The 72,089-nt window shown below is 32.8% G+C and overlaps 3 protein-coding genes across 3 annotated transcripts; 2 read left to right on the forward strand and 1 right to left on the reverse strand.

Annotated features, from left to right (window-relative positions):
- Window positions 1-21,284: 21,284 nt before the first annotated feature.
- Window positions 21,285-28,198, forward strand: LOC107627605 (uncharacterized). The gene is made up of 7 exons (XM_016330436.3): window positions 21,285-21,593; window positions 22,932-23,169; window positions 25,125-25,315; window positions 25,397-25,632; window positions 25,790-26,033; window positions 27,596-27,703; window positions 27,948-28,198. The coding sequence occupies exons 1-7, from the start codon at window positions 21,375-21,377 to the stop codon at window positions 28,080-28,082; spliced, it is 1,371 nt and encodes a 456-aa protein (XP_016185922.1). The 5' UTR covers window positions 21,285-21,374; the 3' UTR covers window positions 28,083-28,198.
- Window positions 28,199-38,682: 10,484 nt separating this feature from the next.
- LOC107617320 (GDSL esterase/lipase At1g28570) lies at window positions 38,683-43,229 on the reverse strand. Its single transcript, XM_021119299.2, has 5 exons — window positions 42,900-43,229; window positions 40,761-40,994; window positions 40,029-40,177; window positions 39,620-39,893; window positions 38,683-39,040 (listed from the first exon to the last, which is right to left on the reverse strand). The coding sequence occupies exons 1-5, from the start codon at window positions 43,180-43,182 to the stop codon at window positions 38,865-38,867; spliced, it is 1,116 nt and encodes a 371-aa protein (XP_020974958.2). The 5' UTR covers window positions 43,183-43,229; the 3' UTR covers window positions 38,683-38,864.
- Window positions 43,230-53,749: 10,520 nt separating this feature from the next.
- Window positions 53,750-54,862, forward strand: LOC107648593 (protein MAINTENANCE OF MERISTEMS-like). Its single transcript, XM_016352405.1, has 4 exons — window positions 53,750-53,833; window positions 53,994-54,191; window positions 54,293-54,681; window positions 54,772-54,862. Exons 1-4 carry the CDS (start codon window positions 53,750-53,752, stop codon window positions 54,860-54,862), a joined length of 762 nt encoding a protein of 253 aa, XP_016207891.1.
- Window positions 54,863-72,089: the final 17,227 nt, after the last annotated feature.

Consider the following 72,089-nt stretch of genomic DNA (forward strand, 5'->3'; position numbering starts at 1 on the left):
AGCTTGGTGAAGGTGTAATGCCAGCTAGTTTCAAAGTCCTTCATGATCCTATTAGGAAAACAGATACTCTTATTGCAGATTTTGGTGAAAGTGCAATCGGTAGAGTTGCTCCTGTTGGCTCTAGATTCTGGTGGATTATCTTGCTTCGTGCATACACAAAGTCTACTGGGAATTTATCTCTGGTTGAATCACCCGATTGTCAAAAAGGAATGAAGCTAATATTGACTCTATGCTTGTCTGAGGATTTTGATACCTTCCCAACTCTGCTTTGTGCTGACGGATGTTGCATGATTGATTGAAGAATGGTATGACATAGTTTGCAGTTTATTTGTTGCTTATGTTATATGACAATGAGAATGGTTGCTTTTTGGCTTGTTGCATTCCACTATCTATTACAAAGTTGGACCCTGGCTATTTTATAGTTCAAGGTGTTCCAATTTGCAAATGCAATTTTATTTTTGTTTCAGGTTTTGCCCTTATTCCTTTATTAGTTATTGTATGTAATTTCCAAGTCCTTGGGAACAAGCATTCACTTATATGTTCTGTTGATTTTTACTTTTGAAGAACCTCCATGTTTATTTATTATTTCTCCAACCTATTCAGGGGATTTATGGGTATCCTATAGAGATTCAAGCACTTTTCTTCATGGCACTGCGATGTGCTTTATCAATGCTCAAACAGGACGATGCAGAAGGAAAAGAATGTGTAGAATGCATTGTGAAGCATTTGCATGCTTTAAGTTATCACATGCGGAGTTACTTTTGTCTTGATTTCCAACAACTAAATGATATTGTATGACAAACGATTTAATGCCTTTCATTATCTGGTCTCTGATGAAGATGCACCTAATTATCGGTCAATCATACAGAACCTAATGGATATGGCTACTATGCTGCATCATGTTGATAATGGTCATTATATCACATGTGCAAGGATTTTTATGTACTTTGTATCACTTTTTTTTATATGAAATGTTTATAGAATTTAAGTACTATAAGTATTTTTTTCTCATTTTATTTGCATTACGAAACAAACTTGTACAATGATTATTGATTGATGAAAGAGGTTATAAAAATTTCATTTTGTGAATTTATGAATTTAATGAAATATTTCATGTTGTAGTAATTAATTTTAGTATATTTATATTGTGTATAATATAAAATAAGAATAGTATAATATAACTAAAAAAATGTTATTAAAGATCATTTGTAATATTTTTTAAGTTATAAAAAATATTTTTGGTAACATTTTTATAAGTGTTACAAAAGATATCTATGGTAATATTTTTCTAAATGTTACATAAATATCTATTGTAACATTTTTTAAGTGTTACAAAATATATATGATAACATTTTTCTAAGTGTTACAAAATATATCTATTGTAACATTTCTTTAAGTGTTACTAAAAAAGGTCTATTATAACATTTCTCATAATATTACTATAGAAGATCTATTGTAACATTTTTACTAAATGTTATTAAATCTTTAGAAAAATATTAGTAAAACTCTTTAGTAACATAGAGTATATTTAACATTTGTTAAAATATTATTAATATACATAGGTAACATTTTAATATGATTTAGTAACATTTTTTAAATGTTAGTAAAAGTCAAGTATGTAGTAGTGAGACCTGGTGAAATCACACCAAAATAGCCCTCAAGTGTTCGGAGACGGGCCGAGTCTTCGAGTCGGACCGGGCCATGCACACCCCTAATCTCTTCTAAAAATTTTGTGTAAACAAACTTCAAATTGAAATATGTAGCTGAAAAAAAATAGATATGAATTAAATCAATTTCTTATAAAAAAAATTTTAACACAAACCGTTGACTGTAAAAATTGATTTTCAAATAATAATTTTGCACTAAGATAAAGTACTAACATAGCAATAATATTTATAATACAAAGATAAAATTACTTAATCTTAGCACAAGTGTAAGGTATTACAAAGAAAAAAAATTACTTGATTCATTATTATAATACTGATCTAGTCAAAGGTATAATATTTTTTACAATTGTGTTGAGATTAAGTAAATTTTTTTTATTATAAATACTATTCCTATATCAGTATTATTATAATGAATTAAGGCATCATCCTAGTGGGTGGATATTAAAAATTTTATATGGGTGGAGGAAAATTTGGTTGACACTACAAATGTAAATAGGAATAGTAATGTTGTTTTAATGTGTTTTTTAATAATTAATTTTGGATTTAGATTACATGTACTCTTATAACACATGTTTAAATTAATCTGTACAAAATTAATTATGAAAAATAGTGCAAAGTTTGATTTTTAATACAATTGTTGTGTATCTATTGAAATATCACATTTAAAATTTTCTATTAATAGTGATCTTAATATGTGCCATAAGACTATATGTTAGCTAAATCTGCAAATTTTTAATTCATCTAGAACATTTGTAGTGTAATTGAAAAGGCTCTTCTGTTTTAAAAGAAAAGGCTCCTCTATAATTGACTATGATGTCTTACACCTACATTGTTATTAAGTAACCTTTTGATTTTTACATTTATATTCAAGACTTTTTAGAAGAAACAATTCCATTGATTTAATAACAATGAAGTATTTACCTGCTACAGTATTACTTACATAAAAAGATTTATATAAGTAATGAGTTTTCACACTACTAGAAAACTAGTTATTACAGATGGATATTTCCGACAAATTTTATCCCACGGAAATACAAACAAATTTTGCGAGGGATTTTTTTGTCAGAAACGAAAAAATGAATTAGCATAAATTACAAACAGAAAAGAGAATCCGTCAATAATTCTGTTGGAAAAATTAAATTTTTTTTATGGAAAATAATTACCGACAGAAAATCTGTCTGTAATTAAATGAACAAAAATACTGTGTTTTACTAAATTATTACAGACAAAAAATTTGTCTGTAGTTTAAAATGTTCCGTCGAAAACATTAAAATAATATTTGGCATTAGAGCTCCTCTTCATTTCAGATAGTGCCTTCACACCCATCCCTCCAAACGCTCTCTCTGCGGTGCCTCTCAGCCTTGTACCACCGTCGCACCTTGCGCCGCCATCACACCGAACCTCTATTGCACTGAACTTCCATCGCCCCGAAACTCTGTCACACCCCTTCTCGGCTCTTTTCTGTGTGTTGCTCACGTCGTTCCCTTTCGAACCCAAATGTGCATTTCCCCGCCACCGTCTTCGTCGCCTCCGTCCTCATCCTCTTCACCTTCTCCTGCATTCACTCTTCCTACCTTCCCGGTGTACGTCTTCCATTTCTCTATCTCTTTTTGAGATTCGCCCTCTCCTTTTCCCTATTCGAATTTATGCGCTACTAGTTTTATTAATTTCTCGATCAAAGCTATTCTCACAGAAATCACTAGTGCATTTCTCGCTCTTGTGTTGCTTAGTTGATGTGTTTCTCTCTACGATCTCGCCTCAGCTGTGTAGGTAACCCTAATCTTCTTTCTCTTCTATTGCTATTTTCTTATTCTAGTTCCTATGTTCTGTTTTCCTTCATTCTCTTCCATCGCTAATAAGACATAGTGGTTAGTTTATTTTATCCGAAATTACTAGGTTTTGGACTTTTGGAGAAGGATTTTCTACAAAGAGAACTTAAATATGAATCATGTGATGCTTAATCCACTCATAATTACAGATAATTGTTGATTCGTAGCAAAATTGTTCCAATTCCATGTGCCTACATTATTAAGCTAATTGTAAGCTAATAGATGAAGAAGAAGCTAATCTCCTGCCATGCACATATCTTGGATTCCTCAATATCAAAGTGTGCTTATCCTTGTAGTTCTGTAAGACAAATTCTTCTGAGTTTAATGGTCAATTCTTGCAGGAAGGGTTTGCATTTGCTCACCGCACTACTTGCAAGGCACCTTATCATTTGCGTGTTCATGGTGCTGCAGATAAGAAATGGTGTACCTTGAAATTTTGATTTTTTATCACCAGAGACATTTTGTTTATATTTCTGGCAGTTCAACTTGTAGGTGAATTATTTCCAGCTTCTTAGCCATGTTGATGCCATTTGTAATAATTTGTTAATTGCTCAGATGTTTTGATTCTACATGGCTGCCTGTGGCTCAGTATTTCCTTTTTCTGCTGGTCATTGCTTCATTGGCATATTTGGATTATCTAATAGATGGTTACCAACAGTATTGGCTTCATCTTGTTTGGGGTTTTGATAGTGAGCCAAGCTTTTACTACATATGTGGTAAATAATTATGAAGTTGTGCAGTAGCTATCCAAATGCTTATACCAAGAATTAATGTTCTTGTTTATTTTAGGGATGATGGCTTATTTTTTTCCTCCTATAAAAATAATGCTGATTTATTAGTTCTTATTACGTGCTGGTTTGGTCGTTTATTTTCTTTTGGTCCTTTTGATTGTAGGAGCCCTCTTGTTTTTGTATTGCTTGGCCTATCAGGATGCTTCATTACTTGTTGCTGTCATCCTGGATAGTTCCTACTTCCTCTGCCTTTACCGATATATGGAGTCTTGTGATGTTAAAACTTAAAACACACCATTATACACTAAACATCTGCCTGAAAAACAATTAGTTCTAAACAATTTTGTTTTGCAGGTACTTCAAATTAGTCTTTGATAGAGGTCTTATAAGAGTCTATCATGATTGGTAAGTTCTATGCTCATAATTTCATGTATTTTCACTTAAGGGGATATCGAAAAGATCCTTTGGAGTTCAATATTTTGTCTTATATAGTGTGGCAAACCTGCAAACCTTTCGTAGTAAATGTCTTAATGATAATTATTATTATTCATCTTTCTGAAAAATAACTCAAGTACATCTATACTCTAACTTTTTTTCTTTAATTAGGACCCTTCTTTTATTATTCGTTTGTTATTATTCTCAGGTGTGAACAAAAGATCCAGCTTCTGGCAAAAGAAGGTACGGTCGTCATAGCCTCTTGTTTCATCTGTTGTTTTCCAATTGTGATGACGCATTCTAGGGAACAATATGATGTGATTTAAATTTTAATCGACTAATAACTGCCTCAATTAACTTGTGGCTATTGCTGTCTGATGCTCCTATCTTTGTACATATCTCTTTTTCTATCCAAAATCAAAGTGTTTTATATCATTAATTTTGATGCATATTTTAAATTCTTAAAATTCCAAACGAAAATAAAAACAGATGGTCTATTTCTGCAACTTGGTAACATTAGTTTGAATAGTTAGACATTTGTTGGGCTTGCCTTGCTAAAATACATAGGATATTCCATGTTCTAACTGGAATGATTTGATAAAAAAATACAATATGGATCAACTTCTCTATCTATCTATGGAACCAATCAATTCACTGCTTCTTTTTCTTACCTTACTTGCTATGATTTCATTCATTTATTACCGGAAAATGATAAAGCAGTGATTTACCAACCTGCTAGTAAATTCCTGCCTATGATAGAAGAGGTTTCATTTATTTCATTCTCCTTCTTTCTTTTTCCAACTACATGGTAGACCTTGACTTGTTTGTTCCGGGTGAGTTATTTGCTCCAATCGTTCTGAGTTATTGTTTTTTATTTTAATTTTTATGCCATCAAACTGTTTGATGAAATGTCACATTTATGCTTCCAAATAACGATGGGTCTGGTATGGTGAGTGATAGAATGCACTCATATTTTCCCCTTCCTTTTGATGACTTGCGTATATCTAGCTCAGTGAGTATTATTTTGACATTTTTATCTTGAAATTTCTAGTCAAAACATTAATTTTCTAGCTCAGTCAAAACATTGATTTTCTTTTCTTTACTTTACTAAAATTGGTTAGAAGACTCAATTTGATCTCGAACTTGTTTAAATGACCTACTAAGTCACTAGCAAATGTTGAAGAGCTTCTTAATTCTTGACTATAAGTTATTATTGAAAGTTCCAATAATAGCTTATAGTAACTGTTGGGAATAATACACCATTCCCCCTTGAGAAAACACCTTTGACAGAGAAATAAAATAGACACAATCACAACACAAGAATTTAACGTGGAAACTCCAATTACCGGAGAAAAAACCACGGCCATTGTCAAATGACAACCAGAGAATATTACTATGTGAAAATTGTTGCAACACATAGACTTCTTTCTCTCACCGGCACCCCAGTACACCCACACTCTCTCAAAGCAAATATCTAACTACACCTCACAACACTCTCTAATAAAGAGTACAGAGGAAAAGAAAAATCAGATACAAGCTTAAAGTGTTTCTGACTGGTGCAAAAACAAATGGAGAACTTAGCCTCATATTTATAGCCTAGGCCACCCACTCCATTTGCTATCCTGGGCAATGTGGGACTAATTCAACCAAATCCTAACAATCTCCACCTTGATTGAAATAGTCACACATCTTCAGCTTCCATTGTCAACACCAACAATTCTTTGCTGCCATTGTCTATACCGACAATCATAGTCCAGAGAACTATCATACTCCACCATGAAAGTATACTCACTTGGAATTAGACCACTCCAAGCATTTTGCCTTGGTACAGATCGAAACCTTGCTAAAAATTCATGGTGCAACTTCCAAATTGGCTTTTCCTGGAAGTTCTTCAGCCATCGACCTAACTCCGCCACACACCTTGCATCTCAACGCCAACCAATGCCCGTGTGCAATTGTGGACCCGATTTCCACAACTCATCCTTATCCATGGCAATGCGGCAATACCATGAGGATCGCCTTGTGCAAACCTGATTGTATCAACACATCCTTGACTTGTATTTGCCACAAGCCAAAATATTCTTCCATCAAATTTCTCTATTTCAAGCTTCACAGCACTTGAATATCCTGACATTGTTGCAACCGTATACTGGAATAGTATAACTCAACTGTGCACTAGGAAGGGTCCCTAGGAAAGAGAGGTGGGTCACAATGGACACACTTAAATACCAAGTCTTTCCTTAGCCAGAACCTTTCCAAACTGCACTCTCACAGTGTCACACTGCCTTCCAGCAACAACAACAGCAACCAAAGATCAACCTCAAGCCACAGGGACAAAATTCTTTTCTGATGTGGAAGGTCAGACTAGGCTGCAACCACAGAGCATACTAAGAATAAATATCACCGAACTGAAGTTCTGATACCACTTGTTGGGAATAATACACCATTCCCCCCTGAGAAAACACCTTTGACAGAGAAATAAAATAGACACAATCACAACACAAGAATTTAACGTGGAAACTCCAATTACCGGAGAAAAAACCACGGCCGTTGTCAAATGACAACCAGAGAATATCACTATGTGAAAATTGTTGCAACACATAGACTTCTTTCTCTCACCGGCACCCCAGTACACCCACACTCTCTCAAAGCAAATATCTAACTACACCTCACAACACTCTCTAATAAAGAGTACAGAGAAAAAGAAAAATCAGATACAAGCTTAAAGTATTTCTGACTGGTGCAAAAACAAATGGAGAACTTAGCCTCATATTTATAGCCTAGGCCACCCACTCCATTTGCTATCCTGAGCAATGTGGGGCTAATTCAACCAAATCCTAACAGTAACTATGTAAGAGTGACAAAGAGATAAATAGATAATACTATATGCATTTATATACTATTTTCTTTGGCAACGTGTGTACCATATTTAATGATAGAAATCCCAAATAATTTGTAAGCAGGATTAAACTTGATCCCTTGCGTAGGAATTTGTTTTCCTCCTCAGACCATGATATTATCTTGTCCCTAAATAAAAGGTGACAAAGCATGTATATATATTTCCCTTTTGTGTTATGGAAAACAAAGACAAATAATTCCTCAAGAGGGGTCCTCCTTGGATCTTGGACCTCAAAGAGTTATTACAAGTTTGAGCATTTTCAGCTCCTTGATAAATTCACTTTTGTTGTCCTTTGGTAGTACTATATATTGTTCTTCGATCTATTTCGCTATTTTTCTAAAAAGGTTTTCACTTTGTAGTTGAATTATTTCTTTAACAGTCACTAGAACTAGACTAGATGATGAGGTGAGCTTCACTTGTGAATTTGTTACTTGAGATGAAGAATACACTGCATATAGATTATGTTGTCACTATTTTTTTATTTTTGTCAGAATTTGATACTTGGGAAATAGATGAGAAATGAAAATATATAAGGAGGCAGAGAAGCCTGAGGCAGAGGATCAATTCATGACCCTACTGTTTGAATCAATGGACACAATAATGATGAATGGTTTCTGTACAGATGAAGTTCCAATTTTAGAACCTAATTAAGCAACCTTATTGTATATTGACTTAATTAGAGGACAATAGTTGACGTATCAATACACTTTGTTGATGTATGGTTGTTATTTATTATTATAGTTGATGTATCAATATACTTTGTTTATGTTTTGAATTATATTGACTTGCTTGTTTATAGTACTTTTCTTTTAGTTTGATAATACGATGAATTTGTTATTTTTTTTGAAATGTTATAAATATTCAAATACAACTTAGATAAAAATTTGTATTTATTAAATTTATATTTATTTTGTATGAAAACAGGTTTATTTTACAATGGAAAATGTAAAAAAAATATTCTATTTTATCTTACTAACGGATTTACAGACAAATTTTCTATCTGTATTTAGAATTTGGAATCTTTTTCAAAGCTTCAATTACCGACGAAAAATCTGTCGGAAAATTCGTCTCTAATTATCGATGAAAAATCCGTCGAAAAGTTTGACATTCCAGGGAAATGGAGGGGAGAATTTACCGAGGAAAAATCTGTTGGTAACTGGTAAAAATCTGTCGGTAAATTATCAACGAAAAAAATCTGTCGGTAAATAATTTCCGACGAGGCTTTTACGGAGGGACAAAATCCGTCGGTAATTTCATCGATAACCAAAAATTCGTCTGTAATAAAGGACAAATCTATCTGTAAATTTGTCTGTATTAAGCAATTTTCTAGTTTTGTCAACTAACCCAAACATCTTTATAAATTTATATTTTTTTTATTGGGTAGTTAACTAACATGTATCACACCATACAGTATTCATAGTCAAACTCACGTTTAATCAAGTGCACTACATAGATGGCCTAACCTAGATTTGGAAAAGGCAAAGCATAGTATTTATTGTTGTGTATATCTGGATAGAAAAAGCAAAGGCTCATAGAAGAGAACGACAAGTGTTGTTGGCAAGAAAGAATCACTCCAAACACAGATTAAAACATTCAGGTGATTAAACGTGATTAAATGGATACATGCACAACCATGATCGTTGTGGTAGATTAATTTATACTATCTTCATGTTTTAAAAACTTTAGGGTATGCTTCTGTAGTATCAGTTAATGAATTAATTGACAACAGACATGGCCATTCTACTTTACAACCTCATGATGGTAGTGTACTATCTTTGTATGATAAGACCCTCCTTCTATACAATTTTAATATACAAAAGTTTATTACACTCAACTTTAATAATGCAATTTTCTCAAACTAACTACTGTCATGTTGTTCTCACTCCTAAATATTACAAGCACATTAAATTCGGATATACAACCGACCAGTGTCATACAATAAACATCCACAAGTGGAAAATTTGCTGATAATGTTGGGCTTTTTTCATTAATTAACAAAACTGATTGTTTAGGTGATATAACAAAAAGTATTGGTAGTTTTATAAATTTTTTTATGAATTCAAACTACAATTTCTTGGTACACTTTTGTGTTTGACAATCAAGATTCTCTTGGGATTTAAGAAAAAGCAAAAACATGGTTGAGAGAAAAAGAACACAAATTAAAAATTATGTGCCACAATCTACCAATGACAATGTTGGTATGTACAAAATAATTATTACGAGATATATTGGTAATGTTTCTACCTGTTTATATCATTGTTAAACTTACAAATGTTTCTATCTACTCGACCAACACAAACTTTTTAACATCCACTATTTTGGTTGAATATAACAAAGCACTAGAACATGGGATATGTAGTGCATGAGTGTGAATACTACAATGCTCTTTTTTGGTATGACGAAAGGAAAGAAAAGCATTATAATACAAATGAACCTACGTACACACTATGCTGCAGAGGTGGACAAGTGGAGATTTCTCAACTACAAGAAGTTCCTAAGGTGCTATACAATTTGTTATATGGGAATGATGCCAGGAGCAAACATTTTTGGGAGAATATTATAACATACAATACCATGTTTTAATTTACATCTTTGGGTGCCAAAATTGATAGAGGTAGTTCATCCAAAGAACCACCAACATTTATCTTATGTGGTGAGAATTATCACTTGATGGGTAGCTTGATTCCACCAAATGGCTATATGGTAAAATTTGCTCAACTATATGTAATTGACACCGAAAATGAGATCCAAAATTGGATGTTTGTAGTCGGGTGTGTAATGAATTTTTATATATCTTAACATGTGTTTCATGAAATGGTAAAAGTCATAATGGATAGCGTATTTATCTTTTATGATAACATCTTAAATTTTCAAATGTGTTCTACTATTTAGTGCTGAAGAAAACAAGACAATTCAAGAAGAAGTTGTGAAGGATTTAAAGATGATGCTAGACCAACACAATGTATTGGTGAAGGCAATTCGTTATGTGAGACAGTCAATAGCAGCAGAACCTACTTCAAAGGTGAAACTTAGGCTTTTGGGAAAAAAAAAAGGATGGTAGAAGGTACAATTTTCCATCCACAAATGAGGTGGTAGCATTGATCGTGGGTGACTTTGATATTAATCGTATTGATAGGGATATTGTTGTGGAGAACCAAATTGAAAGATTACAACGTATAAATCAACTGAACCCATCATACTTGGGGTTGCAATATCTCTTATTGTTTCCATACGAAGAAGATGGATACAAAGAAGACATACCTCTAAACAAGAAGAAGGATAATTATGAAAAAGGATGGCCAGAAGTGACAATGAAAGACTCTTTTGCTTATAGAATTCAAGAAAGATTGGCTGATGCTTCCCCATTGTTGTACACAATGAGACTTTTTCAACAGTTTTTGGTAGATGCTTACTCAATGATTGAGTCGTCTAGGCTAACATACATTCGTCTCAACCAAGAGAAATTTATATGTGAGATGTACAAGGGTATTAAAGAAGTTGTTTTGATGGGAAAAACAACACCCTCATCAGTAAGGAAGCGCATTATACTGCCTTCATCATTTACCGGAGGACCTAGATATATGATACAGAACTATCAAGATTTAATGGCAATTTGTAGAGTAATTGGGTATCCAGATCTTTTCCTAACAATTTACATGTATTTCTAAATGGCCAGAATTGGAAGACTTTCTTAAAAATAGGAAATTTAATGCAGAAGATCGTCGGTGTGCAGAGCTTTTAAGCTTAAATTAGATCCTCTGATAAAGGACATAATGATGAATAAGATATTTGGAAGAGTGGTTGCAGGTACATTTTAATATGTTATGAACTTTTATCAATATTTTTTATTACATATCCATATTTTGAGGTATTAGCTATAACAATTAAACGGTGGAATATATAATAACTGAAAAAAGACAATCCAAAAGAATTCCGCATCCATCGACAAAAGAAATTTCAGGTTCCTAAAGTTGATTTTTGAACATTTTCTATAAATTTAAACAGCGTAGCAACGAGCTATGAAATGAAGAAAATCGAACCTGAAGCGAGAGGAGTATGTTTTGTGTACAAGTGTGTGAATGGAGCTCGAAATGGTGTTTTATGTTAGGGTTCCTCAAATTTGCGATAGATTTACTAATTGATTAAAGATGAATTTTTTGTCCGTAATAATTCTAAAAATTAAAATTTTAATTTTATTGAAGAATTATCGAGAGATCTTATAATCTGTCAGTAAACTTTTGAAAGAATTTTTTATTTTTTATCGATAGAAAATTTATTGGTATTTTCGACAATAAAATTACGTCTTAAAAATTTGTCTATAATTTACTAATTTTTAGCAGTTTTTAACAGTGTCTAGATTTAAAAGTTTCAGCCATAAAAGATCAAGGAGGAGGCCGAGTCTAGGGGTTGAATGAAGAGGCATAGCTTGGGAAAGAGGTGACACCACGGAGGAGAAATGAGATGAGGCTGGGTATAGTGGGAATCCTGCGTCTCATGCTCTCTGTGACTGTGTGAGGAAGGAGAATTGGAGAAGGACTACGGGAAAAAAAAGAGTAGCTTACCAAAAAAAATACTCGAATCACCCATAAAAATGTCTTTAAATTATTTAAAACCGTGATTAAAATGCATGCTGATGCACTAAGATATTCTATATTAATAGAACAAAAAAGAGTGATGCAATAAATAAAATTTTCTATGTGACAAATAAAATTTTGACATTAGCAAGTAAATTACGTCATGTTTTTTGGTTGATGATAAAGGTCTTTGATTACGGATGAATATTTTTTGTATATTTTTAAATTACTAAAAGATATTTTTGTCGACAATAAAATTTGGAGATATTTTTATCATCACTAAGGCAATTCAAGTGTATTTTTTATGGTTCATCGCGATAAATAATAACTAGTCTCTACAAAATTTTATATTAGAGAAATTAGTATTGACAATTAAAAACAAAAAAAAAAAACAAAATAGTTCCTGATGTTTAGTTTCACCGAATACCGTACTATCCCTCCGTTAACGTCGTTACTCATTAGTGGAACACAGCATGTTAATGTAATCGTTGTATTCTATTTCTTTAACCATGATCTCCAAATCACGTTTATTTATCATATCTAAGTCCATTTTAAAAAACTTCTCCACTTTATCATATTTGTATCTCAAAATTCCGCTTTATTTTTTATAAACTAACAGAAAACTCGTACAATGTACAGATCGAAAATATCCGTTCGCCAAATTGGTGGTTTTTTTTTTTTAAGTTTTCTTGAATTATCACCTTTTATATTAGTAAAAAAAAATGTTTGTTGTCCAATTTCATAATTAAAGATAAATTTTTTACTAACTCTATCACTATACACATCTAATATATCACATATCGATAAATAGGCATAATTAAAATGATTTTTTTTTTCAAATCAAAAGAGACACGCTTGAAAATTAAATCGAAATGTGTCAAAGCAAGTGTGCCTTTACTAATTTATATCATTTAAACTGAAATAAGTAAAAGTTTATATATGTATAATATGTTGATTGTTGAATTTATTTTCAATGTTATATTAAATAAATTTTCAATATGAGTTTGAAACTACGTAGGAAACTAAGCAAATCAATAAATAGTTAATTTTTTTATCCAAGATTCTTGAAGAATTTTTTAGCTGATTTTAACAAGAACTTTTTTCCCCTTTCATGCTTTACATTTTATTTATTTTTCATTCTTATTTTCTAGCAAAACAAACTAGCTAAACAATTCATCATTTACCTCTATTTTGTTTTTTTATTTCTTCTGTATATCAAACTGTTGATTGAAAAAATATTTTCGATAGAAATAAGTTGAATCGAAAAGAGTTAAGTGTAGTTTTTCGAGAAGATATGCGTGTAAGTATAAAGTTGGAGGTAATCGGTGTTGATTTGGATTTCGATTGTTTTGTTGATCGAGTGAGCCAAATCGAGTAGAAGACTCAATTCGAAGAATTGAGTTAGGTCTTCGAAAAAGCCGGTTGAATAGTTGTGAAAGTGGGAAGTTAATAGCTTTTATTGCACGAAGAGATCATGGGAAATATCTATAATCATGCAGCGGGAACGGTTACCAAGAGAGACTGCACTTCAAATTTGAAATGTTGTATTAAATTTTAATTAATTATAAATTAATCGTCAGTTATGTAAGATTAGCCTATAAATACTAGGAAACATTAGTGAATAAGGGTTGGAACTTTTACTCAGAAAAAGCACTCTAGCACTCTCACATCCCAGCGAATTCCTGAGTTTGCGATCGAGTTACATTTTCTATAGGGTTTCTTCCATCTTTTCTTTCTTTCAATTTATTTTTCTGTAAACTTAATATTTCAATGAACTTTATTTACCAAGTGTTCTTTACTTTCATGGTTCAATTTATCCTTTTGCGTTTAAATCTTTCATGTTGAAGTCCTTCGATCCAATCGAAAGCATTTTATTATCTTCTTTTAATTTCATTGCAAACCTCTTTATTTATTATCTATTTAGTATTCAAAACTTTAATTTCTAAGTCCTATTTATTAATTTGTAGATTTAGTTTATTTTTTATTCTTAAATTTGGTATAATCGAAGACGCTTTGATGCACTTCTAGAAAATTAGTACTCGCATAGAGGAGTAAATTTCGCTCCCAGACCACGAGATATCGAACTACCATCGATTTACTAAAAATCAACAAAACACAAACAATCTGTCATTATACCTTATTCCTTACATCTTATTTTCTAGTGTCACACATGTTCTTTGGGGTATTCTTCTATATAACTGTTTCAAAGAGGAATATTTCTATATTGCACAAATAATTTACTATATATATTACTATAAAATAAATTAATTTGCTGCATATAATTTGCATAAATAATAACTATATTATTTTCTGGGTGATCATCAGATGTGCCTAACACGACGCCACATGATCTATTTAATATGATATGACACAAGAAAAAATTGGGACCTTATGAGTTAAAAGGCAAATTCTGAACTAAAATATAATTAATAATAAAAGATATTTACAAAACGAATTGTTAAAGATATTATATTCAGCGTAAAATCACCAAATTATTTTCAACTAACAGGTTACATAAAATATATAAATCAATTAACTAAAATATACATAGTATACACAAAGCATATGTATCTAACTCTTTCTACATTCCTTATGTAAAAAATATTTTTTCATTCTCAATGTTATATTAATTATTTCTTGCATTAATTTGTAGAAATTTAAACAAAATCCAAATTTGAATTATTTACTGAAATATCTGCTCCTTAAATTTGTTTAAATTTAATGTGTGGTTGTTAAGTAATGAATTAATACCGCATTTAATGCAATAATTTTACTAAATTTATTTCACCAATAACATTGCCTTTTAAAGATAGTAAGAGGGAGATATCAGTCATTTCCATCTCATTCTCATCGAGACTGATTAAATACGCGATGTATCTAGATACAATCTTCATCGTCACAATTTGTTCACATCTTCTATTGCACTCTAAAACGACTTCATTTGTTGAATATTCTTCTTAAATAGAATTACACGTGTCAATCTCAGAAACAATAAGGTAGATATTTTCTTTTTGAATAAAAAATTTGGGAAAGAGATAAAACAGAGGAGAGGTAGGAGAGGGTATTTATAGAAGGAACTTAAATCTCATTAGACCTTTTCCTTTCTAGAAATTATTTTCTTCCAAAATTATATGGGATTTGGCTATGGAAGACACTTAGATAAAGACGATTAAAAAGTTTTTTTTAAAAAATAGTTTTTGATATTTAAAATTTTATATATGTATATATATATATAATTATTTAAATCGTATTATTTTTGTCAAAATTAGATCAGATAAATCAATTTAATTCAAAAATTAATAAATTATATCTTGAACCGATCTAAATTAATATTTTTTTATAAAAAATAACTACAATATCTTTATTATAAAAAATAACTAAAATATTATTATTATTATTATTATTATTATGAATTTTGAAAATTCTAAATTCTAATCCTTCTCTTTTCTCTTGGTTATTATAGGATTAGAATTTAAGATTTTTAAAATTAATATATATATATATATATATAGGACTATTTTATTTAGTCATTTTTTATAATAAAGTTATTGTAGTCATTTTTTATAAAAAAAATATTAATTTAGATCGGTTCAAGGTTCGATTTACTAACTTTTCGATCAAATCAATTTATCTTATTTAATTTTGACAAAAATAATACAGTTTAATCGATTATATATATTAAATTTAAATTATTAAAAAATATTTTAAAAAAAAAGACATTTTATCCAAGCATGCTAGAGATATGGACAGGAACACTAGATACTTCCATAACCTAGCATCGGCAAGAAGGAGGAACAACAGAATCGATTCTTTACGGATTAATGGAAGGTTGGTATGGAATCAGGGCAGAATAAAGACTGAGATTGTGGGTTTTTATAAAGAACTGTATAGGTAGGAGCATGCCCCTTTGATTGGGATCCGTGATGGGCTGGTAGAGCATATTACTGACGAAGAGGCAGCAATGTTAGAGGAAATGCCATCGACGGAGGAAGTACGAGAGGCAATTTGGAATTGTGAGTCCACTAAAGCTCCAGGTAGTGATGGCTACAATATGAACTTCATAAAGAAATGCTGGGATGAGCTTGGTCAGGAGTTTACTGCAGCTATGTTGAACTTTTTTCAGAATGCAAAGCTACCAGCAGATGCTAATGTTACTTGGGTGGCGCTAGCTCCAAAATTTGTGGGGGCTAAGGAAATCAAAGACTTAAGACCGATTAGTATGGTTGGCTGTGTCTATAAGGTGATATCAAAAGTGCTGGTAAGAAGAATGCGATCAGTGATGCCGCATTTAGTGGGGGAGACTCAGTCTGCATTTGTAAAGGGTCGCAAAATACATGATGGTGCCCTCATTGCTTGTGAGACAGTTCACTGGCTTAAGCTGCGAAAGAAGCAAGCGGCAATTGTTAAATTGGAGTTTCAGAAAGCCTATGACAGAGTGAGATGGAGCTTTGTGGATATAGTGCTACAGAAGATGGATTTTGGTAGTAGATGGAGGACCTGGGTGAAGGAATGTGTGACTACAGCTTCTATGTTAGTGTTGATCAATGGGTCTCCAACCAAGCCGTTCAAGATGGAGAGGGGCCTCAGACAAGGCGATCCTCTCTCTCCCTTCCTGTTTGTTCTCGTTGTTGACGTTCTGCACAAGATGGTGGGGCAGGCGGTTAGAAATAGCTGAATATCTCCACTGCTGGTGGGAAGGGACAATATAGAATTGTCGCATCTCCAATTTGCAGACGACACCATCTTATTTTGTCCACAGGAAACGGAGACGCTAATGAATTATAAGAGGCTCCTGCGTTGTTTTGAGTTAATGTCTGGCCTGAGTATCAACTTTAAAAAATTGAGCCTAATTTCAGTCAACTGTGAGAAGGACTGGGTGACGAATATATGTGGTCTGTTGGATTGTGGCGAAGCGGTATTACCTGTCAGGTACTTAGGAATTTCTCTTGGTGCTAATCCTCGATTGGTGAAGACCTGAAAACCAATCATTGACAAGTTTGAAGACAAGCTGAGCTTATGGAAAGCTAGGTCTCTCAACAAAGCGGGTAAGTTGGTCCTTATAAAATCTGTTCTCAATAGCCTGTCGGTTTACTACTTAAGCTTGTATAAGATGTCAAAGGGGGTTGCAGAAAGGATCATTGGGCTTCAAAGAAGGTTCTTGTGGAATAAAGAAGATGGGAATAATGGGATACCACTAGTGAAATGGGAGGTAGTTCAGGCTCCGAAAAAGCTAGGTGGTTTGGGGGTGGGGGATGCTCTAATTAGGAATGCGGCGCTACTGTTCAAGTGGTGGTAGCGCTTTTCAAAGGAGGACTGCCCGCTTTGGAAGATTGTTTACTCTTGTAATCAGTTGGACCCAACTGTAATGGTATTAAACCAACCTTTGCCATCAAGAGGGGGGCCGTGGAAAGATATTTGCCAGCTTAATATTAAGGAGCAATAGGCAAGAGATATGATGATCAAGGGTCTGTCAATGGAGGTGGGAAATGGCAGAAACATTCGTTTTTTGGGAGGATGAGTGGTTACAAGATGGCTCTTTGAAAGAATATTTTCCAAGACTTTTCTCTGTTTCAAATCAACAAGGATCCGTAATAGGGGACTGTGGTTTTTGGGATGGGTTAGAGTGGGTATGGGACTTCCAATGGAGGAGAAAACTCTTCCAATGGGAGCTAGAGCTGCTCAATCAATTACACAACCGGTTGAGAGTTGTGAGGTTATCGGTTGATAGAGAGGATTCAGTGGTATGAAAATTTGATAAAAATGGAGTTTTTTCTACTAATTCTTTTGTGCAGGTGCTACAAAATGAGACTCTCCCAGCCGACATCACGAGTTACAACTTCACAAGCTCCATTTGGAGAGGCTTGGTTCCTCCAAGAGTTGAACTCTTTGCTTAGTTTGTGCTAGTTGGAAGGGTCAATACGAAAGAGAGGCTGAGTAGACTTGGCATTATTAATCATCATGACAATATTTGTGTATTGTGTAAAAAGGACATAGAATTTGTACATCATTTATTTTTTGCCTGTGAGTTCATGTGGCAGGTATGGTGTGTATGGCTGACATTTTCTGATAGAGCTTGGGCCATCCCGGGAACCACTAAAGAGTTCTTTGAGAGCTGGATCGAAGCAACAGGTGAAAAGTCTGAGCAAAGGAAATGGTTTATAGGATTCTGTGCGGTTATTTGGAACATCTGGTTGGAGCGGAATAGCAGAATTTTCCAGCGGGTAGAGACAAGTGTTGAAGGAGTAAAGATCATGTCTTTCTTGAGTTACAAGAAATGGTGTGGAGTTGATCCGTTTGGTTGTTAATGGCAATGTCGAAGATGACAACAGATACCAGCTTTTCAGTTATGTTTGTGTTTATTTTGGTTGTCCTAGTTCCTTCTGCTCTACTTTATTGTATTAAACTATTTTTGTTAAAAAAATATATATATATATTTTAAATATTTTTATCTAAATGGCTCCTTTGACAATATGTTATTGTCTTATCGAACTATGTAATGTATGCGTTTTTTTTTTTTTTGGTGACATAATGTATGCGTTTTTATGCCAAATAGTAATTGGATTGAAAATTTATTTGCCATAAATAATAATTACATTATTTTCTGCGTGGTCATCGGTTGTGAGCAACATAACGCCAGATGATTTATTTAATCTGATAGGGCATAAGGAAAAATTTGGAAGCTTATTAGTTAAAATTTGGTGTCCTTTGGGTTAATAGGCGTTATTTATAAGAATTATAAATAACTAGTTCAATTTAGTATATATTTTGCAAAAATAATAGTAAAATTATTTTTTGCGTGGTGCTAAGGAAAAAGCAACATAATGCCACGTAATAAAAAATATAAATTAATTAATTAAAATAATACATAGTATGTATAGAAAATATTTATCTAATTCTTTCTAGCTATATTCTATATGTAAAAAATAACTTTTCAATCTCAATGTTTGATTACTTATTTTTTACATTATTTTGCAAATGTTTAAACTATTTTGTTTAGTCTAATCCAATGTGTCAAATTCAAAATTGAATTACTTTTTAAAATATATAATCATTAAATTTATTTAAATGTATCATTGTTAAAAGTAATGAATATGAAATTGATACCGCATATAATGCATGGATTTTATTAAATATATTTCACCAATATAATCTAAAGGGACTTGATGAACGATTCTCCATCGTCCGATCGCAGCTTCTCCTCCTTGATCCTTCATGGAGGTGTGCTATGACAAGCACAGTTACCCTCCTGGCCACCTAAGATATCCTGCTCGTCCTCGCTTCTACGACTGGTTTTCTTCATCTTCTCCGGCAAGTCTTCTTCTCAAGTTTCCCACTTTCAAAGTAGCGAGAAAACTGATCATTGTTGATCACCATGGGCCAACACAACAAGTCAATCCCTTGGGCTTAACTTCAGCCCAATTCAATGCTCTCCTAGCACTTCTGAAAAATATAGAGGCCCAAGCTCATAAATGCAAAAACTAAACTAAATCTGGGCTTCTTCCAGGCCTAAGTTTGGTACCCACTTTCTTTGTTCCTCTCTTTTTTTTTTTTTGTTTTGCATAATGTTTCCTCACAAAATAAATTTTCAAATGCTTGGAATTTTTATTCCGGAACCGACTACATTACATCTAATTTTCTCAATTTTTTTCTTACTCTCCAATTAATCCTATCTTAGTGCATATGCCAAATGGTTCCTAAATCATATCTCAATTTATTGGAATTATGAAATTTTCTAATTCTTTAATCCTTACTAATGTATTCTAAGATTGCTTCTTTTAAAAAAATTTTGGATATTCACTTCAAAATTAAAAATTTGGGTATCTTGATATATTTTCTGAAAATATAAGTTATATACTCTGCTAAAGAGATATTTTTTTTCTAACATAAATATTGCTTGAATTTATTGAATGATTCAGGTTTATTGGGAGTTAAACCCACTTCTTCACCCATGGACAGTGCCACCAGATTATCCTAAGATAGCGATCTTTTACTTTTTGATCTCACTGTATACCTCTGCCTTGTTGATCGTCTTTTTTATCTTATAATGATTCGGTCCGACATTACATATGCAACACAACAATTAAGTCAGTTCATGATCTTTCTGGCCACTACCGTGCTACCATCAGGATGCTTCGTTACCTAAAGAACAGCCAGGAATGAGACCTTTTCCTTCCCAGAACTTCTACACTACAATTGTATGGTTTCAATGATTCTGATTGGGCTAGCTATCCAGATATAAGATGCTATTTAACTAGTTTTTACTTTTTCTTGGGTGATTCATTAATTTTTTGAAAAACTAAGAAACAAATGACAGTTGCTCATTCCTCAAGTGAAGCTGAATATCGTGCTCTCTCCAATACAACTTGTGAACTCTTAATGAATATTGAATTTGCTAAAAGTTCTAAATATATCATGCTGTCGACCTCCAGTGTTATATTGTATGTTTGTAACAATCAAAGTGCCCTTCACATTGCGATGAATCTTATTTTCTATGAAACTTCTTTCTGTCTCTTTCTCCAATCAACTGACCGATATCTTTTTTTGGTTGCCCACGGTATCCCCCGGTTCGACAGGCCAAGGACTAATCCGTCGCGGATCGGAGCTCCATTTAAGGGTCTGCCGCTAGCCAATGGGTTCCTGCATGTACAAGACGGAATTCGAACCCCCGACACTTGCTTAAGCGGACGAGTGAGCTGACCACTCGACCAACCCAAATTGGTTAACTGGCCCATATCTTTATTAAACCTCTTTCTCTCCAACCGTTCCATACAAATTTGTTCAAATTGGAGATTCTCAACATCTATCATCCTCTGGCTTGTAAGGACATATTGGAGCATAGTAATGCACAAACAGCCCAACACCCAAAAACAACAGAGGCCCAAATATAATAACTTTTCGTTCATTTTTCACTTTGCTATTTGTTTTTTTCCTAGTTGTTAGTATTCTTCTACAAGATGATGACTTGTTGATTTCTTAGTTATTTTTTCTTGGGTGATTCATTTATTTTTTGTCAAGAATACACTCAAAGGCCCACACTATTAATGGGGACTAAGACGTGGCCTACACTAAGACAATTTTAGTCCCCTTTTGTGGTCCTATTACACAGTTGTCTTTGTAGAAAGCATAAAGCCAAACTTTAAATACCAACAAAAAAAAGCCAAACTTTAACTTTATAGAACACATTTATCTACCTCAATTATTAGTCCTTTGTTTCGAGAGGCATATACTATAGTTGATCCATGGCTCCACCAACTCCAAGACTAGTTGTGCCAATAGAGCTGAAGAAGAAGCCATGGGAGCAAAAGCTTCCCCTCCATAACCGATGGCACCCTCACATACCATACGTTGCTGAAGTTAACACTGGTGAAGTGTTTAGAATAGAGATGGTGGATTGGACAGGTGGAGCTATTAAAGATGATAATTCAGCAATGGACATAAAACTTGTAGACCTTTCTATTGTAAGTATGAAACAAACACAATCCATTCTCTCTCTACGTTAGAAATTTAGGATATGTTTGTTTTTTTTTTTTTTTTAAATCATTATTTGTAGTACTTTTTGCTTATAAAATCTTAAAAGGTAAAAATATATGGTATAAATAAAACTAAGATTATTTTTAATTATTATTTTGGATATAACTAAGAAACGTGATTCTTTAGGCCACACAATTTACGCACTGTACAAACAAAGTAACTGACTCTGTTACGATTTATGATGCGAATTTTGATGTGCTGTGAATAAAGTATTGATAAATGTTAGGGAGCAAATACTTTTATCGATATTAGCTAGATTAATATTTTACTTTTATATTATTAGAATTTAAGATTTAAAATTCATGTAGTATTGTTCAGTATTATACTATCATCTAATAGAATGCTTCTATTTGTAAATTTTTAAGTGTACTAAATTTTAGATCGATCAATTTTATTGCTACGAAAATATGAGATTAAATATTTTTGTAATGTTTTTCTTAATATTATTGCAGCATAACTATATTATAATGGTTTTAAAAGAAGCCATTAGAATTGATTTCGGTGAGAATGAGGTTTGCGTAATAAGAATATGTTCCTAATAAGTGGCTATTATTTAGCTTAAGAGTTCGATACTTGGATATTTTTATTTATTTACTTATTTAAAGTACATTTTGGTGAAGAAAAAAACATGGAGTAAGTCTAACCCTTGATTCTTATAAGATATACATACAACACTGGTATCCCATGAAAAAGTTGAGGATACCAAAAAATTTCCCTTTGTCTGTTTCCTTTAATTAAAATTCCAAATGTTGCGTGATTCTTGGAAAATTTTACATGATATATATATATATATATATATATATATATATATATATATATATATATATATATATATTTAAAAAATATTATGTGCATAAAAAACATTCATCAAATTAATCAATATATATTTTTATATACATATATATAATTTAATTTATTTTTAATATGTATTAAGAGGAGTGTTAGGGGACAGCAACTTTTGTGTTTTATAACCATCAATTGGCCATCAATAGTCTTTTTAATAGTATGAGATTACATCAAATGGTGAGAGATCACTCACTTTTTTTTATAGTTAAGTGCTGACCACAAAACACAAAAGTTGTTGGCCTTAGACTTTTTCTTTTAACATATATTTTTTATTAGTAGTGACTATTTAACATATACCTAGCTTGGTTGATTTTTTTTAGATAGTTTATAACTAGCTAGTCCTTTTATTCAACTGAATGATTATTTATGGTTAATCAACTATGGAGTTGGAGTCTAACCGGGGTAGTTAAATGATTCAGACCCACTATCTTAGTGGGCCAATTAGAATTGTTGACAGTGATGGTATAGCAGCAAAGCCTGGAGATCTTCTTGCCGTTGAGATATGCAACTTGGGTCCTCTGGCCGGAGATGAATGGGGGTATACAGGAATATTTGACAGAGAAAATGGAGGTGGTTTCTTGACAGACCATTTTCCTAGTGCTGCTAAAGCTATTTGGTACTTTGAGGGTATTTATGCTCATTCACCTCAGATACCAGGTGATTTACTATTGGCCATTTTAAAATTATCTATATCATTCCATAAATTACTGATCTGATTCATTTATATTTTTAAAAGTTAACTACCAATTTAAAAGATTTAGATACTGATAAAAAAGATCTCTAAAAAATGTTACGGATAACACAATCATTAAATAATTTAAAAATATGACAACAAAAAACCAGTAAATATTATATTTTTATAAGTGGCAAAAAAATTTTTATATTTAGCAAACGACTAATATTTTATACGAATTTTTGTGACAATATTTGAGCAAATATTTAGAATGTGTATCAAAAAAATTTGAGACAAAATTTGATCTCTAAAATTTTATTTTTATTTTTCAAAACAAATTTGTCTTTCACAATAAAATTTTTTTTAAAATACTTATTTGACATAAAATCACTAAATTTTAAAGAGGTAAAGATCTTATTTTTCTAATAATGCTTGCAACAAATTATATCAAAATCTTACCTTTAAAGTCTTTTTTAAAATATATATTTAATATCTAGTTCTTTTTGTCGTTTTTTTAAATATTTCAAAAATTTATTTGTCATTATCATCTTTTTTTATCTTCTTTTAGAGTTATTTTTGTCAATAACATGAACTTTCGAGTACTATTTTGATCATTTACTCTTTTTGTAAATATTTTGCAGAAAAAAGTGAAATCAATGAAAATAATAACAAATAAAAAATACTAAAAATAAAAAATATTTAAAATAAAAACAAAAACCAATCAAACTCTTAGTAATCACTAATAAAATCTAAAATGAAAAATATGTATTTAATGTTTCAAAATGTTGATAATTAGTTTGTAATAGAGTAAAAATAAATTGGTTTCCTATCTTTTAAAATTCTCGACAATGTAATTTCTCATGGAATTAATTTTAAAAAATTTTAAAGATCAATTTGTCATTTTTAAAATATAATTGGAAAATAATTTATTAATTTATTTTTTAAGATTGAATCACCTAATATTTTACAGATTGAGGAACTAACTTAATAATTCTATGTTTTTTATGTCTAATTTATCTGATATAAAATTCTGTAAAATTAATTTAAAAATTGTGTAATATCATATTAAATGATAGTGCCGTCAAAATGAGTCACGACTCACGAATTAACTTGATTTGCTCGTAAAAGGAGTGAGTCGATTCATGACTCATTTATTTATTGGTCTCCATGACTCATTTATAAGTGTGATGATTTATTGATTTTAGCTCTATTCGAATAACCTGTGAGTTAAGCAGGTTTGAGTCAAGAGAATATGTGTCGAATTGTTTTACCCGATTTTATTCTTTAAAAAATTTAAACCGTCTTCTTATTGTAATGCTAACTTCGTAACTAGATTTTTAGACTTTTCGTTGTTTAGTCCCAAAATATATAAAAGTATGACAAACTTTCCTTATTTCTATATATTTGCTTAAAATAAAAAAATGCTAGAATTATTTGGTATTTTTTTAATTGCTTTTTTTAATAAAAAAAAAACAAGTCTACTCATTTAACTTGTCATTTTAGATGAGTCGAGTCAAATCAAAATGTTTTCTTGGTTCATCCAAAAAAAAAAAGGACAAATCAAAATTTCAATTTTACTCGTTCCTCGTGACAAGTTGGCTTGAATCTGCCCGCCCATTTAGACTGCTCTGCTAATTCATATTTTATTCATCATTAAACGACGAATCAATCCTACTTAAATTGACACTACATGTCTGATAGTAAATGTGATATGAGTCAATAGATTATTCAGTACGTACCTGATATTTTAAGCAAATAAGTGAAATAAAACAATCCATTCACAAACAGTGGCACCTAAATTGGTTGTTTTTCTTAAAACCCATACTACACCAAGAGTACTTTAAAATTAAAATCATAATGTTCATTACGATACAATCTTAAATTGGAAATAATAAGTGTTTTATAAATGGTTTGGTACTTGCATATTACAAATGAGCAGGAGTACGATTTCCAGGGTTAACACATCCTGGAATAATTGGAACTGCACCATCAATGGAACTGCTAAATATATGGAACGAAAGAGAGAGGCTTGTTGAAGAAAATGGGGTCAAGTCTCTTAAACTATGTGAGGTTTTACACTCACGACCCTTGGCAAACTTACCATCAACAAAAGGTTGTCACCTTGGGAAGGTATGCACTATGATGATGAAATCCAAATTCTACGTCATTTTAAGGCTTTTATTTTTCTTAGTTTAAGTGTCATTGTTGTAGATTCCAAAAGGCACCGTTGAATGGGAGAAGATTGCGAAAGAGGCTGCAAGAACAATACCGGGAAGAGAAAATGGAGGAAATTGTGACATAAAAAATCTTAGTAGAGGTTCAAAGATATACCTTCCAGTTTTTGTGGAAGGAGCAAATCTCAGCACCGGTGACATGCATTTCTCACAGGGTGATGGAGAGATCTCATTTTGCGGTGCCATAGAGATGAGTGGCTTCCTAGAACTTAAGTTAGTATATGTAGAAATCATTAATTTGTGTCTTTCTTATTCTATATATATTTGGAAATATTTAAGTGTACTAAAGGATCAAGTATTTTAGTAGTTTTAATCTCAATCATAAAATATATATGATTGATATTAATGATCAAGCATTTTTATGTGTTAGGTGCGAAATTATAAGGGGTGGAATGAGAGAGTACCTTACACCAATGGGGCCCACTCCACTTCATGTGAATCCAATATTTGAGATAGGCCCTGTTGAGCCAAGATTCTCAGAGTGGTTGGTTTTTGAAGGGATTAGTGTGGATGAAAGTGGGAGGCAACACTTTCTAGATGCAAGTGTTGCTTACAAGCGAGCAACACTCAATGCTATTGACTACCTATCCAAGTTTGGATACTCCAAGGAACAGGTTTGACCTTAACGATAATATATTCGCATATACAAACTGGGAATTACTAATAAATTTTCAGTTCCCTTTTATCCAAATACATTAGAAAGAGCAAAAATACCATTTGAACCCTAAAATTGAGCCAGAAACCAGTCACATACATATTACCAGTATAAGGCAGTAAGTATTATTTGACTTGACAAGTTTTATTTAGTTATTCAAATATTTTGGATTAATTATTGTAAGGTTTTGTTACATTAATTGCAAAGTATGATTGTATATATTAAAATGCTTGATTATTAATGACTTGTTTACCTTCATTAGAACATTTTGAATATTAATTGTTTGAGTAAATAGTGAAATTCGTTTTTAAAAAATTATCTGTTATCTAAATTGATATTTAAATAAATTTTTTTTTAATTAAATTCGTCCTTCAAAAGTTTTAAATTGGTTATATTAGTCCTTCTATCATTTTTATTGTTTATGGCATTAGCATTTGCGAATATGACATATTAAGTGACATCGCAACATGCACCAAATAATCCTAATTGGTTATTAACATGATAAATTTATATATTAAATTAGATAAAATCAATCTCAAATTGAGATATTTCAATCTTTAAAGGTTCATTTTAATTTGGAGTTGATTTTATCTAATTATATAAACTTAATAAAGATTACTAAGTATGTATTGTGATAAGTGTGATATCACTTAACATGTCACATCAATAAAAAAAGTGATGGAAGAACTATGTGACTAATTTAAAATTTTTAAAAGATAAATTTAATTAAAAAATATTTTCGAAAAATAATTTTAAAAAATGAATCATCTTTCATAGATAATTTTGGTCATTTACTCTTAATTGTTTTCTTCACAAAACATTTTGGTTAAGTATGGTAATTAAATTTGACTATTTCTGGTGGAAAGTTTGATTATTGACATTAATATTAAAATGTTTGATTATTAGGACTGAGTTCAGATTTTTGAGTTAGGGGGTGGGCGGTGGGTGGGTGTCGAATGAAGTGGTTATTAGATATTTTACAACAGATGGGATCATCATGGTGTTTTTTCTATATATAATAGGTGGCTGTATTTTTCTTTTTCCCACAAGAAAAAAGAGTTAAAGTCTGTATCTAATTTAAATACAATGAGCATATTGAAAAATTTAATTTATTAATATAAGTTGAAGTTTATTAATGTGAATATAAAAAATCAGTTATCAAATAAATTATTATATATTTATGTATAAATATATATTATTTAAATTTATTTTTAATATATATTTTATATTTAACCGTATTATATATATACAAAAATTAGTTATCAAATTAGTTATTATATATTTATATATAGATAGATACATATATTTATTAAATTATTTTAAATATATATTTTGTGTGACTGATTTAATGTTTAATTTCTTGTGTGTATGTAACAAAGTTTATTGTATTGGAAACATTAAAAACTAACCTAGTTATTAGGAAAATCTTATTTTTATATTTCACTGAAAGCTAACCCAAAAAAAAAAAAAAATGGAAACCAGGCTAATTGAATTGCTAATTTGCTATGTGTTGAACAATAGGCATATATTCTTTTGTCTTGTTGCCCATGTGAAGGAAGAATATCTGGAATTGTTGATTCCCCTAATGCTTGTGCGACATTGGCCATTCCAACAGCTATATTTGACCAGGTAAATTAATCTTCACTTATTTTCTCTCACTGTTGCAAAACATCATCTATGGCCTTAATTAAGTATTGATGATGTCCTAAATAATATAAGTTTTCAGTAGTAGTATAGTATCAAACCATATTATTGTATGGATTAATTATATCATCTTGGTCCAAAAATGCATTAACAAGAGAAAATAATTATTAAGCTAATTGTTAGCACAAGAAAAATGTTAATATGAATTCATGTTTGTGTATGTGTGCAGGATATTCGTCCTAAAAGTAGCAAGGTGCAACTTGGACCTCGTCTTGTAAAGACACCAGATGTCTTCAAATGCACTTATGATGGAAACTTACCAACTACAGTGAACCTTAGTGCCGCATTTCATGATTCAAATTAGTTAGACAATTGTTGGAATGATGTTAAAACTTTATGGATTCTAATAAATTATGTAAACTAGAATAAGCTCGTATAGGGTTGATCGAATACATTAATGGTATTTATCTAAGGATACGAGCTTTAATTTAGAGAAAAACGAAAATATATTTGGAATCATGGTCCTAAACTCAGAGACCGGTGGTGGAGAAAATCTAAAAGAAACTGTAAACGGAAAGCAGGCTTACTATCTCATGCGGGAAGACTTAAAATAATAAGAGTGGTAATAAGCAATCTAAGCCTAGCAACGGAAATAACACAAATATCCAACACAAGAACAATATAGAAGTACTCACAACACAATATGGCAGCAACTATAACAAGCAAATATAGCAAGTAAAGCAATAACAATAACATACAGAGATTTTAACGTGGAAAACCCTCTCAATATGAGAGGTAAAAACCACGGGTCATCCAGACCAATGAAATAGCTCCACTATAATCAAATGAGGTACAAAAGAGTCTCAAACAAAGCACAAAAATGTGTATATAACCAGCCAAAACATCAAAGCACCAAAGCTTTCAAATGAGAAGTAAGAAGATGAAATATACCCAAAAAAAATAGAGCTGCTGTCGAAGCCAATTTCTTCCTCTGCAGACCTCCAATTAAAATCTTCACCATTCAAAATGAAGAACAAGATGTGAAGAATTTACAGTCCAAATTTCACATTGATCCAATGGTGAAAGAATGAGAAATCGCTGTTCAAAGATTGCTGCTCTGTGTAAAAACGGAAAACCTAATTTCTCTCTTTTGAAGCCAATTTCTCCCACTGCAGACCTTCAATCAACATCTTCACCGACCAGAATGAATAACAAGATGAAAGAAATATGCAGTTCAAATTTTAAGCCGATCCAACGGTGAACGAATGAGAAACTGATATTTAAAATTTACTGCTTTGGATAAAAATAGAAATTCTGTTTTTCCCTCTTCTCTCTCACTTGGTGGCTACTCTCTTTTCTCTCAAATTGACCCCAAAAATCTGATTAGGGTTGTGGCATAATGGGTGCAAAGAAACACCCTCAAAATGTTGGGCTTGGACCTTACAAATGAGAGAAAAAAAACCCAACAAATCTCCCCCTTCTCGACTAGGTAGAGGCTCTCGCCATTCCGGCGATCAAACAACATGTTTCAAACTTCTCTCTTGACAATACTTTTGTCATCGTATCAGCACCATTGTCATCAGTGTGAACTTTCTCAAGTTTCAACAACTTGGAATCTAACATATCCCGTATCCAGTGATACCTAACATCAATATGTTTAGATCTTGCATGAAAAGTAGAATTCTTGGCAAGATGAATAGCACTTTGGCTATCACACAACAACACATAACGGTCTTGCTTAAAACCAAATGCTGCAAGAAACTTCTTCATCCACAACAACTCTTTCCATGCTTCAGTTGCTGCAATAAACTCTGTCTCTGTGGTAGAAAGTGCAACACACTTTTGTAGCCTTGACTGCCATGAAATAGCTCCCCCTGCAAACTTGACCAAATAATCTAAAGTAGACTTTCGAGAATCAATATCTCCTGCCATGTCTGCATCCGTAAAGTCAACTAGCAAAGGTTTCTCACCACCAAAACTCAAACTCAAGTTAGTTGTACGTTTGAGATATCTCATAATCCATTTAACAGAATTCCAATGTTCTTTACCTGGATTAAAGAGAAAACGACTCACAGTACCAACCGTATGAGCAATGTCTGGTCTACACTACAAAAAATTTGGGTAAAAACAGCAGTTTTTTTGGGTAATTACGGCGGTTTGAACCGCCATTATTACCAAGTACGGCGGTTTTGAAAATCGCCATAATTCAGAGCGCCATTTTGGTTATTATGGCGGTTTTCTAAAAACCGCCACAATTTCCTGAGGTTAAAACGACGATTTTTTGCTGGGTTAAAACGGCGGTTCAAATCGCCATTATTTCCAGGTTAAAACGGCGATTTTTTACTGGGTTAAAATGGCGGTTCAAACGGCGGTTTAAGGGTTGGTTAAAATGGCAGTTTAAACCGCCATTATTACCCTCAGAATGGCATTTTAGCCGGTTAAAATGGCATTTTTGAACTGCCATTTTTACCCTTACTAAGTGGCTTTTGATTGGTTAAAATGTCATTTTTGAACTGCCGTTTTAACCCTAATAGTGACACTTTTTTATCGTTTAAAAATGCAATTTTTACCCTCATTTTTATCGTGTTAAACAAATAATATTTATTATTAGAAATCATAATCTATAAACAAAATATTATATAACTCAGAAACAAAGTATTAAACATAATATATGATTTTTTAGTATTAGAAAACAAAAGTAATAACTCTTATACAAAGTATCAAACATAACATAATTTTTCAACTATAAATGTCATAACATGTAACTCTTAATACATAAAATCTCCATCATATTTCATGCTGCTCTATTGCTTGCTCCAGAAGACCTACTTCCTAACTCTTTTGGCGATGAAATCTCACTCTCTTGATTCAATTCCTACAACAAAAATATGATTTGAAAACATAAACAAAATTATCCTTCTGATATTCAAGGCTTCCTAGTAAAACTCTAGCTTCCTATGAGAAAAGAGTCATTTACTCATTTAGTTTCATCTTATAATGAAGAGACATCTCAATCAATGAAATCATCAAGAATATATTAAGAAAGGAAGCAGATTTTCTCACACAATATTCTGCTAACACAACATTTCATAAATCATAACCATCACACTGAAAAGAAAAACAGGCCTTCAATAATGTCATTACAACAATCATGCCATCACTAGTTACCTACCAAGCCCAAAATTTTACCTGTAAGTAATATGTATGCTCCCAAACATCTATGCCTCCTTCCTGTAAATAATGAAGCATTAAGCAAAAGAACTACTTAAAGATAACTCACACACGGCATTGAAGTGAGGCAACGCACAAACTTACCCAATGAGAAAATTTGCATGATGCGGGGAGTATAGAATATATTAATTGTTATTAGAGTATCAGAGAGTGAGAAAACTAGTAAATACCACTTAGCAAGCTGCTAATTGAATTCATGCCTCTTCCACCAGCTAAGTAATAATAATAAAAAAAAATGGGAAGCCCCAATCTCTTTTATAATACTTTCATTTATCATTTCTTTTATAATAATAAAAAAAATAATAATCACCTGTTCCAAATCAGAAGTTTCAAAAGTGGGAAGCCCCAATCTCTCAAGAGCAACAAGAAAGTTCCTCATATTTTCAAAGTATTGATACACAGATAGTGCTTTCCCATCAGGAAGAACATCAACATCACTGGGGACTTCAACCACCTAATAAACCAATTCAAGTCCAACAATTAGTCGTGATAATCAATAAGAACAATGTGAAACCAGATGAGCATAGAATATGACTGATTCCATGAAAAACAGAATAGAATAAACATATCTTGGATATGGCATCAGGTTGGATTTTGTTAAGAGCACTGCAATATCCTCTTACCATGATCAAGATCCCCGTTAATTTCTTGTTTTGGCTACATGATTTAAGACATATTATAGGAAGAACATAATGAGAACAGATTAGAAAAGCTAAAGGGTAGTTTAATAATTAGGATTATAGACATAATTTACCATACAACTAACATGACTAATTTGATCCATACAAGTGATTTTTTTCCATACAAGTAATTTTGCTAGATGCTGCTTCTCGGCAGTCATGGTGTTCACACTTCCGGTGGTTGGACTGTCGTCCATCTACAAAAAAGAAATCCGCCAATTGCCAAAAGCAAAAAAGTAAAACACCACATCATGGTAGACTATCAAATACAATGAATTGATTAGTAAATTACGTTGTGCAGAAAAGGAGTGTCAACAAACAAGAATGTTGAAAAGGAGCATTAAGCAAGACAGAATAAATACTGTGATAAAAGGTATGAAGAGGAAACTATAATTTTATTACGATATGGAAAGTATAAAACACACTTACCATGAATTAAAGGAAGCCTGTAAGTATGCTACAATAGAGGAAAGTATAAATAATTATAAAAGAGAAATAGTAAAGCCAATGAAAAAAGAAAGAACATAAACCAAGATAATAATATTATTATTTGTCAGGATTGTGCAGTAAAAAAGCATTACATAGCAGTTGATCTTTCCCTTCCACTTACGCATGCAATTTCAATTTTCATTCGTTTCTTAGCATTTTTTTTTAAGTCACTTTTATGTAGCAATCCTTTTTTTGGTACTTCTGCATTAACAGCTGTAAATGCTATGTACCCAAATAAGTTCATTGAATTATTTAGAACAAATGCCTATGATATAGCCGCTCCCACTTAATAGGACAATCTTAACTTTTTGTTTTTTATGCTTTAAACTATGTGTTCCCTAAAGAAAACCAGCACTGAACCAGATATCTAAAATTGTACCTTTAGAGCAAGTTCCTCAAAGCACTGCTCCACATTTTCTCGAGTTTTAGCACTAATTTTGAGAAGCAAACACCCCAACTCTTTGGCGAGAGCTAAACCCTCTTTTCTGCTCACAGCCCTTTCAGACTCCTATAATAGAGAAAAAAATCGAAGAAGTCAGTGAATGAAATATGTCAATAGAAGATTCCTCAAAAAGAAATCTAGACTTCAAATTTCAAATGCAAATCTAATGTATGTGTCTAGAAATGAGGTTTAGGGTTAATGGCTTAGTTAGAAAGAACACGAGACATTCAATATCAGAAACTGCTTTATGTACCAATTTTCATCCCCTTATCTCACACTTCTTTCTCAGATGCAGCAAAAAAATCTTACATTTATGATCAAGATAATCACTCAACGCCAAAAAGATAAAGATTGCTATTGCTATTGCTCTAAAGTACTTCTAATTGAAAGAGAGACAAAAAAATTGCCTTTATTCATTGTTAATGCTGCTAGCTTTCTTTTGAAAAAAATTGCTGCTCATTATTATTATTATTTTTAAATTATTATCTAATAAGGTCATATCATTTTTCTATTACTAAAGAAAAAATTGGCTAATATATATCAAATTTGTTCTGTACCGAATCTGTAGGAATTAGGAAACTAGGAATTGGTTTTCCAAATATTGCAAATAAGCATGCAAAAATTTTAGAATTAAAAAGTGCTTTACTAATAAGTAATAACTCGTTGCCAATTATTTTTGGGCACTTCTTGCGGCATAAATTTTGCTTGATTCTTTGCCCGAACCCTGTAACTGATGACTGCATAGCATTTAAGTGGTAACTTTTGTAGATACTTTCTAGTTTAAGCTTAAAAGTTAGTTTAATTGGGAGGAATCATACAAAGAAATAAATCATCTATATGTCATGGTCTGTTTTAGAGTTGTGTAGATCTAACAACCCCAGAAGCTAGCTGGTGGGGGGTGAGAAGCCCAAGCAATTATAAAGGCTATCATGCCCATATCTCCAAGCAATGGACACAACACACAAACTCTAAACTTAGGGCTGGCATCTACAGTGGCCCAATAACAACAATAGATTAGGGTCTAATACATCTCAAAACTGAGTAGGTCTAAATTAATACCAAAAGCTAGCAGAAGGGAAGAGGGATGTCCAAAGACTTAATAAACCGATAATGGCAATATCCCCAAGCAAAGTGGAACTAACCAGTGTGAAATGCATAATCAACGCATAATCTTTAACTAAGTGAAGTCATGGATCCGCATTACAGATTAATATCAACAATCTACCTACTGCATGCATGAGTAACTTAATGATTCGAGTTACTCATTATATTATTGTAATAAGATAACTTGGCCAGTCTTCTCAAATTAAAAATTTAATGACATCCTATCATTGCTATTACGATAAACCTCTTGTGTTGTCCACAATGGATAAGCCCATGGTGGTGGTTTTGGCAAGAGAGCATCTCCATTTGCTAAGGGAATTCCACCTTTGGAAAGTTTATGAGGACTGGATGTATCCTTGGAATTGCTATGATAAATGTTTTGTAGTGAAGGGAATATATCAGAAATATGTTTCTCATTTTATGAACTGCTATATTCTTTAAAACTCATGGGGATTACTATTGAAGTAATACCTTATCATGTCACATCTCAATACTTCAACACAGATCATGTAAGGCGCCTTCTCCCTAGAATTCAAGAGAACAGCTTCATTTTCAGGAATATAAAGCACACGTTACATGCCCTTTCCCAAAGGAAAACAAACTCCTAGGAATAAGGAAAGCAAGATTCATAGATAATAAGAACCAAGTGAACCCATAAATAAAAGAATGCATACACACAAATTACACACCAAAAATGTGAGTTTAAAAGCAAAGAACTAACAACAGCCAACAATTCCTTGAGTGCACAAATGAAAAGTTGATTAACAGTACCACTAAAAAAATGGCCCCCAATAAACATCAGAATGGAAGTTTCTAAACATTCAAAGCAAGGCAACTAAAGAAGTATGGAAATTGGTGCCATTGCCACAAGGAGAATTTCTCAGACTAGATTTTGGGAATAAAATGCCATCTGATTCTGTTCAGACGAAACACATAACAAATAGTAAATCCTTTCAGCATCAAAGAACAATATTAACATCATATCATTCACAGTTAAGAAGTACCTCCAGTATTTTGTGCCTCTATCAAATGTAAATTGATCTCTGCTAGAGACTTAAAAGTTAAAACACAGAAACAGCAACAAATAGGTGTCAAAAGCCAATGATGGAACAGGTTCAAATAAGTAAATATATACATATATATTATCATTAAAAATATAATAAAAAAATAACCTCATGCAAAGTATGTTTGCGGTCTTCAACTGGAAATACATCAACTAACCCAAATGATGTCTCTTCTAATAGAATTAATTATACTTGTAAATCAAGAGGAAGTGGAACTTGTGTTTCTTCTATTTTAGCAGCAAGAGAGATGCAAGCGGCTGCTTCTTCTTCATGGTGAAGGTGAAGAAGAATCTGTGAAGGTAGTTAATAGCAAGAAGCTGTGAGAACAGAGAATGAGAAATATGCATTCACTCTCAGAATCTATTCCTTGTTCTAGAAACACATGATCATGTTCCTCATCATCAAAATAATGTTGTTCTGAGTAGTACAAAGAATCTATGTGTTCCTCATCATATGAAATATAAGTATCAATGAATACTTGTTTAGCATGAGAATGAAAACTTAACTAGACATATTCTAACAAATAGAAAGTTAAGTATTTATCCGGACAACCTTGGCTACCAACAGGGTTAACAATGTTTGATCCTTCTTCCAAGAAGGACCAACTGCTATCAATAATCGAAACATAGAAAGAATTCAAGCAACCAATAACATATCCAGTTTTAAACAAGTAGAATTCAAGTTAAATCCCGAAATCCTTGAAACTCAATTGCAACGAAGAACAAACTCCAGGTCTTAAACCGGGAGATACAGCCAAATACAAAACTAACAGAAGTAATTTCTAAGAAGCAAAATAACAAACACATAGAGTGCAATCAATGCATTATTACTAAATGTTTGTGAATCAAATTCACGCCGCCATTGATCTGTCCTATGCATCATTCCTGTAATCATTGAAGTAATTAGAAAAAGAGGATGTGAATTTAGTTACAGATCTAGAAGTGAGAAGTTAGAACGCAAACTGAGAAATAGATCGAGGAGGAGAAGGCACGTCAATGCATGAGGAGAAGCTAGCAGAGCAGAAGCTCGAAAAAGGAGGAGAAACTCACAGATCTGGAGAAAATCTTGATGGAGGAGGAGAACGCGCCACCGGAGGAGAACATCGCCATAGGAGATTATCGCTGGAGAGATCGTCACTAAAGGAGATAAGGAGAGAGTTTTGGTTCACAACACAGAATCTCGATGGAGAGGAGATTCTGGTCAGAGGAGAACGCCGTCGGCGCTGAAGTAGATCGTCGCCGGAGCAGATCACAGTGACCACGTCGTTTTCGTCCTTCTTCTAACACAGTGGCAGCGTCATTTTTGTTTTGGTATGTAATTCTAGGGTTGAATCAGAGTTTGAGACTATTTTAAATAATGGGCACTGATAATGGCGGTTTAGAACCGCCAAAATCTCTTAAAACTGCCATTTTATACAAATTAATTATGGCACTAAGATCCAATGCCATAATATCCAAATATTATGGCAGTTTTTTAGAACCGCCATAATATAAATGCCATTTTAAACAGATTTTTTTGTAGTGCTAGTACATACCATAGCATACATCAAGCTTCCAACAGCTGAGGCATAAGGAATTTCATCCATTGCTTGTTACTCCTCATCAGTGGTTGGACACTGCTTGGTGCTCAACTTAAAATGAGGAGCAAAAGAACTAGCAACACATTTGGCATCATTCATGCCAAATCTTTGAAGCACCTTCTTTATGTATTTCTCCTATGACAAATAAAGCTTCTTGAAATCTCTATAACGAGTAATAGTCATGCCCAAAATTATTTGGCAGGACCCAAGTCCTTCATAGTAAAGAACTTGCTCAACTGTTTCTTCAACTCATTAATCCTCAAAGCATTCTTACCCACAATCAAAATATCATCCACATAAAACAAAAGAATGATAAAATCATCATCAGAAAAATTTTGCACAAATACACAATGATCTGAAGTTGTCTTACGATAACCATGCTTCCCCATAACAGATTCAAACTTCTTGTACCACGGTCTTGGAGCTTGCTTCAACCCATAAAGACTCTTCTTAAACTTGCACACAAAATCTTCCTTTCCTTTAACAACAAAGCCCTCCGGTTGCTCCATGTAGATCTCCTTGTCTAAATTACCATGAAAAAAAGCTGTCTTCACATCCATTTTCTCAATCTCCAGATCAAGAGACGCTGCAGCACGAATGGATGACATCCTCACAACAGGAGAAAAGATCTCCTCTAATCAACACCTTTTCTCTGGCTAAAACCTCTAACAACAAATCTAGCCTTATACCGAGGCTTAGAATTGTGCTCTTCATTCTTGATTCTGAATACCCATTTGTTCTTCAAAACTTGAATACCCTTCGGTAGCTTCACCAACTCATAGGTATCATTCTCAAGCAAGGACTTCATTTCTTCTTGCATAGCTTCAAGCCATTGAGTTTTGCTTTCATCTTCAACAGCCTCTCCAAAGCATTCAGGTTCTCTCCCATCAGTCAACAAAACAAACTCATGTGGAGAATACCTTGACGAATGCTTTCTCTCTCTTGTAGACCTTCTAAGTGCATTTGCAGGAATTTCTAAAGCTGGTTCTTCATCTTGATCATCATCACCAACTTCATCAAGTATCGAATCAACTGTTCCATCTTCACCTGCACTAGTATCATGCTAATTATTTTGAGCTTCAACTCTACCATCTTCTACCATAGGCATAGAGGGAGTAATATCCAAGTCAGAAAAATCATCACTAGGCTAAACCATTGGCTTCTCCACATTATCAACATCCTTCAATGTTTGGATTTTTTTAAGGGTTTTTTTCAATCTATGTAAATGAATTTTTTTTTCTTTGCTTGTTTTTTGTATATATTTAGGGCCGATAGTTATAAAGCTATCAATGTACATTTGAATTGTTGATCATAAATTTGATGTATTTGTGAATTTTGTCTCTTTTAATTTTTATATTTCGATATAGATATTGTGAATATTTTTTATATTTATTTAAAAATTGATCTATGTCTGATTTTTTTATATTTTGTTAAAATATAATTATTCATAAAAATAAGTTTTAATAGTGGTATATGTAAAATTAATAAAAATCTATAATTAAGAAATCAGTAACAGTGGCTGATTTAGCTACTGATTTTAGATTTTTAGATAAGACATCAGCGATTGATTTTCTCAGTGACAAAAAAAGTGGTCGTTATTTAGCGACCGAAGTTGGTTGCTATTTTTAAGTTAGCGACCAAGGTTTTAACGACCACCAAATCAATCGGTCGCTATTCCGGTAATTTCTTGTAGTGAATAAAAAATACAAAATGCTTCTCTAGACATCTTGGGACATACCTAAATATCATCACATATCAGTCGTATCTAACTTTATTCTTAACTTATATTTTTAAAATTAATTTTAAAAATAATGTATTATCATTTATTAATGCAGAAAAATATTTTAAATATTTTATATAATTAAAAAATATTAAAAATAATTAAAATATTATTTTAATATTCCTATATCTTATAAAAAATTAAAATTTATATATTTATGTATTTTGTGTGGTATCGTATTCTTTATATCCGTGTCAACGTGCATACATGCTAATCATTATACAAAAGGTGTGGAGGGGAGTCTAAATATGGCTACAATTTTCAAGTTGTATATATTCTTATAACTAAAGCACGAAATGATTTTTTGTAAGCATAGAATGCTGGAACTTGTTGACTTGTTCTCCTCTATTTGGGTCGAAGGTCCTTAATAATTATCGGAAAAAAAGGGCACTAGTACATTGCTTCTAATTTACTAAATAAAATATGTATTTTATTAACAAAAAATTTGAATTTAGTAGTTTTTAACAATTTTAGTTAGTATTTAATTAGTATAAATATTAACTTATTTTTAACAAATAAATTATATTAATTTATATATATAAATTTTTTATAAATATAGATATAAAATATTACTGATCAATTATTGGCAATAATATTTGCCGGCAATGTAATGTTTTATTAATATAACGGTTGAATTACAATAATTCATAATGAAGAATTGACATAAATATTTCAACCATAGTAGTTATTGCGAAAAAAGAAAAATATTGTTCAACAAGCGACACTGTTATTATTCGATACTAACTCATCATTAAAGCACATAAAATACCAATTAGTTTAAAATAAACGGAAGGTCCATTTGATAATCCTTTTAGCAATCAAGTTATATGCTGCCTCTGTCAAGTGTATACCATCCCAAGAAATATAATGGGATGGATCATGACACGCACTTGGACAACGTGATCCATTGTTAACTCCAGCAGCACAGCATGAATTTTGAATTGTTTTGAATCCTGCAATGGCATGATGATGAATAATCCACAATTATATTATTACTGATAATCATCGTTAAAAATAAAAAAATCCTTCCTTAAAACGTAATCTGCAAATTATTTGTAATAATGAATGAATATATTCTCTATCATTATTGTGGTTGAATATAAAAAATTAAATTGTTTTATAAGTTTCTATAATTTTATTAAATTTATAATTAAATTTTATAATTATTTTTAATTAAATTTTTATATTGTTTTAAATTTTGTAATAATTAGATTTTTACTGTATCAAAAATTTTATTTAGAGTTAATATAACATTTTTTAAAATAAAAAATATCTATACTTAAGAAATAAATCATTAAATTTGAACCTCTTTTTATTTTTAGAATATTTTATTAATTTTAATATTTTTAAAAAAATACTTAATTATAAAATTTAAAATAGTATAAAGACACAAATAAAAAAATTTTAAATTATAAAAATTTAATTATAAATTTAATAAAATTACAAGAATAGTTTAACTAATATAAAAAAGAATATTTTAAACATGTCCAACTAAAGAAGACATGGATATATATATATATGTATATACTTACCATATCGTTTTGGAGAATGATATAATGGCAACGCAGCACGGTAATAATCTGCATAGATGATATTTGTATTGGGATAAAGCCTTTGAAGTCGATTTATTTCTACGCGAAGTTTCTTGTTATAATCTTGAGCAAGCTCATTTAACCTTTTGAGACAACCAGCTTCATCATATTCCTTCATATTCGTAGTATTGAATATTCTTAAATAGATGACATTGCATCCAATTGGGAAATTTCCAGGAACAATCATAGTTCGAGCCCCTAGATGAATCAATTTCTGACAATAACCATAAAAAAAAAAAAAGTAATACATTATGCATATTAATATGGTGAGAGGAAAAAACGAATCTTTCATTGTGAAACACAACTATTAAAATATATGAACTATAATTATTTAATTAATCAAACTTACATTGATAGCTGAAGAGATTTCATTAATCACAAAAGGTATGTATGCCTTGATTTCTTCAACACTCTTCCTCAAAAAAAGTGGGTGATTGAAATCATTGCCACCAATCTCCCCCACAAGAAACAAAGAGCTCCCAAGAACTTTTTTACAGTCTGCAAAAATAGAATATAATAGACCATGTGTTTCATTTATATTTCTCATGTATATAATATACTATATAGATATAATATATAATAGAAATATGAAAAACGTGTAATAAATAACTTATTTTATAAAAATAAATTTTGCTAACTTGAACTCGACATAGCCTCTTAGTTAGAATATAAAATAAAGTAATTACTATATTTACTAATTTCGCATTTATTAGTATACATCAATTATTAATAATACACTAATAATTATAAAGGAAATTTTCTTCATTAAATCAATTTTTTCTTTAGAAACTTTTATTCTTTAATTATTCATCTGTCTTGTTTTAATTTTAAGTTTAGTCTTGACAAATATATAATCAACATTGTGAAATATATTATGGAGATAAATTGTCACAAATTTATAAAATTTGAACTAATTAATAAGAATGTACGTAATACAATAATAAATTTATAGCTCTTATATTATTTGCTTTTGAACCATATATAGTGCATAATTTTTATGTATTTAAAAAGCATATCAAACTATCTTAGAAAGCTACCTAAAGAATTAATATTTAGCAAATAAAATAAAAGTAAGAGTTACCTGAAGAAGAATTACAAATTGAAGGGAGGAAGTGTTTGAACCAATCTAACTGGACGGCAAGGGAATAGTTGGTGGCAATATTAAGGATACCCCTCTCTATGAAGAAGCTTGAATTCAAGGCAGTGGCACCTGCAACCGCAAAGTTCACTCCCTCTCTTGCCTTCCAATCTTTTTTTATCTTCCCATTCTTGATTCCTAGATACGGTTTCAGCAGTGGTAGCCCCATCTTCTGAGCTGCCAAACACAAACAAAATTAATAAAAATAGAAAAGGGTCTTTATAATGTCTTTTATAATCAAATTTTATAAATAATATAATAAAAATATAATTAAAAGTACATAATACAGCTGTGACAAATTTATTACATTTATAAAAAATTTAATGATTCTACTACAAAAAATTTGTTTGTCAACATATAACCAATACTCGTATATTTAATTTGAAGAAGGAAAGTAGAGTATATATGTCAGCTAAAATAAGTTTGTTGGTGTAACTTGTAAGGAGGAAAGAATTTAAAATAGCAAGGAATTAATAGTACGAGAGAGAAATAAAGAAGAACAAAAGAGAATTAGGAAAGAATAAAAAAAGAGAGATATGGAGAAGATAATTTTATTGATGAAATTTTAAAGAGAATAAATACAAATTACTAATTTTATAGTTTTTTAATTCTCTCACTATTACTCTATTTATAATAAATTATTCTATTCCTAATGAGAATTTTTTAGTTGGGTTATAGGGTCAGTTTTACTCCTTATATTTGACTACATGTATGTTGGCTAAAAAAGTGTCACCTATCGGCCTTTATAAACGAGAATCTCATGATATTATTTGTGAAATTTTATTACAAATATAAATCAAATGTAATTATATTATTTCTAAATTTGAATATATTATTTATAAAATTTAATTATAAATATAATTATATAATCATTCTACATTCCTATATAATGATTGTATTTCAAATTAAACCACATAACATATATAATATGATATTATTATTAATTTTATTATTAAATTTAAAACTTTACTTATAATATATTCATTTATTATCTAATTTATTTTATTTGTATATTGTTTTTACCTAAATAACAAAATATTATGAATTTGAAATATGTTATTTATTTATTTATTTATTTTATCAACTTAAACCGTTACTGTTATTTTTGTAAAACTTAAAAGGTAAAATTTTATAACCAATTTGAGTTGGTCGAGTAATCGTCAGCTCACTCGTCCGCTTAAATAAATGTTGGAGGTTTAAATATCGCGTTATACATATAATAATCCAATAAAAATTAAATAAATTGATCTAACCTAACTTACAATAAATTATATTCGGGTCGGTTGTTTCGACCCAAACTCTGTCCAAAAAAAAAAAGTTACAATAAATTATATGATTATATCACAACACAATAGAGACAGCAAATATATTAGCGGGTGTTACGATAAGTCGCCAATAACCGCTAAATGCTAGTTTAAGTATTTACCAGATGCTCAATAATTAAATTATTATCACCTAAATATATAAGTTTTAATATTTACATTTTTTTCCTCCCAAAAAATTAGAGACATACGGTTAAAATATAAAATAACAGTGAGGAGTTTATTATAAAAATTTAAACTATAAATTTTAAACGTTAAATTTATAACTCACTAAAATCTAAGGTTTGAGATTTAAAATTTTAAATTTAAATTTAAAAATCTATTAAATATTAATAAAAATTAATTTAGTGACAATTTTATTAATAACTTATGAAAATTTTTAATTCCCACAAAAATATATGCAGTAACAAGACCAACTGCCACTACCAATATTATCACTGCTCTTATCCTCGTCATTATAACTTCTAAACCACAAAGTTATATGCATAAAAAAATTCAATACCACTAACTTTTTCATTATCATCTTCATCATAACTTATTAGCTTCTACATCCACTATTTCTTTTATACTATCATACATCATTATTACTAGTCACCAAAAAAAAAAAAAAAAACATCATTATTACTATCACTATGTTCTCCACCATCACTACCAACACCATCACATTACTATCTTCTTTTTTCAAAGTAACAACGAAACAATTAAAAAGAGAGAAAGAATAATGGGAAGGGGACATATAGATATAGTTGTTAGTTCTTACCAAGAAAATCAACGATAAGACGGCCATCGGAGCACCTTCCAGTTGGGCGATGAAAATAAGTTTCTCCATAAGGAAGGTGTAAGCATGAAGCATGTGATGCCGAAAGCTTTTCAGTGTCATAATACAAGTTTCCCGTGTCGGCCAGGGAATCTCCGAAGCTGTATATTGCTTTGTAGCGGTGGCTTTGACCATAGGATCCTGCTACACCCATTGAAATCATGGACATAGCAGTCACATGAAGAAGAAGAAGAAGAACTGTTAAAGAAGAAGAATAAGCAGCCATGAATATTGTAATGTAGTGGAGTGAAGCGTTGTCAACTCTCAACTTTACTCTCCACGTTTTAAAGGATGTGTTTGGAATAATAAATAATAAATTGAAATAAAAAATAAAAAATTTATCTATTTTATCTATTTTATTGTATAAAAATTGAATTTGCACTTAACGAGAACCGAGACAGGGATAGTATTTTTTGATTTATTTTTTTTAATTCGTTAAATATACTTTATCACCACTAATTAATTTAATTAAATATTTTAATATCACACAATTTATTATAATTTATATCAATTTATTTTAGTAGTATTTATAATTTATTTTTTTTAATTTATTAAGCTAAATTATATATATTAATTAATTTATTTGATTAATTTATTAGTTATTAAAATAATAAATTTATGAATAAAATAAATAATTAAAATATTTTTAACTAATAATTAAATAAATTTAAATTATATATATTGAGATAAATTTAAATCATATAAATTAAAGAATAAACTAAAATAAAATAGCTTTTTTATTTATTCAAATTAAATACAATAAATATAAATTAATTTTATTAGATAATCATAAATTCATGATCTCTTGATTTTTTTTATATATAAATAGACAAATAAAATTACAAAAATTATCATTTTTATTATTTTTACTATTTTAACTATTATTTTTTATGTATAATTTTTTTTTATATATAAATATACTCAAAATGAGAATCTATTATTTTTATCATCTTTTTCTTTATGTATATTTATAAAAATTTTAAAATATTGATTAGATAAAAAAATACTAATATCTCTATAAGAAAAGTACCATAACAAATACTTAATATCTGTCGTAAAATGTATTATTGTAAGCAGCAACTCGTGCCATATTACATACATACATATATACACACACTTAGCCTCACATGCCATGCTACACTGGTTTTTTTTTTAATAAATAAAAAATCTTTTATTTACAAGTAATTTATAGTATTTTTATCAATTTGTATTTTATTACTTATCTCATTTATAGTATAAATAAAGTATTATTTTACTTATACTATAAATAAGATAAGACATGAAATGACACAGTCGTATGATATTTGCACATGTGTTGTGTAACGTGTTTATTATATTTACAGTGTAAACGAGATATATATATCACAATATTATTTTATTTACACTGTAAATGAGATAAGCTAGAAGTGTGCATATATATTAAACTCGTTTATAGTGCCTTTTGAAGTAAAGTTTCCTCCATTTCTTCTACTTTTTTCCCACTTTTAACCTTTTTCTAATCATATTATCGAGATATTCGAAGATTATGGCACACGCAGATGTACGTGATGAAGACATCAACTATCTAAATGCGACATGACATATCGCTGGGACAATCGACTTCTAAGTTAGTATTGTTATTTTTATGTTTAAGTTAAATAAGTATATATTTAGAGTCATAGTTAGGGTACTTTTGTATATATAGTATACGTTAGCTGGTAGAATGTATTATTAGTAACTGTTAATTGATAGGATTTAGTTTAACTTATTAGGTAAATTATTTTATTAAGTAAATATTTTGTGTATTTTATTATTTATTTAATTTGATTTCTATATTTTTAATTTTAATTTTGATAACTTGGTAGATATCTTTTTTTAGTCAATGGTAATGCATAGGTATGATTTTAGTTATTAGTTAAATTAATTTATTAAGTAAATATTTATTTCATTATGTTTTTATTTAATTTGATTTTTATATTTTTAATTTTAATTTTCAACTGTTATTCAATGTTTTAATGGGACTAACGATTATTTGATATGTTTTTTTGAATTGTTGACTTTTAAAAATTAATTATTCTGTTTTCAATTGAGTTATGAAATGTGGAATACTTGTTTAATATATTTTTTTATTTCGACTTTAAATGTTTACTTTTGAAATAGATTTTTTATTCCAGTTTTTTATTTTTTATCAGAGGGTTCGCCTATTTTTTCCTAGGCGAGTGAGTCGCACGCTTGCACCACCGAACACCATTATTCTTTACTTGAGGGAGGCTGGGTTTGGCGACACGGTGTCGCTCAGAGACTTTGTGTTTGACAACTCCCTGATCACGGCATTCGTGGACTGCTGGCGTCCGGAGACCTACACTTTCCACTTGCTGTGGGGCGAGTACACTATCACCCTGCAGGATATTGCGTACCTCCTCGGGTTATACACGTATGGAGAGCCAATGGATGGTGCTTCCATGATTTTCAGACATAGTACGAGCACTCGGCCTGTGATTGGGTGGAGTAGCTACTTGGTGCCAGGCCTCCTCATGGTCAGCAACAAGGTGCGCAGAGAAAGGAGTCTTTCTCCATCAAGTTGACATGGCTTCGGGACCAGGTCCGTCATATGCCCGATACCGCTGATCTAACCACCTTCTGACAGTACACGAGGTGTTATATACTATTGCTGATTGGGGGCTACCTGATGACTGACAAGTCAAACAATCAGGCCCATCTCCGGTGGCTGCCACTGTTGGATGACTTCTAGAGGTGCCACAGACTGTCTTGGGGATTTGTTGTACTTGCATGGACGTACCATTCCCTATGCTCTGCAGCATATCGAGACATCACTGACATTGCTGGATGCACTCCGCTTGTAGTCTTATGGATATACCATAGATGTCCTCAGTGGTGTCCACCTGAGAGACAGGTTCTGACATATCCCATGATTCCGAGGTAACTATTAGTACTTATGGTTTTCTTTTTCTTTAATTATGTAATCGAAGATCCTCTTGCGTATATTGATACACTTTTATTCTTGCATACATCGACAGGTTGATAGGTATGGCCCAACAGAGTAGGAACCAACACGAACAGAAAGTCCTTCGACGGTGGCTGGCATTGGATCGGTTACAGTTACATGAGGTAAGCGAAACTCTTTTATTTAGTTACAACTAAATAAATTACATATCCGGAGTCATTGGCTATCGGCTGGCGTGGGTTGATGGGGACAACCTCTCCGAGTATACCCTGTTTTCCTGCATAGACCACACCGTTTATCTTGGCGTCTTCCCTCGCCCATCTCATTACCAAACCTCGTGGAAATCGGTCTGCCAGTTGCTTTCCTGCATGCATGGATGGATTAGGACACAATCGTGTCTCGTACCATTTCTGCCACAACTTTTCGTCTGGAATTGGTGAGAACTCCACGTCATACACCTTGAACACAGCCTCCTGCATGCACACCGGATGAACATATGGACTCCATTCGACGTTTGCGGTGGCACAAGCGGTAAGCGCATGATGACATGGAAAATAGAGTGATTAGAAAAGGCCACAGTCACACGTGCCACAGTCACACGTGCCCACCGTCAACCGAGCACGGAATGAACCTCGAGACCAACCCTTGAAAGATTTTAACTCCTCAACCACAAACACTAAAGCCCTTCAGTTGCAATGAGTAACACGCATTTTCGAGATTCCCTCTCAATAGCAGCTACCATCCATTGAGAAAATTGATTCCCCATTGCCAGCTGTGCTTGTGCCTTCTTGCCCTTTCTAACAAACAACTGATGCAGCCTCTCCTAAGTGCATCACTCGATAGCTGCAATCAATAAATAACGCGTACCCTTAAGAACTACATTCATGCACTCAGAGAGGTTTATTGTCATGTGTACAAACTGGCAACCACCATCTTAGTGTTGTAAACATATTTTCTTGTTGAATCTTCCAGTCCAACCTACTATCTCACGCAACAAATCTCTCAATGCATCCATGTAACACTCATACCCAGCCTTGCTTGAACTATAAGCAGTATTAATGAGATATCTCTTTTCCTCGGCAGACTTGAAACGAGACATGAAGTTTGCGGCCATGTGCCTAATGCAATAAGCATGGAACGCTCTGGGAGGGTGCCAACCACTATCATCGGCTCTCAGTGCAGCCTTAATCATCTGTGATCTATTAGATATAATTGTCAGGCCTTCTTGTGGTGGGGTCACATGTCATCTCAAGTTGGTAAGGAAGAACGATCAGGACTCTTTAGTCTCAGACTCAACAATTGCAAACGCCATTGGAAGGATATTACTGTTACCGTCTTGTGCCACTCTAATAAGTAACACTCCACCATATTTGCCATACATATGCATACCAACGACGAAGACGAAGGGCTTTCAATGCTTTAAAGCCTCCACACAGGCAGGAAAGCCCATAATACCTTATCAAATTGGCTATAGTCACGTACCACGAAGTTCCCATTTGATGCCACGTTATCTTAAGCTCTTTTTAGGGTTCTTTTTCATTTGAATAATGAATTCAAAACCAAAGTGGTGGTGCTCAAGAATATGTGGTTACATTTGATGAACTTAAGATATTTGAATCTTGTAGAAACGAAAGGAGAATTTTCATAAATAGAAACTTAAAGAAGTATTATGAGAATTCAAATCAACTCCTTGAAGTAGTGAAAAAAAAGTCTGGAAAGATAAAAAGTTTCAAAGTTATAAGGCTCTGAGCACCAATGACTAAGGTCAGTTATGTGCCTGTGATGTTTGTATTTCTAGGAAAGACTTGGGTAAGTAAATTTGAGGGGTGCTTTATCACTTGATAACTTGGGCAACTGGATAGAGATTATCGATTGAAAGCCTGCTTAAAGAGTTGCCTTAAGACAAAACATTAAGAAGTCCAAAGAGGTTTTGGGCATCAATGTTTGGATCAACAAAACACTAATTATGTGCTTGTGGTGTAATTGTGTCAAAGCGAGGCTTGGGTAATTAGATCTGAGGGGTGCTTTATCACCTGGTAACTTGGCCCAACTGGCTTGGGATTATCGATGAAAGCCCATTAAGAGCTGCCTTGTGATAGAACACTTAGAGTCAAAAGCCTCAAAGATATTTCTCCAAATTAAATATGAAGTAACTGCCTTCAAGTCATATAAGCCTAAAAAAATTCTCATAATGCAATTCGAATATAAGTTTTTTAGAAATTTTCAAATCCAAAGTATGCAAGCTTCATCAAGGATAAGAGAAAGCAAATGTAACCACAAGAACTATCATAAATCCCACTTTTTAAAATTTAAATTTTGCAAACTTTTTAATTCTTTTCACTTAAGGTAAACTCTGATTATTTTTCTTTTTGCTTGAAGATAAGCAAAGTTTTAAGTTTGGTGTTGTGATGACACGTCATCTTAAGTTATTTTTAGGATTCTTTTTCATTTATTTTCTTAATTTTTTTAGATTTTTAATCAAATTTCTTATATTTTCTAGTGGATTTTCATAAATAAACAAATATTTAGAGTTGTGTTAGTATTATTGTGTTTTCAGGTATTTTTAGCCTAAAATAATCAAGGATTAAAAGCTTTTTGACAAAAAAAAAATACACATACAGTTCAAGGATTCTTCAACCCAGCCCAAACCAGATGCCTAAGTATTCAAACAAGGACACCTGGTGGTCCTCCTCAGCCCAACATGGATGCCCGACGACTGCACATGTAAGCTCGGCGTCCCCCTCATGTGATCATGCACGCCTGGCGGCCAAATTCACAAGCCCGGCATGCCTTCCTTCTTGGCACCCACGTCCGGCTTCTCTCAACACAAGCCCAGCATCCAAGCTCCCTGAAAGGTGTAATTGGGCCTACGCCCACATTCAAGGATGTAAGCTCGACGTGCCTCAAGCTCAACTCCCAGCATTCAATTCTTCAACACTTAACAAGGCCCAAATTTAATTATCAAATCATTAGAAACCTTAAATCACATTCAAAGATTGAAGATTCAAGAGATTGGTTATCATTAATTCCTTCTAGAAAGATAAAGATTCGGTTGCTAGAATTTATTTCTAGATTAGATTTGAATTATTGTTTTGATTTGAATTTGAAGTAGGTAGTTAGCTATCTTATCTTTGTTAAAGATAAGATTAGATTGAGTTTTTGAATTTGAATTCTAGATAGAACTTAGGATATAAATAAGTGAACAAAGTTTACATGAGAGATCACCCAGGATCTGGGATCTTCGGATCCTTAGCATCTCTCTCATCTTTTTAGTTTTCTTTTCTATCATGAGTCACTAAACCTCCCTGTTGAAGGTTAGGAGCTCTGTTTGGTTTTAAGATTAATAATGTAAGTGTTTCTTTATTTTAATTCATACTTCTTTACTTTTTCAAGATTGAGTTTTGTTCTTCATCAATAAGGGTTAGAACTATTGGAAAATATTCTATATCTGTCTTGGATTTTGATTTTATATTTGAAAAAATTAATTTTAGAATTAGCTTAAAAATCATCACGTAATCTTCACTTAAAATACGTGACATATAATTCGGCTAGTGATAGTTCTTGAAGGTTGTGCGGCTTAAAATCGAGGCCGTTCTTCACCTCTTCTCTCAATTAGTTGATCAAAAGATTGGTGATTAATTGGGTTTAGAGAAATTAAATCACCAAGGATTGGGGTTTAGTTATAAATAATTTGCTGTAAAAATATTTTTACATGAATTAAATAAGAAAGCATAAGCATTGTTTTTACAAGAATCAAACATCTCCGAGGCCTTCAACATTCTCATCTATTGATTTCTCTTAACTTCAAGCATTCTCCCGATTCTCTTCTTCTATTTCTTCTATTCTACAAGATCCACAATCCAATATCTAAGCTTTGATCAATCTAATTAGATATTTAATTAGACTTTTCTTGTCTTAATCTGTTAATCCTCGTGGGATTGATATCCACTCACTGTGGTATTACTTGAACAATCCGGTGCACTTGCCGGTATCGGTGAGCTTTAATTTTCGCTCATCACTATCATATTACGGGACGGCCCTGAAATCACATATTGTTTCGGGACAACAACTCTGCAATGCTTGGAACAACCTCGACACCTTATTGTATGACTCATCCCAATCACCGTATATCTGTGCAATTTTCTTTTGCTTTGCCATCTAGTCCTTTATGTACGAGGGTTTCAAGTGATAGCTTTGTCTAACTGCACCTTATAGAACAGAGATACTAACGGATGGGCTGGACTGTATTAAGGGAAGGATGACACTGTAGATGAGGTTGTTGTTCAACTGTCAATGGTTCTGAGACATGGTGGGGCTAAACACGAATGTGGACCTCTAACCCTACACACTTTCCTAACGAAATAAAATATACATGGTTGTCATTTATAACAAATATAATAATAATAATAATAAATAAGAAAATACACCACAATTAAACTTGACCTCACCAATATCTGAGGTTCTTTCAGAAGGCAACACGGAGATTCCAAGGGCATCCTACTGCAGATTGTTAGCAATGCACATGGTACTTTAATTAGTCTGACTCTGATGAGTAGATATTTTATACGCTTTCTAGCATCATTTTCATATAGTTTTTAGCATGTTTGTTTAGTTTTTATTAAGTTTTCATAAGTTTTAGTGTAAAATTCATATTTTTTTATTCTACTTTGATTTTTTGTATTTTTATGCAATTTCAGGTATTTTCTGGCTGAAATTGAGGAGCTGGAGCAAAAGTCTGATTCAGAGACAGAGAAAGCACTGCAGATGCTGTCCAAATCTAACCTCCTTGTACTCAGAAGAGCTTTTCTGGAGCTAAAGAAGTCTAAATGGAGCGTTCTCAATGGTTATAGAAAGGTGACTTCTAGAGCTTTCCAGCAATGTATAATAGTCTATACTTTGCTTCAGAATAGAAGGCCCAAAATTGGCGTCCAACGCCAGCCTCCTGCCCCCTTCCAAGCATCCAGCGCCCAAGAAGAAAAGACCAGCGTCCAAACGCCCAAAGAGAACCCCTAGCTAGCGTTCAATACCCTAGAGGCCTCATAGCATGTGGATCTCCTCAAAGCTCAGCCCAGACACTCACCAAGTGGGTCCCAGAAGCTAAAAGACTGTTTTACCCTTCTTATGTAATCCCTAGTCATTAGTTTAGTATTTAAGGGATATTTTACATAATCATAAAGACCTCTATGCCATATTTTCGTTTATCATTGTGTTTCCTATCAGTATGAGTTTCTAAACCTCCTAGGTTGAGGGGAGGAGCCCTGTTGAGATTTATGGATTAATAAAAGTATTACTATTTCTCTTCAATCCGTGTTTGATTCAATTCTAAGATGTATCTTCATTCTTCAACTTGATGAATGGAATGACCTGTGATAGTCATCTCCGTTCTTGATACTAACATTGCGTGCCTGACAACCACCCGTGTTCTTCTTGGGTTCGTGTGATGTGACTAGAAAGCATCGAACTGCCAGCTTGATTATACATCTCTTATACGGCTAATTCACGACTTTGTTGGGGACTTCTCGAGACACCAGTTCAGCTGAGGTATGGGGAGATTAGGGTCTCTGTGGTAGAGGTTAGAACCTAAAGGCACAGCATTCTCTTATCTGAAAGATTCGACCTTGTCTGTGGCGTTTTGAGTAGGATCATTAAGGAGAATGGACTGCAGGAGCTTCACCCTCAATCAGAGTGGATCCGCACTAACCCTGGGGTTCAGATCTGGAGGAGATTGACAACTGCGGTTGTACGACGTTGATCACATATAGCCTGCCATAGAAGAAATCATTCACAATTGAAGAAGATAGTAATACCAGAGTTAATCCAGAAGGACAAAGCATCTCCAAACCTTGTAATTCCATCTTTCATTCCTTTTATGCTTTTAACCAAATTCAAACCAATAACTCTTCTATCCACCTGCCTAATATCTGCAAGATAACCATAGCTTGCTTCAAACCACAATTCTCGTGGGATCGACCCTGACTCACTCAGGTATTACTTGGATGACTCAGTGTACTTGTTGGTTCAGTTGTACGAAGTGTGGGGATTCGTGCACCAGACTCCACAACTCAGTACTCAGCATTTCTGCGAATGCTATAATTCCTTATACTTTGCATTACTGCCTCTTCGCTTTTGAATCTGTAGCCCACCTAAAACTCCACACTACTGTCTAAGATGTAATCATCTCCACCCATGTTGAAAAATGGAGTTTTCTCGTGCATCGCATCCAGATCCAATGTATGATAGTGATTGGGTACAATTGATAAGGCCGAAATTGGGTGCGAAACAGGTAGAAGATACCGAATTATTGCGTCGACCGATGTCTCTGGTACAAACGCCTCCTCATCACCATCTTCAGAAGAACTACTATCGTTGCTATCAGCAACATACTCCTCATCGAGCTCCTCACCATCCACGTCCATATCTTCCAATGGACTAGCAGCGTGTAGGGATGGTAGTGCAAGAGGTGGGTCATCCTGCACAAAATTCGAGTGGCCAGATCTACCACCACCTACATCACCAACCTTCGCAGAAAGCTCTATCATTTGTTCTGCCATGATTTTCCCATGGATGCCAAATATGAGACGCACATGCTCGTTGTCATGGAGCAAAAATAGGCGAAACCGAAAAAGTCCATTTTCCATTGGTGTTAGCAACCTATACCCAACCTTTCCAACCTCTTTTCTCCCGCTAGGACCAATGCTCCTCAATATCAGACTCTTAAGCTTAGACAAAGAACTTATTCGCCGAGTGCGCAACAGAATGAGATTATTACACTTAAATCCGAGTCCCTGTTTCTCATATGACAGTTGGGATACACACTTGCAACCACATATCCACCACTACTAAACATTTTGCTTAATTTTTGGAAGAAAAACGAAAGCGAAGAACAAGTGAGATCTTTGTGGAGAACACAAATAGTTGTACATCCTTTTATAGTTGTTGAAAATTTATTGTATACTATAAACGAGATATACATATTTGTCATTTCATATCTTATCTCTTTTACATTACAATGTAAACGCAATATACACAATGTTATTTTGTTTACACTGTAAACGAAATAAATAATTAAATACAAATTGATAAAAATGCTATAAAGTACGAAGTTTTTTCTTAAATAAAAAAAATTAATTAATTCCCCAAACAAGATTTTTGTGTTTTATTTTTCAAAATACGATTCTTTTTTGGTAATTAGGGCAAGTTTGCCGCACCTCTGGCGAACTCTAGGATGAGTTCGGCAGACTATATAAAGCTGGTGGGGCCATTTTTATTTGTCCCTTTTTTTTCCCAATCTCTCCTCCAATTTTATTTTGTTCCTTCTTTCTGTCTTTTCGACATCCGTAAAGTTCGTTATCGATGACATTCTCAGTTTCAGGTTAGTAAATAATATGTTAGTTAGAGTTACTTTTTTCATCTTAGTTAGAGTTACAGATTTACTGTTTACATGTTAGTTAGATTTTTTATGTTATTGTTTTCAAGTACAGTTGTTGTTTATTGTTTATAACATGTTAATTAGTATAAGTTATTAGTCAATTCTTAGTTAGTTTAGTCAGAATAATTAGTTTAAGTTGTGAATTACAAGGTAATTAGTAGAATAATTAATTAGGTTAAGTTAGATTAGAAAGAAACATGATTAGTAAAAATTTAGGGTTCAGTTAGTTATTAATTAGGGTTTTTTAGGGTGTTAGTTGATGGCATCATGTAGTTGGGTTAAATTTAAATTAGTAAGTTTATAAACTGATTAAGAACTAAGGTAGACAATTATAGATTTAATATATTTTTTAATAATTTAGTTAATGTAAAAGGAACTGAGTTCAGTATATGTGATTTTATTTTACTAGAGTGTGGTTAGATGGAGCAGCAGTTATTGGGCTACGAGAATACGATGTACAAATTGGATCAGGCTGAGCACATTGTTGGCAGGCTTGATCGAGTGGTAAAATTTTTTCATTGTTATTTTTTTAATTGTAATTGATAAACAATGAACTTGTTATTGTATGTGTTCACTGTCCCTTTTTTTTATTTTTTGTTTCCGTTTGGTAGGCACCTCGGATTTTGCGCTCAGACAGAATTTGATGACATGACCGCTGAAGCAGATTAGGTCATATCTCAGACAAGCCGGGTTTGAGTATCTGGCCTATATAGTTGAGTTTGAGCACGACTGGCCACTTGCCTCGGCGCTGATAGAGAGGTGGAAGCCTGAGTCCCACACGTTTAATCTACCATGCGAGGAGATGACTATCACCCTGCAGGACATGGCCTATCAGCTGGGACTCAGGATCGACGGTGAACCTGTGTGTGGATGCATAGGTGGTTAAGAGCAACACCATTAGGGACAGACCATTGAGGAGTTATATCAGCAGCTTCTGGGTGTTGTTCCTGGCCCATATGACAGACAGTCACAGACCAAGTGGATTGTGAAGCTCACTTGGTTCCACAACACGATTTGCAGAGAACTGGAGCAGGACGCCACAGAGGAGTGCTTGTTGAGGTACATGAGAGGGTACATCATGCAGTTGATAGGGGGTATCCTATTCCATATGCATCTGACTATCGGGTGCACATCAGGTGGCTCCCCTTACTAAAGGACCTCGAGACGTGTGGCGGGTTATCGTGGGGCTCGACTGTGCTGGCATGGCTGTACCGCCAGATGTGCCGTGCCACAGAGCATGGTCAGCGCAATATGGGTGGGTGCGTCAGCTTGCTACTGTCTTGGGCCTATCATCATATTATGCTATTACGGCCCGATGGCTTTGATACTCGTCAGTTTTCCCTGGTCGAAATGTATTATAAATACTTGTAAAAACCCTTCGTTAAATTATTAATTAGTTAATGAAATTGAGCGATAATGTGGAATTGTAGTTGGCATTGTAGGTGGGTTCAGTACCGGCCGGACAATGCCAAAGGCGAGAGCAGGCTTAGGCATTACAGACATACCCTGAACGGGATTGGATTGGGATGCTGAATGTAAGTGATAAATATTTAAGTATTACAAATTTATTTCAATTAAATACCTATTGCATTTGAAATTTGAATGTCGTCATTAATTTACCTTTTGTGAACAGGTTCAGTGGACGCCGTTTGCTGACCCATAGCTGATTGGTCTAATTCCACCAGCAATAGTGGAGGCGGAAGCCTCGGCGGCGGTTGTGTGCCCGCTTCTTTGCTTCGCTATCGTAAAGTCGCATTAGGTGAAACAACCAATCCGAAGTCATTACATCGAGGTTCAACCTGGTGAAATGATCTGGCCAGTCATATGGTCGAGAAATGGTAGGCTATGTCAGAGCGATTTATGTGTCACCGTAGTAGTTCATCTCTTCTTCCTCGTCACCATCATCAGGAATTTTGGGTAGTTCTTCATCAGCATTGTCTCCATCATTGGGGTTACTTTCATGCTGATTCATCATCGGATCCCTGATAGTAGAACCCTCATGACTTTCAACATCGTCATCCATCAAGTCAGCATTACGAACTTCAACATTAGACCCCTCTTGACTACCTTCAGGTGGCATATTTAGATCCACCATCGTCCTTCTGATAGTTCGTCTAACAGCTTCACTCAACGAACTATCATCGACAATATCTGCAGATGATCCTCGGCCACCCAACTCAATGAGAAACATGAATAATTCCAACAGATGAACATTTGTCCATCGGTTGTGCCACGACCTTATAAGCCGTATGTCCTCGTCGTCACGTAAACGATACCTAATTTAAAACAAAAAAAATATTTCTCACAACCGTGGTTTAATAAATATACTAGCAACAGAGACAAGACAACTATAAAATATCTTTTATAAAACAAACTTCCATCTACTTTGGTCGGATATCTATAGTAAATTTTCTTCACCCTTTTGTCTCTTGCTGCCCGACGGAATGCAATATCAGATTCTTCAATGCTAGTAGACTGGTGACTTCCGGTATCATATAGGTAATTATCGGTTGCCCCGGTTTAAAAATGATAGAACCATCTTCATCATACACTATTTCACCATCGTAATGAATGAATAACAATGGATTTCTTGACATTGTATAGAAAAAATGTCAATAATGAGAACGAAAATAGATAATAAAATTGTGGTTCTCTGTTCTGCTCTCCAACAAACATGCTTTTATTTTGGAAACCCAACATAGAATTTGTTGGGGGTGCGACGAACTTGTCCTTAATGCAAAAAAATTATATTTTAAAAAGTAAAGTTAAAATATCTTGTTTTAAGAATTAATTAAATTTTTTATTTTATATTAAAAAAGTTCAATAAGATACATATTTTCATAAATAAAAGATTTTTTTATTTATTTAAAAAAAATCCTGCTACACTGCCACCCAACTTCTGGGGATGAGCGATGGAATTCCACATGTAACCTACTAACCTGAATCTCTCATGTCATCCAGATCAATAAAATAAAATAAAAACACTCACATGCTACCTGTTCTTTTTACTTGACCGGAGACTAGTGTGACACACGGAACCATGATGAATTTTAAGGATTTTTTTATTAATAAATAGATTAAATATCATATTTATTTATTTATGTAATTTTTGAGATATTTATATTTTTACATTTCATTTGTTATTTCGTTTACATACATATGTAGTATATATATTTTTTTCATCTATCTCGTTTACATGCACTGGCATAGAGATAATTAACAAAATTTATTATACTTATCACATTTGCAGAGAAGATATATTTGTAACCTTGTGTGTATGCAGTGGCAATGCTATCTCACATCTCAGGAAATTTGGTGGAAAGGGAGAGTAGGTGAGTGAAAAAGAGGGGTTTTTTATTTAAATAAAAAATAATTTATTTATTTAAATAAATTCAGATTTATTTAGATTTATTTGAATAAATAAATTTCAGAGAAAAAGATAAATAAATTATTGATATTTTGATCTGTAAATATTTGAGTTTTCAAAAATTTAAAAATACATTTAAATTTCGAACTTTTTAAAAATTTGGACATATCGATCTCTCATTTTACTTGAGTTTGTCAGATTCAACAAAAAAACTAAACATTAGTTCTATTATATTGACTTGGTTGATATAGATGTACATGTGAGATAATTTTTAAAATGGGACAGATTAGACCCAAAAATTAATATGTCCATATTTTAAAAATATCAAAAATTTAAATATATTTTTAAATTTTTAAACACTTAAATATCTATAAACCAAAAAGTTAGAAATTAATTTGTCCTTTTTTTTTAATTTTATTATTTAAATTAAAAAATCTTGAAAAGAGTGAAAGGGCCAGCAAAGGTAAAAAATGATGAGAAACATATTGTAGTAGAATAATAGCGCGTTTGGCGATATTAACAAGGGTCCATCTAGTGTACAGATGCACTTTGGTACAGATTTATAGATTTTTGTTTTTATTTGGTTTAAAAGTGTATCACTAAAAGTGTTGCTTAAAGAGAAAGTGTTACCCTTAATCGTTAACTAGGCTCTGATACCAAATTTTATTATTTCTATCCAATTTTTTACTAGTCCTTGATGTATATTGTGATTTCATTTTTATAGTTTTTAATCTTGTTTTAGTTTATAATATTCTTTTTTGCATGGATTATTGTATATAAAATTTTTTATCTGTTTGTCTTTTTCTTTAATATAATTTCTTAAATCCTCAAAAACTTCTTTTATTTCTACACTTTCTGTTGTTTCTAAATACCTTCTTAATTTTTCGACTTCATTCTCCATTTTTTCTTTCAACAGTTTTAATTCTTTTAAGTCATAATATGGTTTTCCAGGCATTTATAAATTTTTTAAATTTAATTCCAACTTGTTTATATTTATTCTTATTTCTATCCTTTTTATTATAAGGTCATCAATTTCGATCTGAAGGTTATTTAATTCCCTTTTATACTCTTTTATTTTACTTTTTAATTTTTCCGCCCTTTTTCTTTTTATTTTATTTTCTGGTTTTTCAATCTTTTTATGCTTTATTTTAAAATTTTTGCAAACTCTATCATTGATTCATCACTATTTTCTAGAGATTCTATTAATTTTTCTAGCTCTTTAACTTCTTTTCTTAACTTGTCATAGATTATTTTTAGAGCTTCAAATGCTCTTTGATTTATTTCAGAAAACTGTAATAATTCAAACGATTTTCTCTTTCAAAGAGCTCTTGTTTCTTGTCTTGATAAGTTACATATATTTCTTCTTTATTTATTGTCATAATTTAGTGTTTAGGGTTTCATTTAATTTTTCGACCTTTTTTGTTAATTCTTTTATTTCAGAATTTTCTTCTTTAATCTTTAACTTAGATAAACTTAAAGGGCTATTAATTTTAGATTCTCTTATTTGAAAATTCGATGAAAATAATTTTTCTGATGGTTCTTTTAATAATAGAACTGGGTTTTCAATAGCTTTATATTTTGGTATTTCTGTTTTTACAATTTTTTGAAATAATTCATCGACATAAATTCTTTCTCTGTTTTTAAATATTATACTATGATGGCTATTTGTTAAAGCATAATTTATTGCATATGTAATTGAAAATGGTTCATCATCTTGTTCCATTAGATTCTTTCTGTGAAATTTATAAGCCAAACTTATAGATCTTCCAAGATTTTCAGTTGATAAAGGTATAGCATACCCAAGATGGGCATTGAATTTAACATTTACGTTTGCCAAGTTTCCATGAACAATTCCAATTATTTGATCTATTGGGTCATCAGTAATTCTTTTGTCACAGATTGCTAAGCTTATTGGTGAATTAATTCCTTTCATATATGTAGATTTGATTAAGACTTGTATAGTACTAATATGAATCCATCCAATTTTAGATCTTTTTTGTTGATCCTTAATTTTTCCAATCTGTTTACTTAATTCTTCATCATTTATTAAAGCTATTTCAAGTTCTCCATTGGCGGATTTTATCTTTATAGGGGCTTCAAGTTGAATTTTTCCATAGTATATTATATTTTTTCTATTAAAAACTTCTTTTAAAAGGTTCTGTTTATTAAAATTTTCATTTGATTTGAGATTTAATTCTGTTTTTAGAACAGCCTGTTTTTCATTATCTAATAAAGCAGTTAATCTATAATAATCAGATTCTTCTGTTAATTCTAAACTTTCTAAATAATTCATAATTGAAAGACTAGAATGAATACATACCTTTCTGGAGAAAAACTTCCTTTATTTAATATATTTTACATAAGGTGTTTTTATCTCCAGAGGGGAGATTGTAAATACTAACTCCAGAGGGGAGTTTAGAACTATTTTTCCCTAATGGGAATTCTTCTTCAGTCCATAGAATCGCCTCGGCAGCTTCCTCCTTGCTCTCCTAGCATTGGAGTACTCTTTGCCTCCTGCTTTCTATTTTCTGATGCTTCTACAATTGCCTAAGCAACCTATTTATAATGGTTGGGTCTGATGGACAATTCCCATCCTTACCCTTCTTATGACGTCATTGCTTACGTCATTGTTTATTATCTTGCACCAGCTACATTGTTGGTGCTCTATGACCTAAGCGCTTACGTCACTATGCAATAATGTTGAGAGATGCTTCAGATGTGCTGTCTTCCTCTTTCATTATGTGTCCTTCAGATGCGTTGTCTTCTTCCTTTATCATGTGGGTTGATTCCGTTTTATTATTGCTTTCTTCAGATAACTCTGAGACGCATAGCTGGCACTTGTGGTCTTCTCTCTCTTTTATCAGATAGCAGAGATTCCTCTTTATCCCTTCAGGGAGCTTTTCTAAGAGTCCAGACAAGTTGTAGAATGCTGATTCAAATTTCACTATGAGTCTCATCTCTCTTTCTTCAATTTCATTCCTTTTACTAGACACAAGCAAAGTATTTCTGCTTTTATAATTAATTCTTGTGTGAGATTCCCTTGTTATCTTTTGAGTTCTTTCGAAGACCCTTGCTAGTGTGCTAGCTAGCCTTCCTTCATGACTGTAGATTGTTAAATCTTGAACTTGATCAATTGGTTGAAAATTTCCTGGGAAGACGGACATGAATATTACTTGGTGTGCTGGAACCAAGCATTCTTCTTCTTCATTAAAAATAGGTTGACTGTTCGTAAATTTTAGGGATATATCCCTTGGATTTACGTTGTCAATCATATTTTTAAATCTCTTCACTGCATCAACGAATCCTGCAGGAAACTCACTAATCATTTTTAGATCATTAAAAATTAAAATTGTATCAATTAATCCATACTGGAAAAACTGATAGGTGTCCGATGGGGATGCATCTGGAAATATAACCAGCTTTGTTAGCTGTTCTTTGGCAATAGGATAATATCCTAAAATTGCTCTTTTTTCTTCAGTCCAGTTCAAGACTATATTAAGGGTTTCTCTGAGATTTGATCTACAGACCCTTTTCTTTTCTTTGATTTCAGCCCTTGTAGGAATGTTTCTTATTATCCCTGTTCTCTGGGTTTGAATTGGAGCTTTATCTGCTCTTTTTAGGGTTTGCTCTAGATGAAGAGCTTCATATTTCCTGAAAGATTCCTTTGCTTCTTCCAGTGTTAAAAATCCTCCTTTATGAATTATCCTTGATTGATGTGTAAATGGTGCTGCTTTTTCCCAGGCATCATATACTCCTTTCATGGGGCCATTATAAATTACATAATATTTTTTATCTTGGGTAGATTTTTTGATAATTTCAGCAATTGTTTTATTTTCTGGAATTTTTTCTTCACCTGATTTGTCCACCACGCTTAGCTGGCTGAGCTCTGATGATTTTGGTTGTTGTGTTGATTTCATTGCTTCGACGGCCTTCTTGAGGGATTGGATCTGTGTCCTTATTTGCTGACAATGCTTGCATTTTTCGAGTTCTTGTTCGTATTTCTGAATTTCTTGATCTAATGCGTTGTAGACGAACTCCATTCTCTTGTTAATGTATCTGCAATAACATTTTTGTCACCCTTAATATATTCAATTTTTATTGGATATTGTAACAAAAATAATTGCCATCTTACCAATCGTCTATAATTATAATCAACTTTTAAATTATATCGTATGAAACCTGTTAGGTAGCTTGAATCTGTCCTTAATGTAAATTCTCTGGGTAGTAAATCAATTTTCCATTTCTTAAGAGATTTAATTGCTGCTAGAGTTTCCTTTTCATGAGTGGTATATCTCTGTTCTGTTGGAGTAAAAGTCCCTGAAATATACCTGCAAAGTAATTCCTTTGGGGAATTTTTAGAATCTAGTGATTCTTTTCCTTGCTCCAAACTTTTTATAGCTTTCTTAGCTTTTAGACATCCTGACCAGGTTATGTCTGAAGCATCTGTTTCTACTATTAAGTAGTCATTTTCTTTTGGAATATAAAGTTCTGGAAGTTTTTCACATAATTCTTTAATCTTTTGAATTTGCATACTATCTTTTTCATCCCATTTTCATTCTTTTTTAGTACTTATTTTTGGAAATAAGCTTTTAGTGTATTCTGTTATATTTTTTAAGAATCCTTGATCAGAAATATAATTTATACACCCTAAAAATCTTTGTAATTGTTTTCTATCTTCTATTTTATTAGGAAATAAATTTACCTTTTCTAGGACATTTGGCTGAAGTTTTAGCTTTCCTTGAGTGGATAGAATTAATCCAAGAAACTCTATTTCTTGTTTTGCTATTCTTGCTTTCTTTTTGCTAAGAACTAATCCTTTTTCTTTACATCTTTCTAAAACTATTAATAATTTTTGAAGATGATCTTCTCTATCCTGTTTTGTAAAAATTAGTATATCATCAATGTACACTAAAACAAATTCATTTAACTCTTTTAGATTTTCTTCCATAAATCTTTGATAAATACCTGGAGCTTGTTTTAATCCGAATGGCAATACATTCCATTCATAGAGCAACACACTTGTTGATTCTTTTATTGGACAAGTAAAAGCAGTTAATTTCTTTGTTTCTTCGTCTAAACGAAGTTGCCAATATCCTGATTTTGCATCAAGAGATGAAAACCAAGTTGCTCCTTTGATTTTTTCTAAAATTGAATCTTTTCTTGGAAGTTTATGAGCATCACCAATAGTTGCTTCATTCATCTTCTTATAGTTAATAACCATTCTTCGTTTTCCCCTTTTAATTTCATTATTGTTTTCGACATAAAAGGCTGGAGCCGCATGAGGACTTTTACTTAATCTTATAATTCCTTTTTTCAAAAGATCTCTACATTCTAATGAAAACTCTTCTCTATCTCTTGCGAAATAAGGGATTTTATTTGGAACATTTATCTCTTTTGTCGGATCTTTTAATTTAATGCTTACTAATTCGTTATTTGTATTTTTAATATCTAAAGGATTTTCAGCACAAATTTCATTCAAAAGTTCTTCTATCTTTATTTCAAGATTATTTTTTGGGATATTTATTTGAAAGTATAAATTTAAATAGCATGTCTCCAATATAGAAAATATTTTAAATTTTAAGATCTTATCTATAGTAGTAGTCGGTATTTTTATACGTTTTGATTTTTGATTTATTGAAGAATCGTGTGGAGCTTTTAAAACTATATATGTTAGTTCTTGAATGAATGGATGATATAGCTTTAAAAAGTTATTTCCTATGATAAAATCCATTCCAGAATCTAACATGTATATAGATGGAACAATGAACCTATAATTTTGAATAAAAATTTTAACCATCTCTGCTTTTTGGTCAATTTTATGTATTGATTTGTCAGCTATTTTAACTCTTAATGGTTTCTTTAATTTTTTTTCCAATCAAGTTTTATATTTGAACTAGCAAAGCATTGTGTTGCTCCAGAATCTATGAAAGCATTTATAAATTTTTCTGTTATTTTTATAGTAATAAATGTAGCATTATTACTCAGTCTCTGAGTTTATTTCCGAGACATATTCAAAAATATAGTCTAAGTTATCATCAGATTCTTCTAAAGGTTCCATGAAACAAGACTTAGCGATTTCTATTTGTTTAGTAAGATCCTTTTTATCCTTCTTTTTCGGACATTCATTTGCATAGTGTCCTTCTTCTTGGCAATACCAACACTTACAATTTTCTTTTTTATTTGGGCAATAATCACTTTTTTGTCTCTTATTTTTATTGTTATTTCTTTTTCTAAAATACCTCTTTTTTCTCCAGTTTGGATAGTATTTTCTTTTTCTAAATTGATATTTTTTTTTCTTTGAAAATTTTTATTAAGACCATATTTTTGAGGTATCTCTTCATTATCCTGACAGCAAATTCTAATTATATTTGCAAATCTTTTTTGAGTTGCTTCTTGCATACAACGTTCTTTTATTTCCTCTCTTATTGCAGAGGTTGCTCCTCCAAAATTATTTTCAATTGTTCCTCTATTTATTTCTCTTATAAATCTTCCCATAATAAATTCGTTAGCAGGATATGGAAGTTTTGTTATATACATATTAAGATAATGATTTTTATCTTCTTCTTTTAATTTGTAATAATGTATTCTATATTCACATATATAAGACTCCACATTACATAGATCATATATGTGAATGTTAGCTAAATGGTTTTTTGCTTCTTGATATTCTTTATTATAGACTTCTTGTTTATGATCTATAATATTTTTTCCAAAAAATTCTTTATATAGAATCATCATTATATATAATATCTTATCATAAGCTGTTATTTTTGTCACTAATTCTTCTATTATTTGGTTTTCTATTGATGTCATATAATCTCTTATAGCTCCTTTAGTATGAAACCCTATGTAATTCCAAATGTCTCTTCCAGATAATTCATTAAGTTTTGGATTAGTAAAGGCTTCTAATAAGAAGGAATTCAACCAGTTTTCGAAAATTTCTTTTTCATTCGTTTTACAGTCTAAATCGAGCATTCTTTCTCCTTCCATTTCCTGGATTTTAGGAACGTATTTTGATGGTATTTTTGTATATTTTGAATCTTTATTTATAAACCCCTTTTTAAAAGCATAATTATCAAAACCTGTTTCCCATTTAAATTGAGATTGATTGTCCCTAGATGTTCCAGCTTCATTTTTTACTTGTATTGGAATTGCTGGTTCTTCGTCACTTGAATAATCTAGGATGTGTTCTTCATTTTCTATATTTTCAGAATTTACTATTTCTTCTTCTATCTGAAATCCCTGTTCCATAATATTATTTTCTTGAGCCATTTTTAATTGTTTAAAAAGCATTGTAACTTCTTCTAATTTTTCTTCAATATTCATAATTTTAGTGGTGGTTTTACTTTTAAATCTGTTATGTTGATTATATTTTGAAATTTTTCTTCTTTTGGATTTTCTTTTTCCTTATTTCTTTGAAATTTTATGGATACTAGTATTTCTTCAAGCATATCTACTATAGAATTTAATTGTGGGTTAAAAGTATGATAAAGATGTGGGGAATCATTTCCATGATAACATTTCTTAGAAATTCCGTGTGAAAAATAAGTTTTTTCAGGTTTTTGAAGTCCTTCAATAAAACTTATAGTAAAATAAAGATTTTGAGAAAAATCATTTTGTATTGATTTTAAGAATTCGGTGTCATTACAGTTATATCATTAGTTAAAATCATTAATTTTTGATCTATTAATTTTGATAACTTAATTATTTCTTCTCTTAAATCTTCTAATTTACTTTTTTCCATTAGGTGACGCTTTTCTTTGTGAAGAGCTACGGTTTTAAGTGAAAAGTGTGGCTTTAAAAAGTGTAGTTTAAGTAAGCAAATCTTTAAATCTGTACAGATTTAGATCTGTACCATATAATTTTCTTATTAACAAACTTAATAAAAGATTGTGGTGAAAATACTAGTTCTCTATTTATTATTTTTATAATTTATATGACTAATTTATGTTTATGAATTTTTAAATAATAAAAAATATTTATTTTATTATTCTTGCGTAAATGATTAGATTAGATATTTATGTTTAGAATTTAGGATCGAATTATTTTAATCACTAGAAATTTAATGATGGTTAAGTTAGGGATTGTTCTAATTTGAGTTACATAGTTAGATTTTGTTAGAATATTTAAATGTATTTTACGTCTAGGTCATAAATTATTATGTAGAATATGTCTCATAGTTTTCACTGGATATTTTTATATTTAAATAAAATAAGTATTTGAAAATTATTAAAGTAATTTTAAAATTTGTAAATTGTTAAAAATGAGTTCTAATTACGTTTACGTCTATGTCAATTGAAAATTTAATAATTTAGGTGAGTTATTTAAAAAAATTTCACTTAAAATAAAGTAAATGTATGCTAATTTAAACTTTTTTTTTTTTAATATCATCACAGTGACCACATCTATTACTCTCTAGGAGGGTCACTTGTATGCTCTTTTCTCCAAATGTGAATTTTCCCTTCCTCATTGAGGCCGATTTTGAGTATGTTGTGTAGTTTAGGGATTTTCTTTTGGAAGAATTTTCAATTTTTACATTTGATGAGAAATAGAGGCCAAAAACTCATAATTTTCACTTAACTTAGGTTGAGTACACATTTGTTTTAGGCTGTTTGGTGGAGGAAAAAAATAGAAAGGAATGTAATTGAGTGAAAAGAAATGGAAAAAAAAAACTTGAGGTAAAGTTTAATTTTTATTAGTATGTTTGGATGGAAGAAAAATAAGATAAAAAGATATTGAAGGATAATTAATTTATGGTGTTTGTTTGAAAGAAAAAGTGGAAGGAAAAAAATAAGTAAAGTTATATAACGACAATTTTGTCATTTATACTATATAGGAATGTTATTATGTATAAAATTATGTAATATATTTAACAATTTCATTTAAATAATAATAACAAAAATTTAACTATATTTTTAATATAACAAGTTAAGAATATAAATTTCGTAAATAAAGTATATAATAATAATTGTTCATATCCTAGCCTAATAGATAAGTGTCAGACCCAATAAGGATAAATGGTCCAAACCTTGGAAGGTGGCCTGAGGCCTCTACCTGTACCCGACCTCTTTAAAGAAGTCGGACACCAATAGAGGGGTCCAGCTCTACTTGATTAAACGAGTAACTGCCCCCAGATATCTCTCCACTACATCTAGAAGGGAGATCTTAACAGACTCCCAAGATAAAAGGAATAATTATCCATCAAATAAAGAGGGAACTACTCCAACAAAGGTGGTTATCAATTCTACTATAAGTACACTGGCACCCCCAGGTATAACCCACATTCTAATCTACTAAAAACTTGCTAAAAGCCCTTGCTAACTAAGCATTGGAGTCTCTTGCAAATACCACCCCCTCCTCCTCACGAGAAACTCGGACATGCGGCACCTCGGCACCAAAGAGGTTGGATGCTGCCATATTAAGGGATCTGGACCTCACGTTCAGGCTCAAATCAACATTTCAGGTAACTCTCGAAACATTGACGCCGTTGTCGGGGACCTAGAATTCTCCCTTTGACAAATGGTGGATCATGAACATAAATATGGCCATACAACATCTGAATTTGAGCAAGAAGCTCAACCAGAAGGCTAAGTCATTATGCTCCCTCCTCCGCCACAGCACACTGAAGGGCCCCACGGGGAGAGGGCATCGGAAAATCCTCACCCAAGGAGAATCAGTTCTGAAGTACAACATCCCGAGGATAAGGATCGCCCTCATGCGACAGAGATACTGGACATGGTCCACGGACAACAAGATCAACTAGAGCAGCTCGGAAACAAAGCTGAACGACAATGGAAAGTAGAATGGGAGCTACGAAGAGAAGTGAAAAAACAGAGGGAGTTAGAGGGGAAGCTCCAGAAGTTGGAAACTGATATCCGAAATAAGAGTAACCGGGCAGATCGTGAGGAAAGCTCCTTTGGAGGGGAAAATTCATTTACGAAAGAGATCATGAGGGCTAAAGTTCCAGGAATTTTAAAACCCCTAACAAGAATCTCTATGACAGAACAACCGACCCGAGACATCATCTTAGCAACTTCGAAAGTTGGATATATCTAGCAAATGCCTCTGATGCCACCCGTTGTAAAGCCTTCCCAACTACTCTGACCAAAGCCGCTATGAAGTGGTTCGATAACCTGCCCCCTAGGTCGGTTGCCAACTTTGACGACCTGGCAAAAAAATTTCTGACCAGATTCTCCATCCAAAAGGACAAAACAAAGCATATCCCGAGCTTGTTGGGGGTAAAACAAGAGATCGGGAAAACCCTTAGGGACTACATGAAAAGGTTTAATAAAGCTTGTTTGGAGATCTAGAATCTACCAACCGAAGCTGTAATTATGGGTTTGGTCAATGGCCTCAGAGAAGGACCATTCTCCCAGTCAATATCCAAAAGATACCCGACTTCTCTAAATGAAATTCAAGAAAGGGCAGAGAAATATATCAACATGGAGAAAAAATTTCGACTAAGAGAATCTCCCTTAAGATCAAACCTGCCCTATCAACCTCGGGTCAAAGAAATGGAACCCAAGAAAAAAGAGGAACCAAATATAGAGAAACCTCGAAAGTATCACAACTACACTCCCCTTAGGGTCTCCCTAGTGGATGTTTACAGAGAGATATGCCACACAGAGAAGCTCCCACCCCCTCATCTGATTAAGCACAAGAAAGCTAGAAGTCGGACTGAGTACTATGAGTATCATAAGCTCTACAGACACCCCAGCAATGGAGGATGACCAGAACGCCCTCCTCACACCCCAAAGAGACATGTACACATGATCAATGGAGGATTTACAGGAGGGGACATCAAATTCATCATGAAAAAGATACCTCAAGGAGGTATATCAGGTCAGGGAAGACAGTCAATTGACCGACTTGTCCACTATCTCATTCATTAAAGAAGATGCTCAATGCATACTACCTGGGCATGACGACCCAATGGTAATAACCATGATCCTGACAAATGCTAACCTCCACAGAACCTTGATAGATCAAGGCAGCTCGGCTGATATTCTGTTCAAACCCGCTTTTGACAAATTCGGGTTAGAAGAAAAGGATCTAAAGGCCTACCCAGATAGTTTTTTCTGACTAGAAGATACTCCCATACGACCTCTTGGTTACATCTCACTATACACCACTTTCGAAAAAGGTACCAGGTCAAAGACACTAAGCATCGACTACATTGTAGTCAATGTAAACTCAGCCTATAATGCTCTAATAGGTCGGACGATCCTGAACCGACTTGCAGCTGTTGTCTCTACTCCACACCTCTGTATGAAGTTCTCCAAAGCAGAAAGGATAACTACTGTAAAGGGAGACCAAAAGTTAGCTCGAAAATGTTACAATGAGAGCCTCAATTTGAGAGGCAATCCAGGAGAAAAAGAGGTCAATACCATTGAATTAGGAGGGCTCTGTAATCATGAAAATTTAAGCCCCCCAACTTGAGGGCAAAATAGAAGAAATACAAATCGAAAACCATCCTGACAAGACAATGAATATAGGGGTAAACCTTGAAGGGAGCCTGAAGAAACAGCTCGTTGATCTGTTAAGGAAAAACTCCGATCTCTTTGCCTGAAAAGTTTTCGACATGCCCGGTATAAATCTCGACCTGATGTCCCATAAACTCGCAGTATATCTGGGTTTCTGACCTGTTCAACAGAGGCGCAGAAAACTCGGACAAGAAAGGACACAGTCGTAGAAGAGAAAGTACAAGCCTTGCTGGAGGCAGGGTTTATAAGGGAGGTAATATATCCACTATGGTTAGCTAACGTTGTGTTAGTGAAAAAACAAAATGGAAAATGGAGAATGTGTGTTGATTATACCGATCTCAATAAAGCCTGCCTTAAAGATCCTTATCCACTCCCCAGCATTGATGCTTTGGTCGACTCAGCCTCAGGCTATAAATATTTGTCCTTCATGGACGCCTACTCGGGATACACTCAAATCCCCATGTATAAGCTGGATTAAGAAAATACCTCGTTCATAACTCTAAAGGGTAACTATTGCTATATAGTAATGCTTTTTGGGTTAAAGAACGCAGGTGATACATATCAATGATTAATGAACAAAGTGTTTTTCGCTCACATAGGAAAACTCATGGAGGTATATGCAAATGACATGCTCGTTAAGACCCAAGAGGACACGACACTATTGTCCGACCTCTCTGAGGTATTCTCCACTATAAGGAAGAATGAGATGATGTTAAATCCCTCAAAATGCACCTTCGCTAACCCAAAGAGGAATAGAAGCAAACCCAGACAAATTCTAGGCTATACTCAATATGAAGAGCCCAACCTATATTAAAGAGGTTCAACAGTTAAATGGAAGGTTGGCAGCTCTATCCAGGTTCTTAGCCGGGTCAGCCCTGAAATCACTTCCCCTTTACTCAATCTTAAGGAAGGGGAAGCAATTTGAATGGACCCCAGAATGCGAACAAGTATTCCAAGACTTCAAAGCATTCCTGGGGTATCCACCCATACTTACCCGACCTATTAAAGAGGAAGAACTCGTGCTATACCTATCGGTAGGAAGCCAAGCTATAGCTTCAGCTTTGGTCTGAGAAGACAAAAAGGGGCAACAACCTATCTATTTCATAAGCAAAACCCTACAAGGGGCAGAGTTGAACTATCAAAAGATTGCTTATGCGCTTATCCTTACATCTCGAAGGCTCCGACCTTACTTCCAGGCTCATACCATTAAAGTCCGCACTAATCAACCAATGAAACACATCCTATAAAAAATGGACTTGGCCGAAAGAATTTTACAATGGGCAGTGGAGCTGTCCGAGCTCGACCTAAGGAACGAAACTCAGACAACCATTAAGTCACAATACCTTGTCGACTTCATAGCTGAATACACTGAAAGCCCGGGAAACCCAATTATATGGAGTCTGTATGTAGATGGGTCATCAAATAAAGCTGAAAGTGGAGCTGGTGTTATTCTAGAAAGTGACCAAGGAACTCGGATAGAGCTATCCTTAAGGTTCGAGTTTCCTACTTCCAACAATCAAGCAGAGTATGAAGCCCTACTTGCTAGCTTGAAACTGGCTAAAGAAGTGGAGGTAGAAAAAGTGGTGGTGTTCAGTGATTTGCAAGTAATAATTTCACAAATTAATGGCACCTATCAAGCCAAAGACCCTAATATGAAGAAGTACTTGGATAAGACCAGAGAGTAATTGACACACTTTTCGGATAGAGAAGTTCGAACATATAACTCGGGAATCCAATGCCCGAGCTGATGCCCTTTCAAAATTAGCCAGCACCAAGCCAGGGGGTAACAATAGAAGTCTCATTAAAAAAAAACTCTGCAATCACCATCAATATAAAAAAATGGAAGTGCTGACTATATCCAATCAACATTTAGGATGGATGACATCTATAGTCAACTACCTCAAATTCGACGTACTCCTCAAGGATGAAAAGGAAGCCAGAAGGCTCATAAAGGAGGCATAAAATTATACACTAGTCTAATATATCTTATACAAAAGAGGGATCTCAACACCCCTCTTAAAATGCATCCCGACCTCCAACACAAGGGAAGTCTTAGAGGACGTACATAGTGGTATATGTGGAAATCATTTGGGAGCTCGGTTACTAGCCAAAAAAGTTATCCGAGCTGGCTTTTTCTGGTTGACTTTACAAAGGAAGCAGCTGAGTTTGTTAAGACATGTCCACCTTGCCAGAAACATGCTAATTTCCATGTGGTTCTTCCTGAATAGCTCATCAGTGTTACCTCACCATGGACATTCGCGAAATAGGGCCTTGATCTACTCGGACCCTGTCCACAAGCACCAGGTCAAGTCAAATACCTCATAGTAAGGATTGACTACTTCACTAAATGGATTAAGGCAGAGCCCTTAGCAACTATTACTGCTCAAAGAAGTCAGAAATTTCTGTATAGGAACATTGTCACAAGGTTTGGAGTTCCCCACTCTATTACCACAGACAATGGGACTCAATTTACTGACTCAAACTTTAGGAACTTGGTGGCCGACCTAAAAATAAAACACCAATTCACATCGGTAGAGCACCCCCAAGCCAATGGACAAGCTGAAGCTGCCAACAAAGTCATATTGGTCGGGCTAAAATGCTGACTACAAGGCACAAAAGGAGCTTGGGCCGACGAGCTTCCTCAAGTCTTATGGGCATAACAGACCACCCCATATTCTACAACAGGGGAATCACCCTTCCGACTTGCTTACGGAATGGAAGCTATGATCTCCATAGAAATAGCTGAAGAATCACCTAGAGTCATATTTTACAATGAAAGAGCTAACACCCAGGCGCAAAAGGAAGAGCTCGACCTCCTCCATGAAGTCCGAGAAAGAGCTCGGATTGGGGAAGAAGCTCTGAAGCAAAGGATGGCTCTAAGACACAATCAAAAGGTGATCAAGACAAAATTCACCACCAACAATCTCATCTTGATCCGAAACGACATCGGAATATAGAAGTCAGGAGAAGGAAAGTTGGCTGCAAATTAGAAAGGACCTTACAAGATAGTAGAGGTCTTAGGTCAAGGTTCCTACAAGGTGTTCGACCTCCAAGGGCGGGAGCTCCCGAGGTCCTGGCACGCTTGTAACCTAAAGAAATACTATAGCTAAAGTGGTGAACCTCTTTCAATTGGTGCACTCTTTTTACCGATCTCAAGGGTTTTTTAGCGAGGCACCAACGCGAGGGCTAGGGGTATTCACGCCCTGGTATGCTTTTGTAAAGGAATTTCTCAAGTATCAATAAAATTCCTATTTCATTTCTTTCTTTAAAGAGTTTCTATCTTAAACACATTAATTTAAGCTTGATAAATCGCAAAAATCATTGTCCGACCTAGGTTGGCAAGATGAAGCGACGAGGTACAAGTTAATGTAAGAAGTTATACAAACAACTTGTACAAAGTGACCTCAAGCAGGACAGATAAAAAAACGACTTGTAAAAGTAACTTAATAAAGGCTGATTGATCAAAGTCAGAACTATAAAAGAAAACTCTTAAATTAAACTTTGCTAAGACTCCAAATGTCAAAGCAAACTATACCCCACTACAAGAACTTAATGGAAGGGCACTCTAAAAAACAAAGCTTTGAACATTAGTTCATAAAAAGTTGTGAAAAGCAACTAAACAGAAAGTAAAGTGTTCAAAAAACTACAAGCTAAAAAGTGTTATAAGACCCACAAGTCGGGCCATATCAGTTATATAAAGCAAAATACAAAAGGCTCAAAGAGGAGTGAGATCCTCGCCGGTAACCTCATCTTTCTTAGGAGAAGGAAGAAGCACGAAGACTAGCACGACTGAAACAACAACAGGGGAGGTCTCCATAGAAGCAGCTTTGAGTTTGGCTTCCAATGAAGGCTCTTCCTCATCATCTTCCTTGGGAGTAGGGACTATCTTGCCGTCCACCACTATGTTATC

This window comes from Arachis ipaensis, chromosome B1 (genome assembly GCF_059453495.1).
Source record: "Arachis ipaensis isolate K30076 ecotype BB chromosome B1, ASM5945349v1, whole genome shotgun sequence".
Taxonomy (NCBI): domain Eukaryota; kingdom Viridiplantae; phylum Streptophyta; class Magnoliopsida; order Fabales; family Fabaceae; genus Arachis; species Arachis ipaensis.

What these genes read in the sequence shown, in the direction of transcription:
- LOC107648593 (XM_016352405.1), top strand. Translation starts at nt 53,750, where the DNA reads ATGGAGCAGCAGTTATTGGGCTACGAGAATACGATGTACAAATTGGAT. An exon ending in TTGGCAGGCTTGATCGAGTG is followed by an intron (nt 53,834 to 53,993) that starts GTAAAATTTTTT and finishes CCGCTGAAGCAG; the next exon opens with ATTAGGTCATATCTCAGACA. An exon ending in CAGTTTTCCCTGGTCGAAAT is followed by an intron (nt 54,682 to 54,771) that starts GTATTATAAATA and finishes TTGGCATTGTAG; the next exon opens with GTGGGTTCAGTACCGGCCGG.
- LOC107627605 (XM_016330436.3), top strand. Translation starts at nt 21,375, where the DNA reads ATGGCTCCACCAACTCCAAGACTAGTTGTGCCAATAGAGCTGAAGAAG. An exon ending in AACTTGTAGACCTTTCTATT is followed by an intron (nt 21,594 to 22,931) that starts GTAAGTATGAAA and finishes TAAATGATTCAG; the next exon opens with ACCCACTATCTTAGTGGGCC. An exon ending in TTGGATACTCCAAGGAACAG is followed by an intron (nt 26,034 to 27,595) that starts GTTTGACCTTAA and finishes GTTGAACAATAG; the next exon opens with GCATATATTCTTTTGTCTTG.
- LOC107617320 (XM_021119299.2), bottom strand. Translation starts at nt 43,182, where the DNA reads ATGGCTGCTTATTCTTCTTCTTTAACAGTTCTTCTTCTTCTTCTTCAT. An exon ending in TCTTATCGTTGATTTTCTTG is followed by an intron (nt 40,995 to 42,899) that starts GTAAGAACTAAC and finishes TGTGTTTGGCAG; the next exon opens with CTCAGAAGATGGGGCTACCA. An exon ending in AATTTGTAATTCTTCTTCAG is followed by an intron (nt 40,178 to 40,760) that starts GTAACTCTTACT and finishes CTATTTTTGCAG; the next exon opens with ACTGTAAAAAAGTTCTTGGG.